At 41.0% G+C, this 55,011-nt stretch overlaps 7 protein-coding genes across 11 annotated transcripts; 3 read left to right on the plus strand and 4 right to left on the minus strand.

Annotated features, from left to right (window-relative positions):
• Nucleotides 1-2,576: 2,576 nt before the first annotated feature.
• Nucleotides 2,577-3,281, minus strand: LOC124280671. Its single transcript, XM_046716667.1, has one exon. The coding sequence runs from the start codon at nucleotides 3,279-3,281 to the stop codon at nucleotides 2,577-2,579; it is 705 nt and encodes a 234-aa protein (XP_046572623.1).
• A 10,113-nt stretch (nucleotides 3,282-13,394) lies between these two features.
• LOC124280483 (multiple epidermal growth factor-like domains protein 10) lies at nucleotides 13,395-19,414 on the minus strand. Of its 4 annotated transcripts, none has more exons than XM_046716423.1 (8): nucleotides 19,281-19,414; nucleotides 19,036-19,154; nucleotides 17,469-17,619; nucleotides 17,035-17,138; nucleotides 15,975-16,112; nucleotides 14,976-15,104; nucleotides 14,019-14,112; nucleotides 13,395-13,699 (listed from the first exon to the last, which is right to left on the minus strand). In XM_046716423.1, the coding sequence occupies exons 1-8, from the start codon at nucleotides 19,355-19,357 to the stop codon at nucleotides 13,519-13,521; spliced, it is 993 nt and encodes a 330-aa protein (XP_046572379.1). In that variant the 5' UTR covers nucleotides 19,358-19,414; the 3' UTR covers nucleotides 13,395-13,518. The 4 variants fall into 4 exon arrangements, with proteins under 4 accessions (XP_046572379.1, XP_046572387.1, XP_046572394.1 ...); XM_046716431.1 differs by having other exon boundaries at nucleotides 14,019-14,109; nucleotides 14,973-15,104; XM_046716438.1 differs by lacking the exon at nucleotides 14,976-15,104.
• On the minus strand, nucleotides 19,360-21,327 carry LOC124280680. Its single transcript, XM_046716677.1, has 4 exons — nucleotides 21,169-21,327; nucleotides 19,646-19,891; nucleotides 19,404-19,449; nucleotides 19,360-19,363 (listed from the first exon to the last, which is right to left on the minus strand). The coding sequence occupies exons 1-4, from the start codon at nucleotides 21,239-21,241 to the stop codon at nucleotides 19,360-19,362; spliced, it is 369 nt and encodes a 122-aa protein (XP_046572633.1). The 5' UTR covers nucleotides 21,242-21,327.
• A 6,389-nt stretch (nucleotides 21,328-27,716) lies between these two features.
• LOC124280692 (leucine-rich repeat transmembrane protein FLRT2-like) lies at nucleotides 27,717-41,737 on the minus strand. The gene is made up of 3 exons (XM_046716683.1): nucleotides 41,075-41,737; nucleotides 29,891-30,569; nucleotides 27,717-27,861 (listed from the first exon to the last, which is right to left on the minus strand). Exons 1-3 carry the CDS (start codon nucleotides 41,735-41,737, stop codon nucleotides 27,746-27,748), a joined length of 1,458 nt encoding a protein of 485 aa, XP_046572639.1. The 3' UTR covers nucleotides 27,717-27,745.
• LOC124280577 lies at nucleotides 30,139-31,897 on the plus strand. Its single transcript, XM_046716556.1, has 3 exons — nucleotides 30,139-30,663; nucleotides 31,097-31,347; nucleotides 31,426-31,897. The coding sequence occupies exons 1-3, from the start codon at nucleotides 30,573-30,575 to the stop codon at nucleotides 31,612-31,614; spliced, it is 531 nt and encodes a 176-aa protein (XP_046572512.1). The 5' UTR covers nucleotides 30,139-30,572; the 3' UTR covers nucleotides 31,615-31,897.
• On the plus strand, nucleotides 33,195-38,232 carry LOC124280522. Its single transcript, XM_046716476.1, has 3 exons — nucleotides 33,195-33,280; nucleotides 33,996-34,647; nucleotides 37,201-38,232. Exons 2-3 carry the CDS (start codon nucleotides 34,050-34,052, stop codon nucleotides 37,392-37,394), a joined length of 792 nt encoding a protein of 263 aa, XP_046572432.1. The 5' UTR covers nucleotides 33,195-33,280; nucleotides 33,996-34,049; the 3' UTR covers nucleotides 37,395-38,232.
• Nucleotides 41,738-45,203: 3,466 nt separating the features above from the next.
• Nucleotides 45,204-48,400, plus strand: LOC124280560. 2 transcript variants are annotated; one of them, XM_046716519.1, is made up of 4 exons: nucleotides 45,204-45,300; nucleotides 46,084-46,735; nucleotides 47,371-47,578; nucleotides 47,952-48,400. In XM_046716519.1, the coding sequence occupies exons 2-3, from the start codon at nucleotides 46,138-46,140 to the stop codon at nucleotides 47,529-47,531; spliced, it is 759 nt and encodes a 252-aa protein (XP_046572475.1). In that variant the 5' UTR covers nucleotides 45,204-45,300; nucleotides 46,084-46,137; the 3' UTR covers nucleotides 47,532-47,578; nucleotides 47,952-48,400. The 2 variants fall into 2 exon arrangements, with proteins under 2 accessions (XP_046572475.1, XP_046572468.1); XM_046716512.1 differs by lacking the exon at nucleotides 47,952-48,400 and having other exon boundaries at nucleotides 47,371-47,697.
• The last annotated feature ends 6,611 nt before the right edge of the window (nucleotides 48,401-55,011 follow it).

The raw sequence follows: 55,011 nt of genomic DNA on the forward strand, positions 1-55,011 counted from the left end.
GAGAGAGGAGAGGAGAGGTGCGGAGAGGAGAGGAGAGGAGGAGAGAAGAGAAGAGAGGAGAGAGAGAGTGAGTGGAGGAGAGGAGCGGAGAGGAGATGAGAGGAGAGGAGCGGAGAGGAGAGAGAGAGAGTGGAGCGGAGAAGAGCGGGGTGGAGAGGAGTGGAGCGGAGAAGAGCGGAGAGGAGAGGAGAGGAGAGGAGTGGAGAGAAGAGAAGAGAGGAGAGGAGAGGAGTGGAGTGGAGAGGAGAGGAGCGGAGAGGAGAGGAGAGATGAGGAGAGGAGAGGAGTGGAGAGGAGAGGAGTGGAGCGGAGAAGAGCGGGGTGGAGAAGAGCAGAGCGGGGCGGAGTGAGAGAGGGAGGGTTGGTTTCTGCCACTCCAAGGGTACGCAACTCTGCTAAGCGATTTCATCGTTTCTAATACCATAATGATAATAGTCCATTTGTATGGCGTTTTCCCAAGTAGAATATCACGTTCAAAGCCGACCTAAACTGTCTTTGAGGTGCTGGATGGTTAAGTGATATTACCATCTCATTCTACCTGGTATCCATCCACTGCTGGTTGAACAGAGGCAGATGTCGGACAAATTCATCAGCGTCGGACAGGACTGTACCATGAAACTCTGTCAGGAGCCACACTGTCGAACATAGTGACCCATTGGAGGACTTCACCTGATGTTTATGCCCATGTGGCCTGAATTTTAACAATATTTGAGTTTTTTCACAACCTGTGAGCTTGATATAAGAGAAATGTTCAAAGTGATGAATATGTATGGTGCTGGGACTCGAACCTATGATCATAGTTATCTAGTGTGACTAAGAGACACAACCCTGCATAGCAAATTGCCTCGCCTTGAATGACAGGGCCACCGTGTGCCGTGATTACAATGAATAGTAGCGCTAATAATTTGTCTGGCTGCTAAAACACACTTGATTGGCTAAACACAGTTACAATATATAAAATAATGAAGCAACAATGAAAGATTTCCATTAAGTTCAAGAAAAGCAGCCCCATTGCCATTACGAGCACTACTACATTGTAAAAACCATTAGAGGTAACAAAAGGCCAGTCTAGTCTCAAATAGAGTATAACATTGTCTGCGCATGCGTAGACTAATTGACTTTCTACACATGCACACCGGTAATCGAAAAGGGCGAAAACGCGACACGCGACAATGCGACAAATATGTCGCATTGCCGCGTCTTAGTCATATGTTATAATACATACTATACTCAATATTTTAACAAAGCGCGACACGCGACAATGCGACAACGCGACATTTCATCAAAATGTTGCGTTGTCGCATTGTCGCGTGTCGCGTTTTAGTAAATTTTTAGGCTGTTTATACACATCTTACATAGGGCGATGCGCGACAACGCGACATATTTTGACCTTGAAAGTTGTCGCTATGTCGCGTGTCGCCCTTTGGAGGAATGAAAAAATATATTATTCAAAACGCGACACGCGACATCGCGACAATGCGACAAATGGGCGAAATGTCGCGTTGTTGCGATGTCACATGTCGCGTTTTGTTTAATTTTGCTTGTATTTGAGAGGGCGACAACGCGACAATGCGACAACGCGACAATGTCCCTTCCAGGATTCCATACGGAATCGCAAAAGCACTAGCTTCAACTTGTTATGTACTATGTCCAGATGTACAAAGCACACGAAAAAAGACAATATAAATCGTTTGTTTTACAGCTCAAAGAATGACAGTTTGAGCGGTGCGCTGTCATAGCTGACACTGCTAAATATATTGCAAGGAATATTTCTTTAAAAAATGTCTTCATCGGGTTCTTATGTTGTAATACCCCCATTTCACTGGGCTGCGATCGGTCCGATTGCATTTGTAAAAAAAATCGCCAGCGATTGCATAATGTCGGAAATATACCTGGAGTAGTCGGCAGAGATAAGCAAGATACGTGAGTGTGTCTGCATAGTAAGCGTGAACGAGTTCTACCATTATTGAGAGGCAGAAACGGCCACGTGTCATCCTCGTAATGCCAGGCTTCACACCCGATCAACCACGATTAACGCCTAATACATCTCCAACATGGAACCGAAAAGCTAATTGCCTAACAAAGCAGAGCTGTCAAAAGCCACGAATCAGCACGATTCCTCCCAAATAAGACAAGGTCCACTTACATAATGTTCAGGCTATACTCACGATTTGCACGATTCACATCAGACTGACAGAAAAAGTATATAAGCACAGACGATCGAAGTCAACATCACTCCAATTGCAACTGCTGTAATGAAAACATTGGAACATGGCAAGAACAAAGAGAACAGCCAACAGGAAGAGGGTTAGATCACCCACCCCACCACCCTGTTGCAAAGTGTTGAGAAGACATTGCCATCGATTTGCAAGAATACCAAAGGCATTCTCAACGACTCTCCTAGTCTGTCTCACAGTCCCTGAACCACATTATTTCCCCTACTGCCAAGCCCTCTCTGCTGTGCTAAAGCCCTAAATACAGCAAGTCTAGATTTCCTCAGTCTCCCTAGGACTCCTTTTCAATATAAATGGGCTTGTTTGTTACTATCAAAATTATATATATTCAGAGATTAAGCCTTAGTCTACGACTCTCCTTGCACTGGAGATCCTGTAGTTGGCAATCAGTTCAGCTTCTGACAGACCTCTTCTTGAGTAGGGTTTCATTTGACGAAGGGCAAATGCATCATCTGCAAGTATGAAGTAAGGCATATCCAGATCACTATTTGGCAATGGTTCAGGTTTGGGCAAGCATATGTTGTCATTTTCTTTACACTCCTTCGACTCTGCGGCATTGAAGATTTGTGCATCTGACATATGACCCAGGCCTCCGACGTCCACCCACAGAAATCTGTAATTAGCATCTACAAGGGCCAACAGGACAATGGAGAAGAAACCCTTGTAGTTGTGGTAGAGGCTTCCACTACCATGTGGCTTACGAATCGCGATGTGTTTTCCATCGAGGGCAGCAACAGCATGAGCGAGATTCCTTCTCAGCTCGAATTCCAGAGAGATGATCTTCCAATCCCCTTGAGTGACAGGACATGCAATCACTGTATCCTTGTAGTGGTCTACGATGGCTTGGCATACCTTTAGGAGAAAGATGGCTTTGGGATGTCTTGACACTCTGAGTGGGAGGGGTGCTTGTCTCCAGAGGCTAGGTGTCTTATGGTAACTGCTAACTGCTAACAGACAAGGGTGCAGAGCTAACCTGAAGTTGGTGTCTTTCCAGGTAAGTCTAGGAGACAGCGAATTAAGCAGTTCATCAAACATAGCAGGAGGCATTTGCAGATAGTTTAAGAAAGAAGACGTGTCTTCGAATCTGAGTTCAGATAGGAGATTGTCATAGTTTCATAAGTGAAATCTTCTTTCCAACCACGGACGTACCCAAAACCGTTTCTGTTTTCTTCTTCTTCTTGGTGTCTGGTTTCTTCTGTATTGATAGATATCTATCTCGAGTCCCATACGTTGTTGCAGCAGAAGAAGTAGTTGTGCAGCTGTGAGCAGGTTGCTAGATAATTAGAATCAGCTGTAATCGTCAGCTTTTATAGCCCAGAATCGGGTCCATTTTGTGGTTTGGAGGCCGATTTTATGTCTTCCTAGGCAATTATGTACGTACTTTACTCGGCGTCGATCGGTAATCTTCGCGTGTTATCGGCAATTACAGCAATGAGTCTTCGATATTGTAAGCTTAACATCACTGTGTCGGTGAGCATCGTGAGGAATAGGGAGTGAATCGTAGATATATCGCCGCAGAAACGTGATTTAAACGTAGCCAATCGGCCAACACTGGGTGAAACAGTATCAACAATGGGTGCTCAATCGCAGTGTTATCGGCGTTTATACACGTAAGTTCACAGTCCATTACGTAGGTTTACCGTAGATACTGCATAGAAAAGGAAAATATATACAAAACTGGCCGATTTAGAACGATAACATCGTAGGTGACGAATCGGCACTAGTCGGGGTAGTCTTGATAGGTCGTAGCCCAGTGAAATGGGGGCATTATATATATAAATGTCGCTTCTGGGTCCCGATCCACAAAACATTCGTAGCGCTATGACATTCGTAAGCCTATGATAAACTATAGATTACGACCTGTCGTAACTTTACGAACGCTCTGTGAATCGGGACCCTGATCTAGTCAGTGATAACCAGAATGCTATTCAAACACCTGTCTGCGTCGTCTCAAAAGATTCTACCTATACCCCGCCATCATTCGGAGGGAGGGGAATAACCCAAGAACTGACAAATTTGGAGTGCATTATTAATGTAAAAATCGGTTGACAAGCACAAAATTACAGAAGTCCGGACAAATACGGGTAGTCGGACATATATGTGGCAGGGGCGGATACAGCATTTCGAGAAAGGTGGGGTGCACAGTTCAGTTTCATCGTTTTCACGAGAGAGTTTCAATGGTCATATCAACTTTCAGGACAAAAGAGGGGAGCACCCCCAACCCCCTCTGCATCCGCCTATAATATGTGTGTTGCTATGTAGCTCAAACGAAACAGCTACCTCACGTTAAACCCCATTCACCTTTTCAAACGTAAATCGCCCCGCTCTCTCTCTCTCCCTCCCCCTCTCTCTCTCTCTCTCTCTCTCTCTCTCTCTCTCTCTCTCTCTCTCTCTCTCTCTCTCTCTCTCTCTCTCTCTCTCTCTCTCTCTCTCTGTGTATATATATATATATATATATATATATACATACAGGAACGATGAAACAAACCTATGAGGAAAAAGTAATTGCTTTGTATCAATCCGTTGAACCCAAATGTGTTCCAGGACATAAAAAACACATTTGTGCATCTTGATGAAAAACTCAAATCAATGCTGAAATCTAAAAAAATAATAAAGAGCAAAAGACAAAATCAGAATCTTAAAATGATGCTAACAAAAGCCAAATTTATTTTAAACAAACAGAATTTATTAAATCCTACTGTGTCTAACTGTGGAACGTGTCGACATATTGTTACAATACATTTATAACATAACATGTATACATTGCATGCTAACAAAAAAACACACAACATTTTAACATAGAATACCACAATATACCATAACGTACAGCTCAGGACATCACCACATAAGTTTATAACATAACTCAACTCAACAAATTTACATGAGGAAAGGGTCTCTTTTTAAGAATAACTCTATAATAAAACTCCCTGAGTAGCCGAGCCCTAGTTCATCAGATATGTATGTCGCGACAACTGAAAGATTCTGGTGATAGGTTACCGAAAACACGGAGTTAACATGATCAAACAAACCTACTACAGAAAAAATATGTACCCACGATCTTGAAGCTTAAGCTGTTTTAAAATAGAATTAATTGAAAACAAAACCCAAACGCGTACGAGCAATGTGTCCGTGTTGGAAATGTCGGAAAGCGCACGTAAAATCTCTAAATCATCCTCACAGTCTCGAATGTCGGCTCAGGCGGGTTCAACAGGGCGCAGCAGTCAAATAGTGACGACAATGATAAGAATAGACTACACAAGCTGGTCAAATCCTTTATTAGGAAAACAGGCTGTCACTTCAGAAGAAAAGAAGGTACACTGTTAGAACTTGGATATCGCCGTTTATGTAACTGTACTTATCCCCAGAAAATGGCCGGAAACGAGGTAGGTGGTGTGGGGACGAAGGACATGAACGTGACCCAGATTGGGTCAAACAATGAGGTTCGGATACAGAAAACAGACATGGGGGACGTGAACATCAACATTATCTTAATCGTCCAGCCGGCAGACCCGAATCAGGCCCAGAGTAAGTACAAACTGAAAGATTAGAAGACATTTTATTCAAGTCCTTCAAATTCACTTTGTTGTTAAAGGAGATCAGCTGAATATAAACTGAACTGTTTTTCGATAAATGCCAATGTGAAAAAAAAGGTTTGTGTAAAAAAGAAATAGTAATAGCAATAGTCCTCTTATATGGTGCTCATATCAAGGAACATTGCCTACTCACGGCGTTACGTACATCACTATCCCCGTTCACAGGACACTATCGTACTTTCCGATACTTTTTAAACTCCCTGGGGATCATACATCCATGCTGCCAGTTAGGCGCAATGAACTAAACACTCATATTGCCAGCACATGGGTACCCGACCTATTCGGTGTGTCGGTGGTAGTATTTGATATTATATTCATGATCAATTATTCATGATCAGAGCCCGGTCCATTTTCTTCCAAGTTAACTGTTTTTATTGGATGGTGTAGTTTCTACTGTTTGTTGATTTCACAGGATGGGATGCTTTAATTGCCCGAATCCCACTACCAAGAGTTATCTCCTGCCAAATGTTATATTATGTGTTTATATCTAGGATAAGTTATTCTTTGACAAAAAAAAGTAAAACGTTTTCAGGTTCGAGAAGCGTGAATGTGGTCTGCACGTTTAGAGACATATTGTGGTAGTTTGGGAAGTGATTATGTCAGTTTTACTCGTTAAGCAAATTTGTCTGTGTTTAATAGTATTTTGTTCTTTGTGCCTTAGATGTTAGAAAGACAGGTGGTGTTTGACCAGACCAGTAAAAAAAGTACAATTGTTTGAGGCATTTATTTTGTGTATGCAATACCGTCATTAGAATTTCGGTTACACTTGGAAATGTACTGGTTATACACACGGTCGTAATATTGCTGTTGAAAGCGGCGTAAAACTAAACTCACTCACTCACCTTTGTTTCAGATTCTGTGGCAAATGGTGAAGTCCTTGGCAACTGCCGAGTGGAGATCAGCTGTCAGGGAAAGCGGAGAAACGCAGACCAAGGTCAGCACCAGGAAGGACGAAATTCCACATGACTCTGAGAAGTCATTGTAGAGATCCATAGATGATACATACCTGTATTTAAACAAACACAAACACGAAACAAAAACGGTCCTTAATGGTACATACCTGTACTCGAAGAAAAACAAAAGTGTAAATAGAACACACAAAAAAAACCAAGCATTTTTGGGGGTGGTGTGGTGGTGCCAACAGAGATACTATTTTGTCGGTCACTGTCACAGTGAAAACACACCACCACCCCTCTCATACAGCAAGGTCTTGCAGCTAAAGCCAAGAAGGTACCCGCTGTTGAGAGTCTGAAGTACTCCACGAGGTTAAGCAGGCCTTATCCTGGGGAGCAAGCCAAAGGCCCGTCTGTGCCTATAGATAGCTATACTGAACAAAGACACTATATTTCCTTGATCAGTATATGTTCGGAAACAGGTAACAAATATATGTCGCTAATGCTGTCCAAAACAGGTGGTACCCACAAACGAGAGTCTGAAGAACTCCACGAGGTATAAATACGCCTTAGACCGCGACACTAGCCAAAGGACCGTCTGTGCCTATAGATAGCTATACTGAACAAAGACACTATTTTTCCTTGATCAGTGTATGTTCGGAAACAGGCCAACAACAAACAAAAACGAAAAAAAAAGACTCATAATGGAAAAAAGGAACAGAAAAAAGCGAATGATTTTCATGCATTTTGTTCCTACAGTTAGTTACTAGCTTCAGTGTTGTTTTTAGAATCTATGTAGATGATCCACATGTGCACTGGTCCATCGACTTGTGTCGACCAAGTCGGGCTTTTACATAATGTCCGTTATCAGTTGGGACTGGAATATTTCTTAGTCACATAAGTATATATTTTATTCATATGATCCTCACTGGCTTATCCCAATATTTCTTTGATTGGCAAAGGCATTCAGTATTAAAATGTCACATTTTGGCATCTGATATGAGAAAAGGCTTTGAAAATTATTATGACGATAAATAATTAAATCAAATAATGAGTTATGGAAAAGTATTGAAGTAGCCTGAAGTACAATTATGAATGATTTGCCGGGCCATCTAATACAACTACCTATGAACAAAAAGACAACCTTCATTCGTTTTCATTCCGTTTCGAGAATGAAGATGTCGTGCTTCTTCATGGGACATGATTTCAGGAATACAGTTCGCTCAACCCCAATGTATAGTGCAATCAAGTACGCTTTTGCCCTGAACTATTATAGTGAAAGTACGAGGACGTTCGAGTGATTTAACATTTTAACAGTGTGTTATGCAAACCATGAAACGGGGTGCTACGAAGTAGGTTACTGTAGGTGACTGTACGAGGCGATGACAACTGACATGCATCGTGACGTCGGTTACCAAGGGTACGTTTGATAACGAGGGGACAGACGAGAATGGCGTAGTTACGTCAATACAGTGTGACGTAATACAAAATGTGTACTTTATCCCCCGATGCCTTTGATCTTTCAGCGAAGTATCTTAGATAAAACTTTAATAGATAAGTCAGAAATAGACCATAGCATATCCATGCCGAAACAAGTATGAATTTTTTACCTATTTTCCCGAACGGCACATTGAAGTGTTTCGTGGATGTGTTATTCATTGTATCAGACTTTTGCATGTAAACCAATTATGTCTGCACGAGAAAGGAATATTCTCATATATTTTATTCCGTTTCGCCGACTTTTCTCGCCTTGGTTTCAAGAGGGGTGCATCAAATTTTCAAACTATGTAAACAAAGTAATCTACCTCAGATCATGCAACATTCTCTCAGTTGGATCTCTCTTTGCATTGCATCGGAATTCAGCCAAGTTTAAACTTGTGTATTTTGTAACGATTATTGTCTGTGTAAAGATAAATCAAGTATTTGTTCTACAGTTTATAGGACTTTTTACATGGTATTCTTTCTAAACACCGATGAAATATTTGTTCAAAATTGTCACTATCATACCACGTTAAACGATAGTTTGACTGATGTTTGATTAGAGGTACATTTCTTTGTAATGCATTACACTGACGACGGTTGTCCCACATCATGTCTTTTATTTGCTGTTTGGTTGCCTTGTACGGAGTTACTAAATAATTAACTACAAACTAAACATTTGTGTGTTGTTCTTTCTGGTGAAGAGCATCTCCTCGTGTGTGGACATTTCCGTGTTGTGACCTTCACCTTCACCCATAAAGAGTGTTTCCGGTAGAGCAGTGGGCATCATTTTCCTTGTTTGTTGTTTAATACCGCAGGCATAAATCTTCCACCTGTTCTCAAATTGTGAAGAACTGAGTTTCCACCAGACAAGACAGTGATTGCCATGCATGGTGATCATCGATAGAGGCAGTGGATCCCATGATATATGTGGTACAGTATCAGATAGGTCATCTAGCCTCTATACCTACCCAGCCTCCATGATATATGTGGTACAGTATCAGATAGGTCATCTAGCCTCTATACCTACCCAGCCTCCATGATATATGTGGTACAGTATCAGATAGGTCATCTAGCCTCTATACCTACCCAACCCCCATGGTATATGTGGTACAGTATCAGATAGGTCATCTAGTCTCTATACCTACACAACCTCCATGGTATATGTGGTACAGTATCAGATAGGTCATCTAGCCTCTATACCTACACAACCTCATTCATGGCCACCTGTCACAAGAAAGGAGGGAAGAAGAAGCCTTCTTACCTTAAACGGAAGCATCAGTGTTACTGTTAATTAGTAAGTGTGACATTCCAAAGTGTGCTGCGTCATTGTGATAAATGAGTAGATGTGAACCATCGTACATTTGTAAAGATGTTCAAAGACCAGGGTTAAAACTGGTCTTCAGCAACTCATGTTTGTCGTAAGCGGAAGTTGACGGGTTTGCGTGGTCAGGAACACATATTGATTGATTCATGTCATCGTAACCCAATTGCACAGTCGATGCACATGATGTTGATCACTCGATTATCTAGTCAAGACACGAATATTTACATACCGCCGTCATGTACTGAGATACTGCTGAGTGCGACGCTAGACAACAAACAAAGATGATCCAACGATTAATCCGAAGCTGCTACCAGTTGTTAAAGCCACAGTTGATGGCAACATCCATGAAAGAAACTTTCCAACTTTTAGGGAACATATATGCTGAAATATTAAATGGCAAGTTGCTAATTGTTTATAGACGTAACATCGTTCAAAGCGGTGTAAAGTTTTACCCATTTCTGACCGACATCAATTGAACAGAGTAATTGTGAACGTATAACCAGCTGAACACGTAGCTTACTACAGTACAGGAAAGAGACGCCTGTACGTTGTTTAACGAGTGTCCAGCAAGTGAAAGACTATAAATAAATTGTATGAATTTAACTTGACTTCCGCCCGGCTGTCACAACTGAACGTGTCCATGTCAAAGGGCAGCACGCATGCGCAGTCATACACAAAGATATACACCAGTATACCCTTTGTGATCTTTTCACTGCTGGAATATTAAGCCGAAATGATGGAATTTTCAGTGAAAACCTTTCACTTCAAGAAATCTAATCCCAATGAAGTCAGAAGGACAATAATGACAACCAGAATATGGTGACATTAAGTAAGATGGCGGAATTTCAATCAAACAGCTTTCACTTCTAGACATCTTATCCCGATGAAGTCAAAGGACTATCATTTCATAAAATCCAAAATATGGTGGCATTACTGTTCTGGAGTGGAAATGATTATTGCAGTGAAACTAAGCAGGATTAACAGATGGGTTTATGGGAATTCCATATGGGTATCATTTGTAAATTCGTAGTTAATGCCTACATTTACCTGGCTGGAGAAGCGTATATTGCACAACAGGTTATTCTTAAGATTAATTATAACATTTGGAAGGAAGTTTTGTTATAAAGGTCAATGCACCTGATGTATTGAGATGATGGTTTACCTTCTGATGAAGATACGGCGAGCAAGTCTGTCTGGTATAATAATGAAATCAAAATTGATGATTAGTATATGTATTTTCCAATAATGACATTGAAAAGGTACAGCATTCGTACATGATATCATTTATGATGCGGAGAAACATAATCGCGACATTTACATATGAACATAACTACTTCATCTCTTAGTCGCGTTAAATATTTGAACTGGAGAATGAAATATAAGAAAATAGCATTTCAAGCCGATGGGATGGGATCGAGTCGGGGAGAGGGAGAATGAGGGACTGACTTTATGCTAACAAGGTCATGTGCAGTTACTAATACAAGACCAAGTGTATTACAATTTGTAGGGCAATCAACCAGGAAAGTCAGTGCTATAAATAGACTGCCTTTGTGAAAAATTGAAAGCAATGCAATAGCTCCGAGATATGTTATCTCAACACACGAAAGACCTTTCTACATGTATGAAGTGAGAATGCGCGCAGAGAACGTGACACCAGGTCACTATGAGTGGGGAGCAGGCTTAAATTATTCCCCGAGAAACCCTCACCCTCGCGGACTTGGCTCACGTGTGTCAACGCAGGGGAAACAGCTATTTCAGTCTTTCTTCACGACGTCTACGACCAGTACACATTAATCAAATGGCCGCAGATCAAGTTGTCAAAAGACTTAAGTTTATGTTCTATAGTGTTTGGTCATTGTTTAACGTCACGCTCCGAAATAGGTAAACTGTCGAATATGGACCTGATAATCCAGTGATCATTAGTATCGACCTTCGCAACCAGGATACGATGACATGTGTCAACCAAGTCAGCCTGACCGTCCGATCCTGTTAGTCGCTTCTTACGACAAGCATGGGCTGCTGAAGATCAGTTCTAACCTGGATCTTCATTGGTACATGTTATTTCTCACAGAATGAAGACCCTCAGAACCTCACGGTGTACAGATATTTGACGAACATTCACACTCATGATCAGCTGGATATCCTGTAAGACTTTGAAAACAGATCTCACAGATCAATAAGAAGTGAGTGAGTGAGTGAGTTTTACGCCACACTCAGCAATATTCCAACTATATGGCCGTGGTCTGTAAATAATCGAGTCTGGACCAGACAATGCAGTGATCAACAGCATCGGCATCAATCTATGCAATTGAGTACCAATGACATGTGTCCACCAAGCCAACGAGCCTGACCACCAGATCCCGTTAGTCGCCCCTTACGACAAGCATTGGTTACTGAAGATCAATTCTAACCTGGATCTTCACGGGTCAGATCAGTAAAGAAGAATTAAGCCACAATACATTATAGAAACACTTCAGATATAAGGATGAGTCAGGTAAAGACTTACCCAAGAGTACCTGAAGTATTAAGGTGGAGGTCGAATAAGGCTGATCCGTATCAAATATATCTTTTAAACAGATTATCAAGAAACATGGACAGAAGATATATTTATTATATAAAGACGATACTAACGAGATGGAATTCCAGTCTATCAGGTGCACGATCAGGGAGATGGTTCGGTTCAAAGTAGGTTTTATGAAAATACGATCACATCATCGGACAGTACGATTCCGACCGAAGGTAGTGGAATATTACTGTCGCCTGAGGAATATATGCTAATCTTCTTTTAGAAATTACTGAGATTAAAAGCTTGTGAGATCCCCTTAAACCAGCAAAATACAACACAATCACGTCTATTATATTCAATTATATAGGGAATATATATAGCTACAAAGAATGTCAGTACCGATTTCCAATACAATACTATTGGAAAATCAAGATTTATGGATGTCGACTTCTTTATTGTGAATAACAATACAAGTATACAAGAAGAACAATACAACAATTGTGAAATTGACATCCCAAAACTCACCAAAGTCTTGATATTACCACTAAATACAGATGTATTGATTGAAGACAGCTGTTGAAAGTTCATTGTAGACGAAGCCTCTTGAGTGGTAGGTCTTGAAACGTCGATGTTAGCATGCAGATGGGTGTAAATCCAAAGTCATCCCCCATACATCAACAACCATCCCTTATATACCTATTATACAGTTCTGTTTCTTTTCTAGCAAAAGCCATGCCACGCTACGATCTTCTCACTGCTTCCACAATCCGACCGGAAGCAAACCAAACAAAGGGAGGCAACTCATCAGCCCACTCTCAACAGGTGACATTACATAGCCCAAGTTCAAGACGAAAGTTCAAATCCACATTCAGCATCTCAAATATTTGTGACCCATGTTAACTAAAAGTTAATTATGAGACATTGTAATTAACAAATCACATCCTCATAACGAAATACATATTCCAACTGAATAGCCTACTTGTATATATCAATGTGAATGTTCAAAGCAAATAGCTGCACTATATATCCAAATAAATGTTCAAACTAAATGACACATTTCATATCAAAATACATGTTCAAAGCAAATGGCTTTATTACATATCAAACTAATATTTAATCTGCATGACTACATCGCATATCAAAGTAAATGTTCAAACTAAATGGCTATATTACAGATCAAACTAATATCCAAACTAATATATATATATATATATATATCACATAGATAAATAAAAACAGAATGCCTTTTTCCCCAATATGTTTCGTTCTTTACTCTTCAGGGAGATTGTAGCAGTTACAGTATGACGTCATTACATATATATTGTGACGTCGCAATATGTATTTCATACATATATATATATATATATATACAATGTGACCCCGTACAAATGTAATGTGTCATACACTGGGGTGGCACATGAGCTTTTACACAATATGAACCCCAATACATGCTACGTCTGTATACGGGGATGGCTTATTGTGCCTCTCAAGCATGTAGCGTCTCATACACAGGGGGCTGCACATTGTCCATCTTCTCGTACACGTGATCCGGATGGGTCACACTGGTTATGTCATCTCCTGCATCTCCCGTGTCATCCTGGTAGGTGGGGTTTCTCACGGCACCAGCAGTAACGCCTATCTTCTTTTGCTTGTTCGTCACGACCATTCTGTAAACAAGTTGTTAAAATATTAACTCGTATTCGTTGCTGACAGGCAAGCAAATATTCGATTGATGAACATAATTCAATTCAATGCCAAAACTGTATTACATCCTGATTTTATAGCTCCTAATTTGATAACTTTATGTTATATATAAAAAGTGAATTTTAACTAAATGAGTGAGTGAGTGAGTTGGCTTTTACGCCGCTTTTAGCAATATTCGAGCAATATCACGACGGGTTTTAACTGAATGAAATACTTGACTCTTCCTTCTTGTGGGTCCCTACATTTTAACCTTAATGAAAGAATATTGGTTTCTATGGTTACCTTCTACATCTGACCAGGAGGATCACGAGAACCACCACAACCAATCCCAGAAAGACACAAACAGACACCAGCGCCCAGACAACAAGGTTCCAATCTGCAGTACAAATGACAGGTAGACATATTAACAACCACAAAACCAGGAGATGGTGTGGTCGTGTGCATACAGCCAAGGTCACAAATCAGTTGAAGTTAAACAACGTTGGTCACATAGAGTCAGTGTTGACGGTGTTCGGCAGCTTGACTCCTGAGAGTTTCTATGACTTCCGTCCTGACCCCAAACAAAGCATTCGTGACACACGTGGTCTGACACACGTGAATGGGTACCCGGCGGGATAAGTCAGATGACTGTCAAGCTTATAGCTCCTCACAGGCAGCGTGAATAAAGGCCATCATTGTCCTTATCATTATTCCAAGACAACACCGATGAGAGCTTCCCCACAGTGGTGGACATCACTGACCAGGGTACTGTTCAAAGCAGTATAGTCAGTTTGCAGTAAAAAAACTACCGATGAATTTTACTTTAAACCAAAAAGTACAATCGGATATAGAGAAATTAAGATTGCGAATCCTCATAATTTTACCTTTCCAATTGAACATGGAAAATCTCAGAATGTTATTCAACTTGCGATAAAAGTTGTTTGTCAAACGGTCATAGTTTCAAATCGCTATTATTGGTTTGTATTACAAGGGGGTATGCACATTAAATGAAAAACCGAGAACAAGTAAGGTTGGTCTAAGTTAACGCTCATAACGTACCGCACGTGCATTTGTTTCACTGTTCCAACTAATTCGCTTCCCCCTTTGTAATACAAACCAATAATAGCAATTTGACACCAAAGTTTTATCCTTAGTTGAATAAGATTCTGCTACGCGCCTGCCAGGTACATAGAACCCAGCAACGCTGACGGAGCCGTGTAATAAAAACCTCTTCGTGATAACTAGCTTCATTGTTTATACCTTCATGATATAATTCTTGTACCAAGTTTCCGGCTTGACACGTGCCGTTAGCGGGATGACAGGGGGCGCCGCCAACACATTGGTCACACAGATTCCCGCAGCGCTCGCCGTAGGTACCATTTGGACATGCTTTCAAAAAATACGCCATGTGTAAAAATCTCTCTGACGAATTGATTAGCCATCGTTCAAATCTGATAATCAAAACACTAAATTCATATTCATATCGTCTAGGTACTAAAAGCGATAGAGTCATATCAGATCTAGTGGACAGGTGAGCACCAGGAAGGTACAAAAACTGAAATACCTCCACCTACATTCAGACCATTTAAGACAACATCCCGTGCACCCAACTTAAACCTAATGCTGATGGCCCGATCATTCATTGCGGTAAAGCATGACCATGTCTCAGTCATTTAAAGACGCTCACCACCTTTGCCTGAATTATTTATCAGGTAATTTGAACGTCAGACTAGGATGTTATCTTTGTTCAAGATAAGAAAGCAACTCAACAAAAACTATTGTCGTAAATCTTTAGCTAAACATAGAACACCGTCGCAACTCTGTAGTTGAACAAACATCACTGTCGTAATTCTGTAGCTTGATATTGTTCACTGTGTTCAGTCTATAGTTTAGTACAGATCAGTGTCGTAACTCTATAGTGTAACTCAGACGACATTCATGACGTACTTCTTTCGGATAGATGTCTGTTGTGTCCTTTTAGTTTAACAGATGATGCTGTCGTAATTCTGTACTTTAACACAGACTTATATCGTTACTCTATAGTTTAACACAAATTGTGCAGTTGTGATTTGAGGACCGTACACATCGTACATTGCAACCAACACCCATGTTCAAGTGGACGCTAACTCGAACAGCTCGAGCGAATGCTAATAACACAGCGTTTTCACAGTGCCTTTGCCCGAGCGCCTCTGAACGATTTGTTGGAATTAAGTTTATTATAATCAGTACTATTATCTATTATAACTCCTTCATACACACCAGTAGTGCACGTGTCGCCAATCCAGCCAGTGTCACACCCATCTGCACAATGGCCATCGATGTTGTCACAAGCACTTCCATTGAAGCATTTCCCACATTCCCGGGTGCACAGCCGACCATACCACCCAGAGGGACAACCTGTTGAACGATACACAGATACAGCACGTTAACACTGTGTGACAGAGATACACAGCCGACCATACCATCCAGAGGGACAGCCTGTTGAACGATAAAACAGATACAGCACGTTAACACTGTGTGACAGAGATGCACAGCCGACCATACCAGCCAGAGGGACAGCCTGCTGAATGATACACAGATATAGCACGTTCACACTGTGTGACAGAGATACACATCCGACCATACCATCCAGAGGGACAGCCTGTTGAACGATACACAGATACAGCACGTTAACACTGTGTGACAGAGATGCACATCCGACCATATCACCCAGAGGGACAACCTGTTGAACGATACACAGATACAGCACGTTAACACTTCGTGACAGAGATACACATCCGACCATACCATCCAGAGGGACAGCCTGATGAACGATACACAGATACAGCACGTTAACACTGTGTGACAGAGATACACAGACGATCAACCATCCAGAGGGACAACCTGTTGAACGATACACAGATACAGCACGTTAACACTGTGTGACAGAGATACACAGCCGACCATATCACCCAGAGGGACAGCCTGTTGAACGATACACAGATACAGCACGTTAACACTGTGTGACAGAGATACACAGCCAACCTTACCATCCAGAGGGACAGCCTGTTGAACGATACACATATACAGCACGTTAACACTGTGTGACAGAGATACACAGACGATCAACCATCCAGAGGGACAACCTGTTGAACATACACATATACAGTACGTTAACACTGTGTGACAGAGATACACGTCTTGATCTACAGTAAATCCACAATCAATGTTTCAGTTGTCAACGTATGCCCACAGCAGATCAAAAGATATGTACTAATGTCTTAATAATGTACTAATGTACAATATACGCTTAACTTGAGTCTACCTAATATATCATTACCATATATCCTGAAGACAGTAGCACGTATGCCTCCATGAATTGATGTGTTAAAGTACACATAAGAGCGTGGCCCACAGCCTCCAGGAAGTACATCCACTGTCCCCCTGTAAGGAAATTCAATAGTCAGTTCATGGCAATATTTTGTCTTGTAGACGAAAGGTAAGTTTCAACATCGTTCTGAACGTGTACATATTTATAATGCAATTGGTATTCCGTTAATGAATGATAATTTATTTTTTCTTCAGTGACGCAAAACAGCTGATTTATTGGCAGTAAAGAGTGTTCATGTTTATTGTTGTGACTGAAAATTATATACCGTAATTGTTTAATGGCAAGCGCGCACACTCACACCCACAAACATGCATACGCATTTCAATACTGTGTCTGAATACAACGTAATGGATATTACATATGAGGCTCCATGTAACATTTACCTGTCTCCAAAAGGCCCAGCATACAGTACACCTTCGAACTCATGAACAGACAGATATAAAGTGTCGTTACGGTACACAGTGGTAACGTTCGTCTCCAAGTCCAGGGATCCCAAAGTGAGCACTGAAGAATCAGCGTAGTACAGTCTGTGACCTGCGACAGAAGACGCCGTGTTCGTATCTGAGACAGCTGCCATACTTGACTTGATAAATAGCAATAAACCTAAATCACTTGTCCAGTATTATTCTAGCTAAATAAGGACCATCAAGTCTTTCGTCAGAAAAACGACATCTTTGGAAGCCTGGGAGGCGTTTTGTATACTGGCCACATAAAGAAACTGTGCACACAGAAAATATAAAGATAGACAGACAGTGTCTTAAACATAAAGAAAGGTGTGAACATAGCAAGTATTGGAGACATTCAAACGCGCATGCAGGTGCCAGGCGACGTGACGTCATTGATGGTGGCCTATGGACTTGCAATGTGTTACTGCACATGCAGCCTGTGCAGCTGCACACAACATGTGAAACTCAGAAATTGCTGTCACTGTCGAAAGCTTGATCTTTGGTCATTCAAGCGTTCACAAATTCACATGAGAATTCAAATGCACATCATGCCAAAATTAACATCTGCTCAACGTCACGAAACCATTGGAATGGTTCGAGCAGGCATGAGCCAACAACAGGTGGCAGCATATTTCCAATGCCATCATAACACGATATCTGCATTGGTCAGTTGTTATGGAAACAGTAATGATGTCGCCGACCACCCACGTTTTGGGCGTCCCCGAGTAACGACGCCAAGACAGGACAGATGGATTCGGGTGATAATCTCAGACACAGGTTCCAGACGGCAGTGACCACGTCCCAAACCATTCCCCAGGCCTTCAATGATCATTTGGTAGCCTCTGTGCAGCGTCGATGCACTGCTGTGCATCAAGCGCATGATGGTCATACCCGTTATTGACTTTGTGACTTCGTCGTGTGACCCCCTACTCAACTTTGAACTTCTGACGTCATCGTTACGGATATTGTTCATGTTCTTTTGACATGTTGTTGTGGCCCGATACTTCGGCTTATAAAGTGTCTACATCATTTCGTCTTTTCTGTTTTGTATTCCAATTCTGAAGGAAGTTTCTGTGTGCACAGTTTCTTTATGTGGCTAGTATATTTCTGGGTCTTGCACTGAGGATTGGGCCTTTTAAAACAAACCTTATGGTAGTAATGGATAGATCGAGTCCAAAACACGGTTATCTGTAGCTACCCATTCTCTGCTTTGTAAATCCATCTGTATATTATTTTAGATAATATCTTTAAAAGGAAAAATGAACCCAACAAAACATCGAAAAGGTTACCAGCTCGAGTTATTATTATTTTTTATTTTGGTAAAAAACAAGAGTGACAAATCAGCTTCTTTGACGGAGTGATTTCCTAGAGATATTTAAGATTTATTCTAAAAAATGTGACTCTCTAATTGTTTTTTATATTCACATCCGCAGATGTTGAAAGACAAGGATTCTGGGCAAGGTTGAATATGTAACCGCCTAAACAGCAAAACGTGTGTACTTACCTTCCATGTCAAACATCATACCAAAATGATTGCCATTCTTTTTGTTTAGTAGGGTGACATAGTCACTCCCGTCGTAGTTCATCATTGTGATTTTTGTGGCAAATGCTAGAAACAACTTCCTGCAATGTAAAAGAGTATTTCAACAGTTTGCTTTTCGCCGGTTGTCAAATCATTGTTGGCATACCTAATTTACACGGCTTTAGCTTGAATCTGTTATTTCAATTTTAGTTGACTGTAATTCTTACTTGTTCCGAGTGTCGATAGCGATTCCCCATACAAGTGAATTTTCAGTCGGAACCTTTGTCAGGATCTTTGTGTCCATGTTTATCTTCCACAAGGAGCTATTATCATCATTTTGAAGGTCGAACACAAAGATTGCCCTAAGTTCGGGATCAAGGGCCATTCCATATAAACCTAAAAAGTTGAACCAAAATAGTAATTCTTTAAATACAATCACAAATACGATACACACATCTGCTGATCTGAGGGGTGATCTCTCTCAACATCACAGTGTTTACCTCAATAAATTAAGATGGCTTCTTTGGAAGGTACGTGTTGGTGAGTTTATTTGTTTTAAGTTCGTAATTATCAAATATCTTTACATCCTTACCTCTGGAGACGTTCACCCACGTTTCGTAGTCTTCTCCTGAAGACTTGACCCTACAAACAGACATGAGAGCATAGTCGGACCAGTAGACGTAGTCCTCCACAGGGTCGTATACAGGGCACCTGGGGTTGGGGGTGTGGATCGGGAGAACACTGCAGCTGGACCTGCCATCCAGGATGCATCGGTACACGCTCCCGTTGACTTCTAAAGCTCCACCGCTGTCTGTGATAAACATTATCTTTTCTGTCGCTGAAAATGAAGAAATAACTATTATAATTCTTAAATCGACGCCTTTTGGGGCATTTAGTTGTTTCGCCGTAATAAGCGACCTGGATATTAACCTCAGATATAAGTACAAGGCTAAGTTCGTATATCTTGGCTGGCTGTTTAGGTCCGTATCATCACATTTCGTCAAAAACTACATGCGAGTTGAACATTATCACTATCTGCATAGGCGGAGCCAGTTATCTTCAAAGGGGGTGGGGGGAGGGGGGAGGTGTGTGTGTGTGTGTGTGTGTCGAACCTGCATTACCAAAACCAGGTTTAAACAGCAATGTTTTTATATTCGTTACCCAATTTTTATTTCCGTCATCATTATTTTTTTTTGCATGGACCTAATATCAGAATGTACCTTCATTAACATTATCTTCAGGGAAAAGGTTCCTATAGAACCAGCCTATACTGTACCTGTAGTATATACATTCACTCTGTAAATAATACCACGGAGATAATTCTGGTGTGGCTGTCTCTATCACAGCAAATATATTGATATACAAACATATATATTCAGAGTGACAATAATAGGAATGTACAGTGTATTCGTTAACAAACAGTCACGCCTGATTAACATAAAGAAGTATGTCTTAAATAGGTGAGTCATAATATTTCCATATCATAGATTCGCAGTGTACGCTATGATAGGTGGGTTCTGTGGCATTGTGATGTAGGTTTCGACTGGGTCCATGAAGGCTTTATGAAGGCAGTTCAGTAATTTAATGCGCAAGTGGGAAATACGACTTGTTTGTCTGGAGCTACGTCTTTGCTATTGTATATTTACAACAATTACATAGAGGTCTTTATTATATAACACTCCCTTGCTAAACCTGAATTGTGTCATTGCGATTGTATATTCATAACAATTACATATAGGCTACAGGTCCTTATTATATAACACGTCCTTGCTTTAACCTGAATTGTGTCATATTGTTACATTCCAAATTAACTGTTGTCTCCAACAAATATATGCCAGGAACCGATGGAAGGATGGACAGATCGGATGGCATAAATGCTGCGCCATGCTGGATGCAGGTGAACTAGACAAATTGGTCCTAAATATACCGTGACAGTGATTCCCGACACACAGAGCAATGTCGCATCTGTATCACTACCTCCTAGAAACGTGGGATGTGGGCAAAGCAGGTCAAGCTTTGGGTACCGAGGAACCATGGTGTATGGAGTATCTACAAAAGTTCTACTGCTACTTACAACACAGCCCAGAGACATAAAGTACTGAAGTTTCAACTTACCATTATTAGATTCAGCGGCAGCGATCAGAAGTGCAAGGACACACAAGACGAAGACAAGTGTAGTATCCGCCATGATGTCACACCAGTATATCTACCCACACCAGTATATCTACCCACACCAGTATATCTACCCACGCCAGTATATCTACCCCCACGCCAGCCGGGAACACGGGTATTTCAACTCTGCTCAACTATTTGTGTACGAGGAAGTATATTACGCTTCAGCACAACTTGCTTTAGGTGACAAACCTGTCGGGTTGCCAGTAAGGCTATTAATGCATGTCATGCCTCTCACATCAGTAATGTATGCATGTGTCAGTGTGAGGTTTGAACAGTATGCGATATAAGTCATATCAACTTGCACTGATGTGTGCCGTGTGTTGAGAAGAACAACCCTTCCGACTTCTTCGCTTGGATGACGTCTGGCTGGTCTAGTAAGTGAAACAGAAGATTTACTGGTTGCTGGTAAGGACCAGTCACTTTCTTCTCAATATGTGATTTTAAAATGTAAATATGAAATGTAGATGATGTAAAGATTTTCACGAGTCTGTCCAACAGTCAGAGGATTCCTAGCGTTGGCACGAAGACAACTAATCTAAGTGAAGTAATTGCATGCAACCGTCGTTCTATTACCGTCTTTGCAATGCTTGTGGTTCAACCATAATACGACCCAGAATATGTGGAGGGCCTCAAGGAAAATGACAACTGTAAAATTCTTTGGAATAAGCCCTTATACAGCCTCAGACGTATCCAAGCCAACAAAAGTGGCCTTGTCCTTTTTTATTAAACTAGTGAAAGTATGTATATGATTGAGTTTTCTGTCCCTTTTTAGACAAATGTGATTGACAAGATTCAGGAGAAGCATGTCAAATATGCGGACCTCGCTTACAATAAGCCACGTGCATCCGAAGAATTAAGTTGTTCGACTCACCATTGTTCTTGGTGCTCAGGTACCTCTCAATCTGCTGATTGACATTGGGAGAGAACCCGTGTTTACTGCCAGGACCACGACCCTTCTGACAGTGCAGGAATCTACACATTCTCCGGAAAGTTCTTGCTGGGTTCGAGAAGGCAGCGGTTCCTGGGAGATATAATTCGCTGTATGGGCTGCATGTAAAAGGGGCAAGGGCTCTGAGCTGAGAACGAACCAAACCTGCCTGCAGTGCCTCATTTTGTCCTTTTTGATAAGGCCACTGAATTTATTTTTTGTCATTTTCTGTCCCTTTTGTCAGCAATGTGATGACCAAGATTCAGGAAAAGCATGATAAATATGCGCACCTCGCCTTTGAAATGTCTCGCTTGAATTCTAGTCGTCGGGCTGCTGAAAAACATAACAATTATCTGTGAAATATGAAATTTAGCATATTTTGGATTTTAACACGAAATAGGGTTACCGAAACACAATCGTGGAAAGGCAATAGCTACATGTGCAGCTGGAAATCTTGCAATAATGTTGGTACTGTTTCATGGACGAAACTCAGGACAGGGATGGAATACTGTTGCTTAGATACAAGTATTGCATGAGGAGGAGACAGGAATGCAAAATAGGTGTTCAAAATGGTGCCTGCATAGGTTAGACGAGTCTGTATGTGATAACGTCCAAGTGACCTTGTATGCGATATTGAAGCCTGTCTCACAGCCCTGGATCATACAAGTTTCCCAGGGATGAGCAACTGTGACATAGATATTTTATCAAAGTTTACGAACAGTTCTTTAATCGACAGTTTTTTAATTACACAAAGAAGTAGAATCGATGTATTGCCCCTGAGTTTAGAAATTATTTCTATCCAAATTATTTCTTTTCAGTCTAGTAGTTTTGTATAAAACACTATCAGCAACAGAACAACTTTACGCATGCGCGTTGCAAATGGTCACGTCATAGGTCTGGTGACAATTCTATGTTTACAATCGCGTATACTTTCAAGTCTCAAATAAGGTTAGTACCAATATTTCATAGCGTATTTTTGACTACTAACGACTAACAATGTGTGTAAATCGTTTATGTGTGTGTTTCGTTAAACATTGATTTGAGGCACAGTAAAGGACGTTATCCTACATGCATTTACAATAGACTGGAAAGTCGGCCATGTTTGTTGCATGCAGAAACATGGGATTGTGCACTGTTTCAGAAGATCAGACGGAACCGTACAAGACAATCAGCTTTTGCCATCCAGTATGATTATGGATGGGTTGTCACCTTCCTGATACCTAAGTGTTCAGGGGCCACTCTGGGAAGGGTTGTTAACAAGGCGTGAAAACTGAGGGGCCACTGTGTTTTGTTTCCACAGTGAGTCAGTATGATTGCTGTACAATTCATTGGTATAGGTATACACGTCTTTGTGTTATCCCTGACTGAGACTGAGTGAAAACGCCGTTTACCTGAAGTGTAATGTACTCCACTGATGGTGTCATGGCGCGGATAACGTTAGTTAATTCTGGTTCAGTTGATTCAGTAGGTAGACTGAACTGAGCTAGTAAATGTTACACATATTTTATTTAGTCCAGGTCCTGGTCATGTTTGGGTCTACCAAGACGTCGGATGTATACCGAGCTTTCTTAGCATTTTTCAAACCAGATTAAAATATACGTACACCCGACAATGGACAAATATATTAGCATCTAGAACATTATGAATAGCCTTGAAGCCGAGAAATATGTAATAGATTCAATCTTGTGTACATTTGCAACCGATTTCTCGAGCTGTAAGTACAAGGCTAAATATTGATATTCAGATATAAAATTGCAAAGTCTGAAAGCGTATGTACAACTTAAACGATCTCGCTTACCTGTATGGCCTTGGCACTTGGAAGCCATGTTCTATCATATTGATCATCACAACAATGAAGGTTTATCCTTATGAGCGGTAATTTTACTTGCATTTTTTGCTCTGGAAATCAGCTGGAAGCTTCTTGACCATTCCAAACAGTTTCCAAGAGATGGCATTTCTTTGGGTGTGTCAGGATTGACCATTCGGATTACTGGACTAAATCTCTACAGTCACGTAGATCAGTGAATTATGTGCCTATAAAAAGAATGCCTCACTCATTATGCTGCCCTGTGCGTGCCTATTGTTGTATGGTGAGTGCCATACTAACCAGACCTTCTGATCCAGCCTTCGTTCAGTGCTACAAGGGGCACCTACGTCCTTGGTCTCGACAGCAATTGGATCAAAAGTTTATCAGCCTTCTACAGAAATGTGGCCTTGACTCTCAATCATACTCGTTCCACAGCTTGAGAAAGAGTGGTGCTTTGCTGGCTGCAGCTACAGTCTCAAGTGACAGGGGCTTTTGTGCAATCGGCCTTTGGCCATCGTCGTCTAAAAAGGGCTATGTCAAAGTCTCACCACTCATTCTGTCCCGAGTTTCTGGCAGAATGGCAAAAACATTTAAAAATATTTAAATAACTTGGTGAATGCAGTGTTTGCGGTGCTTAAATTTTCCCGGTGGCTTTCATGGCCTGCTGCCACCTGCAGGCTATAAAATCTCCAGGTCCAGGGTGAAATCTCCAGGCCCATTTTGTTACAGTCAAATCAATAAAATCAAAGTAGACTACACTGTACACAGTTTCACACTGTTTCTACAAAATCAATTTGCGAGGCTTATGGCGCAGAGGGAGATTTTTATTTGTTAAAGGCTGGTGTTGACATTTCTATGCACAAAGCCAGGAAGTGAAACTGTAAGTTATCTTAACATGGTGGATTATGGAGGATTCACGAACGTTAATGAAGAGAACAATTATGGGAAATATTCCAGTTGAAAAACAAAATGCCATAATTTACTGAAGGCCACAAAGGCCTGCACATATTTGAAACTGCCGGCCTGATACAATAACAACCGGCGCTGGGCCTCCGGGCCTGGGATTATTTCGAACGCTGGGTCAGTGTACAGTACCTTCCCATGTCGCCACTCGAATTTGTATTCTGAATCAGGTTTTCATAACTTGTCACATCTATATTCACACGTTTCCAGTTTGATATTTCCTTGGTTTTCTTTCAGGCTGAATGTCAAAAGCATCTTAATTTAATTTTTAAGTATATATTGACGACTGCTCATCAAAACATGTCTTTTTCTCGTAATGATGGATCTGCCTAGCTGTTTGGTTTAGATGTTTTGTTTCACATTTTTACTTTTCAGGCTGTTTTGAGAAATAGATATATGGACAAAATGGTGCTCGATACTTCAAGTGTGTTACCTTTCGGGATCTGCGTGTGTAGAATTCCTTAGTCTACAATCTAGTTTCCCCTTCAATGTTAGTTTCTGCCTACGGTTTATGGTTAATACACAAGTGGTGAAGTGATGTTTTGGAGACATTTTTACTGTTCAGTTTTGGGGTTTTCTGTTCTCTCTCTTGTTTGGCGGGCTTTGCCTTGGTGTCTGTGGTGTTTATAGTATTTTAGATCAGTCTTGGGCTGTGTGATATTTTTTACGTATCTTGTTAAACTCCACCTAAACCACCAAACAAGTGTTTGTTATCTTCTTCAAAATTATTTCTGCAAAATCATGTGTCATGATGTCTAATTTGCATATAAACCGGAACTGTCTGTCTTGTTCCCTACCACGCATGCGTCCTCTCCTTTCCTGTCATGCATGTGCGGCTTTCTTTTTTATTCCCAACTTATATTAATTTTCTTAATCACCCTCCCTCCGTCCCTGCCCTCGTTTATCGTATTTAAATATAATTATACTCAGCCTCATGACACATTGTTTTGCCTAAACAACTTCAATATTTTATCTGGTTTTTTTGCTTTTGACTCACACTTTGAGACATGCTGTGACTATGGTGACTGTGGTGTTTATAGTATTTTGGTCAGTATTTTTTCACCTCAGCGACGTGTTTTACTTATGTTATTAAACTGGTGCAAGCAAGTATTTATGTATGGAGGTTATCAAATTACGCAAAGAAATAAACTCGATGTATTGCCCCTTTTAGAAGGTATTTCTATCAAATTTATGTATTTTCAGAGACAAAGCGTAAGTCTAGTAGTATTTCATAACAGTCTCAGCTCGCCCTGCGCATGCGCAGTGCATATGATCACGTCATATGGTGACAATTCTATGCTCCACCATATACTTTCCAGTCCAAATAAGTTAGTATCAATATTGTCACAGAGCATATTTGCCCACTGACGGGCATAGAAGAATGTGTGTAACCGATTATGTGTGTATTTCGTTAAAACATTGTTTAGAAGCACAGCGACATGGTCCTACATGCATTTACAATAGACTGGGAGGTCGGCCATGTTTGTTGCATGCCATGGGATTGTGGGCTATTTCCCAAAGGCTCAATCGGAATCGTGAAATACAATCAGTTTTTGTCGTCCATTATGATATGGACGGGTTGTGTGTTTCTATTTAGGGACAGTTCATAATATATGGCTGGGGGTGGGGGTGGTGTTGATGATGATTTTTATGGGAAAGCATGTACAATGTAAATGACCCCTAAAATGTATTTACAAAATAAGTGACCACCCCTGCATGTCATGTCCAAAATCAATTACCCCTCCCCCTCCCATAATTTCTAAGCATAATTTTAAACATATTTTTATGTACAAAATTCCTGACCCCTAGTACATGTGTACAAAATTGCTGACCAATTAGAACAAAATGGGTGACCCCCTTAAAATTATCATCAACCACCACCACCACCACCCCACCCCCACCACCCCTAGCAATAGATTATGCAGGACCCTTACAATAAAAACATTTGATCAATAAAACGAAAGCGAAAATAGGAATATTTTCAGAGGCTATTCGCGTCACCTTTTGCGTCTTAGGACCTCGAATCCATTTTAATGAAAATAGGAAACTTTAATTATATTATATCACTTGTATACCATGTACATACTGACTGAGTATTAAATTAAACGAAATATTCTGTCTATATTTTTTTTAAAAAGATAGGTAAAATGTCGTTGTTTCTAAAAATACAAATGTGTGAAAATACACTGGAATGCCGAAGGTGCGATGGAAGGAGGGAGAGATGTTTGAGTTGATGTTTGGATAGCTATATAATACCTATAACGTTTACTCAATGTCTATGTACAAAGTGCATGTACTTGAAGTACTCAGGGCATTGAACGCCGGTGTTATATTGCCATAATGCACTGACTGCAGCTATTGGTTTCTGTGCACAAACCCACACAGCATTATTTGTAGGTAGTCATCGACATGCCTGGCAACGTGCCAGACAGATGTGTTGAAAAGTGTATTTTTCAGTAATTTTTGTTTGCTGGGTGAGTCACAATGATTACTGTACAATTCATTGGTATAGGTATACACGTCTCTGTGTTATCTCTGACTGAGACTGAGTGAAAACGCCGTGTACCTGTTGTGTAATGTACTCCACTGGTGGTGTCACGGAGAGCTGATAAGGCTACAGAACGTTGGTTAATCTTTATTCAGTTGATTCAGTAGGTAGACTGAACTAAGCAAGTGATGTTAGAGATATTTTATTTAGTTCAGGTTCTGGTCATATTCGGGTCTACCCAGACGTTGGATGTATAGCTGGCTTATCATTTTTCAAACCAGATTAATATATACGTACACCCAATAATGGACAAATATATTAGCACATAGCACTAGACATGAATACTATGCATGTTTAAAGATTGGCATTGAAGCAGGGAAATATGTAATAGATTCGACCTTGTGTACATTTGCAAACGACCTTGCTCGTGCTCGAGGATGTACAAGGCTAAATTTTCAATATTGATACAGGGAGACATCATAAACTTGCAAAGTCTGAAATAGTATGTACATGTAAGTTAAACAATCTTGAAGATCTGTACCATTTCACCTTCCATGTCCATCCTTAAATAACGTTCGACGGCAATACATACCAAATAAACATTTAATTTGACCTTCAACACAACAATGCATGTGCCCATGGTAACCACAAACTATCAAGATTTAAGATTTGTTATGTTATGCTTCAAATATTTCTTCAAGAGCAGAAATGAAATGCGAATCTTTTGTGAAAATATTGACGCATATGCACTTCATGAATGTGGGCCTATGGCCTTTGATACAATAAACGTTCGATAACACTGCGATGATTGTGATGTTAGACTTATGGCGCGTTATCGGGTTCCTGTCACCGGTTTTTCTGGTCTGGATTTCGTGGAGGTTGTACTGGAGTTTGCTGACTGAAATGCTAAAATTCACTCACTCACTCACTGTTAGTTGGTTATTGTACCGTATTTGCCTATACTTCTTTAACACAGCAGGTACCACTCGATTGGGGTTTAGGATGAAGATATACGGGAATAGAGAATGCAGAATGTTAAAATATAGAAACAACTAAAATATTCGAGATTACAGTGCAGATCATTGGTGCAATACGTTTCAGAATACCATCTTTTGGTTTCAGAAAGAGATGCGACGGTGTTTTGGTGACAAAACAAAGACAAATTAGAAGTGGAGAGAGAAGGAATGCCACACCTGTAAGAAATGGTATAAAGCTACTACAGCCTGGTGCCATCTGCGGCAGGAATAAAGGTGTCTCGGATATTGAGATGGACAGAGGTCGGGGTGCTGGTGTCTCCGAAAGTGAGAAGGAAAGAGGTCGGTATGCTGGTGTCTCCGAAACTGAGGAGGAAAGAGGTCGGGGTGCTTGTGTCTCTGAAACTGAGGAGGAAAGAGGTCAGGGTGCTGGTGTCTCCGAAACTGAGGAGGAAAGAGGTCGGGGTGCTGGTGTCTCCAAAACTGAGAAGGAAAGAGGTCGGGGTGCTCTTGTCTCCGAACATGAGGAGGAAAGAGGTCGGGGTGCTGGTGTCTCCGAAACTGAGGAGAAAAGAGGTCGGGGTGCTGGTGTCTCCGAACATGGTGGGGGAAAGAGGTCGGGGTGCTGGTGTCTCCGAAACTGAGGAGAAAAGAGGTCGGGGTGCTGGTGTCTTGGAAACTGAGAAGGAAAGAGGTCGGTATGCTGGTTTCTCCGAAACTGAGGAGGAAAGAGGTCGGTATGCTGACGTCTCCGAAACTGAAAAGGAAAGAAGTCAGGGTGATGATGTCTCCGAAACTGAGGAGAAAAGAGGTCGGCGTGCTGGTGTTTCTGAAATTGAGAAGGAAAGAGGTCAGGGTGATGATGTCTCCGAAACTGAGAAGGAAAGAGGTCGGTATGCTGGTGTCTCTGAAACTGAGAAGGAAAGAAGTCAAGGTGATGATGTCTCCGAAACTGAGAAGGAAAGAGGTTCGGGTGCTGGTGTCTCCGAAACTGAGAAGGAAAGAGGTCGGTATGCTGGTGTCTCTGAAACTGAGAAGGAAAGAAGTCAGTATGCTGGTGTCTCTGAAACTGAGAAGGAAAGAAGTCAGGGTGATGATGTCTCCGAAACTGAGAAGGAAAGAGGTCGGGGTGATGATGTCTCCGAAACTGAGAAGAAAAGAGGTCAGGGTGCTGGTGTCTCTGAAACTGAGAAGGAAAGAAGTCGGGGTGCTCATGTCTCCGAAACTGAGAAGGAAAGAGGTCGGTATGCTGGTGTCTCTGAATCTGAGAAGGAAAGAGGTCAGGGTGATGATGTCTCCGAAACTGAGAAGAAAAGAGGTCGGGGTGCTGGTGGCTCCGATACTGAGAAGGAAAGAAGTCGCGGTGCTGGTGTCGTGGAGACTAAGGTGGACAGAGGTCAGGGTGCTGGTTCAGCTGGTAAAAGGAAAATATACAAGGCTTTTGGAGAGGAGGAGGGAGAATGTTTTGGTGGTGGAATAAAATGGAGGAGAGATCAAAGTACCATTGGAGGTGGAGATAGAGACGACATTGACGACGAAAGTGGAGGAGAAGACGTTGTTGATGGCAAGTAGGGAGGAAGGTGGGAGAGATTTCAGTATATGACTGGAGGTGGAGATAGAACTGTTCTTCGTGGAGGAAGAGAAAGACGAGACAAAGAGCACACTGTTGATGGAAAGCGGGGAGAATATGAGAGGTTTGGAGCAAGATGGGAGAGAGATGAGTACATCCTTGGAGGTGGAGGAGGCGCTGTTGTCGGTGGAGGAAGAGAAAGACGGTTCAGAGATGGCTCTGTTGGTGAAAAACAGGGAGAATGTGGTGATGGCGGTGGTATTATATGGAAGAAATACCATTACAACACTGAAGGAATGGATAAAGGAAACGATGACGTTTGTGGAGGAATAGAGGTGGGACTTGGAGATGGTGCTGTGGTGGGAATGCAGGGAAAATGTGATAGCAATGAAGACGAAAGGAGAGGAGATCGTTGTACTGGAGGAAGAGAAGGAGATGGCACTGTCAAAACAGCGCAGCCAGAATATGTTGATGGTGGCAGAATGCGGACATGAGATTATATCAAAAGAGAGAGAATTACGAAAAGACAGAACAGCGAAAGAGGACAAAGACTGAGCGTAGATGATGGCGACAGACACAGAACAGATGCTGTTGATGGAGATGGACAGAACCTGATGGTGGGCATCGTTGCAGATGTTACCAATGTGCAGAACGGCCATTCCAACATCATAGTACATCAAACAGTACATGTCAAGAATCTGACTGGTATGTATTTTCGTAATGATTTACCGTATGCGTTAACTGTAGATCCATTCTCTTTATATGATACATGTCATTAGCGCGACAACAGATGTTCAGAGTGTTAATATTTTATAATGTTGAAGGAAATAACCTGTTGAATAGAATATCTGTTCTTCTAGACCTATATATTTCAGACAGCACATATGCTTTTCTCCTTTTGATATACAAGAAATGCGTTTCGCTAAAAATGACTTAACAATTTTGGAAATTGTGTAAATCTGCTTGTTTGAATCTCTGGATGTTTCTTTACTCAACATCTCCCATGAATGACATTGTGTTGATGGAAAGGGTCATACATGGTAGAATTGTAATTACTCAGAATTAGATTTGAATGCAATTACAAACAAAGCCAGGGGATTTAGATAGCCTAAAGGTCCTCTGTTGATTATTGTTTCAGTAATGCCAAGACGTGTTGGAAGAAGAAGGAAGCTTCGGCCAAGGTCACGGATGGTAGCCACAAGATGTACACAGACTGTTGGTGAGGGGGCCAAGGTCACGCGAAATACAGACACGGTTGATGAGGTGGCCAAGGTCACGCGACGTTCACAGACTGTTGGTGAGGTGGCCAAGGTCACGCGACATACACAGACTCTTGGTGAGGTGGCCAATGTCACGCGACATACACAGACTGTTGGTGAGGTGGCCAAGGTCACGCGACATACACAGACTGTTGGTAATGTGGCCAAGGTCAAGCGACATACACAAACTGTTGGTGAGGTGGCCAAGGTCACACGACGTACACAGACTGTTGGGGAGGTGGCCAAGGTCACACGTCAAACCAAGTCTGTGAGGCGCTACTTGAGGCCACACTGCCAAGATCAGAAGGTCAAAAACAATCTCACGATTTGGTTCCACGTTTTAGTTCAAATCGAGATCCTGGTGGTCCTGATCGTGATGGTGTTCATGCAGCATTAATTCAATCCGAACATTTGCTGCATATAAACGCGTGCGCAGGAGGGTGTATAACAATTCAAGAGTGTGTTATATGCCGGAAATGTGTAAAACAGTTGTTTCACTTGAAATAGGTATACGACGAGTTGATTTTGCAAGTAATATTACAAAAATAGAATTCAGATTGAATTCATACCTTCCGAAAAAATATTTATGAGATTTATGTTCAACTAAGTGATCTACCTATTTGTAAACCACATTTTCAAGTTCAACATTTTGCCTGGATATCTTCCAATGAAATGTTAAACTTGCAAATAAAGCTTACAAATAAGTTAGATCACTCAGTTAAACATGAATCTCGGAAATATTTTTTCAGAAGGACAGAATTCACTCTAAATTCTATTTTTATAATATTAAACAAAAACAATGTGTCGCACAGCTATTTCAGTTGAAACAACTGTCACACGTTCCCGGCATCAATTCTGCGCACGCCGGGGTGGGGACGAGGGAGTGGGTGGGGTGGGCTCTTGTGGGTCAGGGAGGGTGGGTTAACATATTCCTGTATGGAATACAAGTGTAAGCCGCATCGGCTACATCACTGCGTGTGCAGTACATTGTATTCCGGTTGTTAAATAACGCATTATTTAGCAACGGAACAGATTCCGTATCCTCAAAGAGGAATTTTGTAGACACGTCCACTTGTTTAGCAAGTATTCTTTTCATATCTACGAGCATGTACTGTTATCAGCTTGTCAACGAACAGTATATTGTAACCTTTTATACCGTTGTACCTCACAATAAAATATAATTTCGAGTTTTTTAGTATTTTAATAATGTATTATATTCAAAACTAGTGACTGTAAATAATGTCTAAATGTTCAAAGACAATACAGGCTTTCGATAATGAGAGAATAACATATCACATTGTTTAATCTATTAGTCACATGATCATAACGGGTCCGGGTATGGAGACGGGTACCCGGGTCCAACTCATTACCCACCCGTCCAAGCCCTAGTAAGCACGCCAGTGGCATCTAGTCGTCGGGATCTTTTAGATAGTTACTGTCACCGTGACCTATTAAGCGTAATCGCTCATACTGTCAGTCAAACTGTGGCAAATAAAATGCAAGGAATTAAAACATACAAGCTTTTCTTGATAATATCACTAATCTATTCGAGTTTACTACGGTTATAACGAATAGGGACCACCTCCTAGTTCGTTCGTTTTTTGCATTCCGACTAAAGGTACAGCAAGCATCCGGGACCCCTAAAACAGTCCTTGATATCCTTCATTTCGTTATAAACATAGTTGACTGTACAGCAAGGGCACTCCTTTAAAACACCACATGTGTTAAATCTTTACCTATCTCCATTATTTATTGATTGTCAATAGTGTGTTGCTAAGGTATGAACAGAAACTTGACAAGGACAAATGCAGCACGACAATACTGATTATGTTCAATGGCTGGCATCTTCGAAGCTTGAGATCGATAGCATCACATGACGTTTTGCAAGCGTGCACGGTAAACATGCACACTTCGGAATGCACCTAGCTGATTGGTTAACGATGACGAAGCTGTTGGAATCAGGACAGTATATAACAGCTGACATCGCACTTATTGCGTGTTTTATTCAACACGGGGTTTGCAGCTAAGGTTGTTTCGACCAGGCTCTGTGGTAGTCAGGACAGGTAGGTGTCACTTTCTTCACTTTACTTTCCCAGCTTGTCCAAGACTGAAAGTTACCTATATATAATTCTACAAGGAAACACACAAATATTGAACAGCTACAAAACAATATTTCAGTTATCCTGTGAAATCCCCAAGGTTGACCCCACCTTACCACTTTAAGAAAAGCATTTGTCAATGATTCGCTACCAAACTGTGGACGGTTAAAGCGTTCACGCCGAAGACCCGGGTTCGACTCCCCACCCGGGTTCGAGTTCAATGTGTGAAGCCCATTTCTTGTGTCCCCCCGCCGTGATACTGCTGGGGTACTGCTAACAGCGGCGTAAAACTAAACTCACTCACTATCAAAGTGTGTTGGCACATGGCGTTTGCCAGCGTCTCCTTGCACCCGACACGGCAACTCTCATATACCCACGTGTACATACACATGTAGCGTTACCGCACAACTCAAATCAATATGTATATTGATTGACCCACTGCAAAGGCTGCAGCAAACGGCTGGTGAGGTGAACCCATGAATGCAGCTCTCTGTCTGGGTTGCTGACTATTTAACATGTACATTATACAGGTCAAGATATATAGAGTGACTTTCTTCAATCAGAATAATGGATGTGGTTCTCAAGACCTCCCTGGCTCTGGTATGAAGTTATTATTCCATTAAATCGTTTTAAGATTTGTCGTTTGTAAAGCTGATAATCGTTCTATATTTCATCCCAGAGACAACGGCGAGTGGTGACATACGAACCAGGGATCTGTTCAAACTCCGGGGCAATGTCTGAAGCTAGGGGGGCGTGCTACGTCATACCGTCTGGCTTCGAGCCAAACAAACAATTAAAGTACAGTTCTCAGCATATGAATGCCCAAAATACATGTCTTTTACGATCAGAGAAAGGTAGAAAAGGACAGTTGAAACATGCCAACCAGTCTTTACAATCTGACCAAAAGCCAGACAGCTGTAAGAAGCATCTCTGTACTCGTCCTCAAATCGATATACGGCGCATTGTACAAATCGGGCACAATAGAAACACAATTTCTTTTATTCAAAAGAAAGATAGCAATGCCAGTGATAGCAATGCAACTATTGTACAACTCGGAAACAACAACATTGTATATGTATATTTAGGTGACAAACTCCCTTCGAACATACTGCTAGGAGACACGGTCGTCGTGTACGTCCCCCCTGGGTGTGACGGCAGGCCCCGAGTGTTTGTCTGCGAACAGAGAGGACCTGACAACCAGATCGTCACCCACTGTCGCCACAAGTCCCCACGGATCTATGAACGACAGACATTCGGCAACTTCCTGTCACGACACTGTCACGTGATCAGATCTGTCCTGCTGCCAACTGCTTCCGGCTCCAGTAAGAAAGGTAAGTGTTGCTGTGGACGGACGCCACTTTGGGTTTGTTGTTGTCAGCTATGTTACATTGTTAGTAAAGTAAAAAAAAAACATTAAAAAGGCTAACAGCCCAAATTGTAGATATATGTATCTACAGTGTAGATATATGTATCATAGACAAAGTGGTGGCACAATACCACGATTTTAGAAAAAAAACAGCTAAAATTCAAAGAACGTTTACAAGGCGAGGACATCTTTGAACTATATCGCACATAACTGTAGTGTATGCGTCTAGATCTGCTATAAAACATAAGGTTTCAATGCGTTCCCCGAGCCAAGAACATGATAATGATAAAGGTTGCAGTCTTAGAAATTTGTTGTAATTTTCTGAGAGAGTGTACCTTTTTTACATTTTTGTGTTGTAAAACATTTTGTGTGTTAAAACATCACACATATGACACATGGACATAAAATGTAACTCGTCTTCTATGAGGTTTTTCGGGGGGAGTTGGGAAAACATTGAATTTTACCAAAAAATGTTATTTTAACTCAATTTTAAATTCTCGTAACTTATGCATCTAGAATATTGTGAGCACAGATGAAAGTTTATTTAAAGGAATATATCCTTATGTGTACTTACCTGTATAATGTATGAGCTTGGTTGGCTATAGATCACCTATAAAATATGTCTGAAAAACTCATCCAGGTTTCCATCCCTTGACTTGTCTGTATATATCTTGTCGTCATGGAAGAAGATCTACATCCGTATTGATGACACTGATGGGGTTGTGTTGGCCATAGCTGCATCGAGCATTCTCAATCCCTTCCAATATTTCACAGGCTGTGGCAGTGTGTCAAAGAAGACCTCGTGGAATGCATGGAACGCTTTTCCTGAACATACAGGCACCTTTATTTCCCTCGCTTGTCCACCACTTGAAATTACTAATGCGCAGATTCATCAGCTTGAGATATTTGTTGAGCTGCTGTATGACAGAGCAAGCAACCTCATGAAAGTGAATGAAGCAAGAAAGCATTTGTCCGCCACGAAGGGGAGAACACTGGACAATATTCCCCCAACAGAATTAGCTTTGATCCAACATAACTTTGGACAACTCTCCTGAAGACATGAAAGAGCTGCCAGGAATTGCTGAAATGCATGTGTAAAAAAATGTTCTGGTCCATGTGTGTAAAAGCATTTCTCATGTGCACTGCACTTTTCTGATTCAGTCAAACTAGATACAATAACACTCAAGAAATGAATGCGTAACCTACCAGATTGATGAGATAGCTACTTTGAAATTGATGTTGAAATGAAACATGTTTGCATTGATTTTGATCTTTTTTCATAAGTGATCTATAGCCCACCAAGCTCATACATTATACATGTAAGTAAATCTATTGATATATTCCTTCAAATAAACTTCCATCTGTTCCCACAATATTCTAGATACATAATTTATGAGGATTTAAAATTGGGTTAAAATAACATTTTTGGGGGAAAATTCAATTTTTCCCCACTCTTTCCCCCCAAAATGAAAAATGGCCCACATCTGCAAGGCTTCTCGTATTGAATTTGCAAAGAAATGATAAAAATATATTAGATCATGGGGTGATCTCATACTTATTTATGATGTAGTCTATATGGCGGCCATTTTTCCCATTTTCGGAAAGTCATGATATATATTGACTTCCGTAGAACTAACCGTTAAAGTTAAAATAACATGTATAGCTGAAAAATGACCAGCTATGAATTTCCTACAATTTGATATATGACCTATGAGAATTAGAGAGTTTTAAAAGAAGTTATGATGAAAATAGTACCAAACAAAAAGATTTTATTATCACTTTTCCCCAAAAAATTATGAAAAATATCAAAAATAGGCGAGGCCTCTCGATCTTTATTTAAAAAGAAGGGTATAAGCTACAATCATGCCAAATTTCATGCTTGTAGCACAAAGTGCATAATTTGATTACTTATCCGCTGGGCTATATTCTTGATAAGATCTTGATAAGTATCTTGTTTGGTCTCTTTAGTGTCTGTGAAGCCAAGGTTTAATTGCAAAAGTTAAGTTTAGTTTAGAATAAAAATCAAATATAGTGATGGAACTCACGTAAACTGACATGCATGTCATGGTGATCCAAAACTGGCGATTGATGCTCAGATGATAGAATATTGATTTTATACATCTTCATCCCACTCACTCATGATCACTCACTCACTCACTCACACACAAGTATGGTGACCTGTGATTTGTATTTGTTTTTAATCTAGTTTTAACAAATCCATGATAATCTAGTAATTTTACTGTCCTTCGTTGACAGGGTTTTATGAATCATCTGTATTTATCATGAATTTAGAACTAGTTTTAGTTACGATATGGCTGAAATATTGCCAATGTGACTTAAAATGTGAACTCACTCACCCACACACATTTACACACTCACCCCCCCTGCCCACTCAACCACCAACTCACTCACTCACTCAAGAAGAGTAAAATATATGAACAATAAACGAACATAATAGCCATTGGAGTAGACACTGAGTTTTTTCGAAACGTGTATAAATATGTTTCCTTCTTGTCAGCTGCGGGCCGTCATAAGCCGTTGACTCCCGGGGACTGCGATGTCGTGACCATCAAGCATGGCGGCTCTCATCGGACTAACACAAGCAGAAGAGTGAAACCTGATAGCAGGAAGTACCTCGGGGGGTCATCCCATCGGGGTCAAGGTCACCAGAAAACTGTGAACCCCGTGTGCCTGAGAATAGGCATCCCTTAGACTTTCATTTAGCCTCAGAAGAGGATCTGTGTTCCTGTGGTCCACGCATATTCCAGTTAGGAATACCTTGTAAGCCATATTGGCTCAAGCCTAAGACATTTGTACATTCACTAAGCATCAATTGCAATGTTAGTATAAATATAGTGTACATGTACATTTATCATATATTATGTACCCTTGTAAGCCATATTGGTTGTATCAATGACAGCTGTAAGTTCTTATACATCACTTGCAATGTTAGCATATATATTGTAATGTCTGCTTGTATAACATATACACATGTAAATGTATTATATACCATGTGCTCCTGTAAGCCATATTGGTTGTATCAATGACAGCTGTAAGTTCTTATACATCACTTGCAATGTTAGCATATATATTGTAATGTCTGCTTGTATAACATATACACATGTAAATGTATTATATACCATGTGCTCCTGTAAGCCATATTGGTTATATCAATGACAGCAGTACATTCACTATACACAACTTGCTATGCTAGTATATATGTATATTGTACTGCAACCTTGTATAACATATACACATGTATATTTATTATATACCATGTGCTCCTGTAAGCCATATTGGTTATATCAATGACAGCTGTAAGTTTATTATATATAAGTTGCAATGGTAGTTTATGTTGCACTGCCAACTTCTATAACACATACACATGTATATTTATTATATACCATGTGATCATGTAAGCCATATTGGTTATATCAATGACAGATGTAAGTTTATTATATATAAGTTGCAGTGCTAGAATATCTATTGTACTATCAGCTTGTATAACACATACACATGTGTATTTATTATATACCATGTGATCCTGTAGGTTATATCAATGTCAGCTGTACATTCACTATACATAACTTGCAATGTTAGCATATCTATTGTACTATCAGCTTGTATAACACATACACATGTGTATTTATTATATACCATGTGATCCTGTAGGTTGTATCAATGTCAGCTGTACATTCACTATACATAACTTGCAATGTTAGCATATCTATTGTACTATCAGCTTGTATAACACATACACATGTGTATTTATTATATACTACGTGTTCCTGTAATCCGTATTGGTTGAATCAATGACAGCTGTAAACCTATCATACATAACTTGCAATGCTCGTATATGTATTGTCTTTCTAGAGGATATACATGAATATCTTGTATATACTATATGCCCTTGTAGTCTTCTAAATAGTCCTATATACAATCTTATGAATGACATACAAATTTGTATGCATAATATTACACCGAACCGTGAGACAAAATCCTGTAAAATCATGATGACATACAGTTTACCGCTATCAGATTGAAAGCCTCGTTGTGCCACTTCTGTTGAAATCCGTGTCACAAAAAAACAGGCGTGTCATCATTTGCACATGTGACACACATTTAGACATTGAACAAATTTTTAATAATTTTAGTTTTGTTTCTCGTGTATATGAGTGTTTGTCTTAGAGTGAGGCCTGGATAAAGCAAATACATGCATTCATTAATTGACTGCTGGGTTATGTACATATTGATGGGATTTAGGAACCTGAATTCAGTATCATTGAGTGGATTTCTTAGTGTATAGCTGAGACACACAGAGATGTGGTATGTTACCATTCTGGTTGCACCATCCTTTTTATGTTTTTTTTTATTATCTCAACACAGTTTCGAGTAATGTGCTTGTGTACATGAATAAAATGTCTAATGAATCTATATCATTATTATTCTATTATTTAAAACTATCTGTATTCAGACATATAGGTCCAAGTCCTTTCAAACAATACATCTAGAAATTGTACCTATATTGCAAACACATAGTAGACTTTCAGTCGTATTTGTACACTTTGGATATATATATAACTAAGCTGCTAAAACTTTTGCATCTAATCGATATATCAATGGAGTAAAATCACACATGGTGCAAGTTAGTAAGTACTCATGGACCGATAAGAACGATTGTCTGAAGTATCCAAGATCACTCCATCATAGCTGTATTAGAGACTGATGTCCGGGTAACGATTTGGTTGGTTGGTTGGTTTGTTGTTTAACGCCCAACTCAGCAATATTCAAAGTATGTGGAGGCTGTCTGTTAATAATCAACTCTTGACCAGGCAATCCAGTGATCAACATCATGTGCATCGATCTACGCAACTGGGATACGATGACATGTGTCAGCGAGTTTGCGAGTCTGACCCGCTCCCGCTCCCGTTAATCGCCTCTTACGACAAGCATGGGTTACTGCAGACCAATTCTAACCCGGATCTTCACGGGTAATGAATAATCTTCCAAAATGAAACACAAAGGAAATATCGATAAACATCAGAGCATGTGCTATATAAGAACCATTATTTGATGCCATCTACAACCAAAATAATAATGATTATTTTTCGAATCATCCGTTCGCCGCAAATTAATCATCCAACATAACTGTTAGGAACTGTTTTAACAAAGTCAAAGCCAACTGAACACAACTAAGCTAAAGTGTTGCATGATTGAAAGCAGAAGAATTGCAAGCGAGCGTGGCGAGAACATTTTGTGTGTGTAAACTCTAGTAAGTGAACCTGTGGCATGGTACGTCATGTGACCGACCTAAATCAGACCGATCCCGTGCCACAACGTCATACTGCAGCAATCCTATCTCCATCGTGGCTACCTAGCTGAATCATCGACTACAGCAGCGATTCTAGGATTGCCAAAGACATAAAACCAGATATTGGTGAACCACCTTTGATAGGTTGGGGTCAGAGCCAGACCTGCTGTAACACGTGTACCAATGTTCACTGTACATCTTTACACCATGTGGCTCGTTTCGTAAGAACTTTGTCAACTGGCTGTTTTGAGAACGTAATGACGAAGATTATGTATTACTTTCAGTTTTATTCAGTTTGATCTTCAAAGGGTTTGTAATTGTAACTTTCACACGAACGTCCTGTAAATAACAATGATGCATGGTATGTTCCATACATTTTAGGGCTCAACAAATATTTTAAAATATTACATGGTAAATTTCATAGAACCTTGTCTTGTAGTGCCTTGTGTTACTTGTGTTTCATGGTTTGATATATTCAATAATATTTCAATTACCACCGAGGCTAATTTACAGCATCCTCGATAATCTCCAGGGTATACGTTCCGATAAATCTCCACTACTAGAACGCCTACCCAGGAGATTATCGAGGATGAATGTATAGAAGTGTACCCTAACTGAACCCGCCACGAATCGTTATCAGTTCCAATCTGGGACTCGAACCCATGACAAGTGGCCTAAGTTTAAGCCCATTTAAACCCACCTAGAACGTCAGCTGACTCCACCGGAGTTGCAGTTGTAGTCGTTGACGTAGTTGTGGGAATTTGAACATAAACGCCGAATGTTTTCTCGTCCTTTCCTTTATCGTTGGCAGCCTGAACTGTCCATAGCCCGTCATGAGAAGCCTCAGCAGTCAAAACAGTGCTGACATCCCTTGTTGTCGTATACCGGGGATCGAAGATGGAGACACTTGAAGCTGAGATTATGGTCCCGTCGGGTCTCACCCAGGTCACATTCGGAAACAGATCACCCTCAATCTGACATGAAATGTGTAGCAGATCTCCCTGTTTCACGGTATAGACATCCCCGCATCTTCTGCATGGTAAATCGTATGGTATTTCAGTACACTTGGGGCAGCGCATACCGGAACATTGCCCGAGTACACCAAGTACATCACGCTCTGGGTGAGGTTCTTCAGCCACTGAATGTCGCATGTGCATCTCCAGGGGTTGTCTGAAAGATGGATGATCTGCAGCTTCTGGAAGATCAGCTCGAACGAATCTGGAATAGTTGCTAATTTATTGTCGGACAGGTGTAGAGTCTTAAGGTTTGTCAAATGTTGAAATAATTGCACAGATACCTTTTCAAAATTGTTTCCATGGAGATCAAGGTTTCTGAGATTTGTCAACCCAGTGAACATGGCACTGGAAGCATGTCCAAGGTTAAGGTCACCCAGAAATAGATCTTGCAGGTTCTTCAAGGAAGCAAATGCGTCATCGGCGATCTTACATCCCGTGTTTCCAGTCAGATCCACGAAGACAACATCATTTAAGGCATGGAAGATGCCAGTGTTTATCTGGGAGATCTTATTATGTTCCAGGGCAATGCGTTTTAGTTTAGTCAATCCTTGAAACAAGTCATCGTCCAACGTTGTCACCTCACTGTAAGTAACGTAGAAATCTTCAAGATGCGAGAACGCTGACAAAGCTGAGTGTTTCAATGTTGATAGAGAGTTTCTGTTATTGAAGGAGCCAAGCAGGTTAATGCTGGTGGTGTTTGCAGGTAGACCTATCGGAAATGACGTCATCTTTGGCTGACACGTCACATAATCTGAAACTGCACAGATACAGTTGCTGGGGCAGGTTTGTGACGTCATATATCCGAAGACACAGACCAGTAGGAACGCCACAGAATACAAACAATGGACGTAGTAGTTGACCATGATGAACGTCTCTGGACTCAAGACACTGCCATGGGAATATCGAGAGTGTCCTACGATGACAGAATAGTCAATACAACATGTATGACATGACTTGATAATCGACATTCTACAGTATCATTGGTTAAGTCTTGTCAACGCACACATAAGACAAAATAGACACATGTTTGTAACGGGTGCTATCATTTAGCTAACACAATCCAGTAATTGACAGCAAGATGACAAAGCATGTTTGTGAATCACTTTCCAATAATGATGTTACCAGGTGTTCGCCCCAATATAACACCCGTCATAAACACACGCAAAGGCTAGTGAAGAATATGAAAAGGGTTTTGACACTTCTATTTATTGGATACAGAATATGGCTGTAGCCATGTTTATTTAGTCTTCTCTAGTAGATTGAACTACAACTAATAGTTCAATACATATGTTAATGGTCTACATGGCATATGAAATTAATGAACTGATATTGCGGGGGACATTTATCACGGGACTCTTTGATCACTGGCGTTACAGTCTGGCTCTCACATGTAGCTATGATCGCGAGGGCAAATGTATTGAAGACAGGAGTGAGTGAGCGTCGGGTTTTACGTGCTTTCAACAGTATTTCTGTTGGCATGGCTTATCAGTTGTGTGTGGCGAGAACTTGGTGACGGATATCGGGCTCAGATCGTGAGCCATATGGTGGGAACCTACTACCACGGGAATGTTGCGGTTAGACAAAGGGTTATGATCAGGGGAAATGCGACACGTTTTCAGCGGATCCTGGCGTTTCTAAGGGATGTGATGTGGATGTGGGTGTCTACATGTCTCTGTGTATGTTTGAGTGTGTTGTGTGCTTGTAATGTGTGCTATTGTGCGGTTTTGGTTTATGTCTTTCTGTGTGTCACACATGTCATTTAACAAATATGATAAATGTTCAGTTCCGTTCGATACAGCTGCCAAAATATACAGTTCGTCCTTAGGCAAGAAAGATTTCACAAAAACTACCAACAGTGAGGGAGCATCCAATAGATTTCTCTCGTAGGGAGGTTATATAAATTAATCGTTTGTCCAGAAAAATTCCCAAAATTAATAATAGCAGAAAAAGGGAGTACTTTATGTTGTTGAAAATCCCCAAATGTAAATGTTTGTGTTGATAGTGAGAATTACTTGTTTGATGGTGCTAAGTAAACAGTTTGTTGGACGCAGCTCTCCTCCCTCTACCCCAACACAAATCAAATGGATCCTTCCCGATCAGTGGGGCGGTCGGGTAGCCTAGTGGTTAAAGCGTTCGCTCGTCACGCCGAAGGCCCCGGGATCGATTCCCAACATGGTGAAAATATGTGAAACCCATTTCTGGTGTCCATTGCTGGAACATTGCTAACAGCGGCGTAAAACCATATTCACTCACCCCTGAACAGTATGTATCATCTTGACGTCATCACAGTATATGACCAGCCGTTGTTGGTGGCTATGGAGAATAAGGTTCCCCACGTGTGACCGCCGGTTCGAATCCCAGACTCGGCTGATTGAGTTTCACACTTTGTTTCACAAAATCATAAACGTTTCCAATGTGTCTGACTTCGGGCTTCCCGTAGGAACATAACACACCGTTAACTTTTACTTTAGTCACAAGTACAGTGCAGGAATCTGTGTTTGGCGTGCGTGTAATTGTGCGTGTGTGTGTGGACTTTAATATTTGAGTATTTATGGCTAGAAACATTCAACAGAACACAGCAAAGCTGACTCAATGAAACAGTGATGTACGTGCAAAGCAAGAACCCAGAGAAGTGAACTTATTCGCGATAGTTTCGTGCACGTGCACACATGACACACGTGACAAATATTCGGTATAAAAGCACGTGAAAATGTTTATGGACATCCACATTTTACGATTACCCACAATCACGTCACCAGGATCTTCGCCAGGCTGATGACCCGTTACAGACAGACAGGCAGGACAAAGGACAGGCCGAGGACTGGCAGACCCCGGGTCACGACCCTAGCTGACGACCGTTACTTGCGTACTCTGCATTTGCACAACCCATTCCTTACTGTGACATCATCAGCATCGACTGCGCTGGGTCATCGTATCAGCCGAAGGACGGTGTCCAGGAGACTTCGTCATCATGGTATCTGAGCCTACAGACCCTACCGTGGTGTAGCACTGAGGCGCTTACATCGACGTCGACGTGTGAGATGGGCACGTATCTTTCAAGGTTGGCAGCGCAAACAATGGGACAGAGTCTTGTTTACTGATGAGAGCAGATACCTCCTGAACAGACCTAACGGTAGGACACGAGTGCATCGACGCAGAGGAGAGCGGACGGCACGTTGCTGTGTGCAAGAGGTTGAGCCGTTTTGCGGTGGTGGCGTTATGGTGTGTGTGTGTGTGTGTGTAGGGGATGTGGTGACAGACAGACAGATCTGGTTGTTGTCGATTGGAATTTGAATGGGTAGCGTTATACCGACCAAGTCCTTCGGCCAGTTGTTCTACCCTTCCTACAACAGAATCCAAGAACCGTATTTCAACAGGACAACGCCCCATGTCACACAGCTCAACGTGTTCAAGGCTTTCTCAACGCCAACAACGTCAAAACTAGTGACTGTAAATAATGTCTAAATCTTCAAAGACAATACAGACTTTCGATAATGAGAAAATAACATATCACATTGTTTATTCTATTAGTCACATGATCATAACGGGTCCGGGTATGGAGACGGGTACCCGGGTCCAACTCATTACCCAACCGTCCCAGCCCTGGTAAGTACGACATACCTAGGAGTCTGCCAGTGGCATCTAGTCGTCGGGATCTTTTAGATAGTTACTGTCACCGTGACCTATTAAGCGTCATCGCTCATACTGTCAGTCAAACTGTGGCAATTAAAATGCAAGGAATTGAAACATGCAAGCTTTTCTTGATAATGTCGCTGATCTATTCGAGTTTACTACGGTTATAACGAATAGGGTCCACCTCCTAGTTCGTTCGTTATCTGCATTCCGACTAAAGGTACAGCAAGCATCCGTGACCCCTAAAACAGTCCGTGACATCCTTCATTTCGTTATAAACATAGTTGACTGTACAGCAAGGGCACTCCTTTAAAACACCACATGTGTTAAATCTTTACCTGTCTCCATTATTTACTGATTGTCAATAATCTAAGGTATGAACAGAAACTTGACAAGGACAAATGCAGCATGACAATACTGATTATGTTCAATGGCTGGCATCTGCGAAGCTTGAGATCGATAGCATCAGGTGACATTTTGCAAGCCTGCACGGTAACACGCACACTTCAGAATGCACCTAGCTGATTGGTTAACGATGACGAAGCTATTAGAAACAGGACAGTATATAAGAGCTGACATCGCACTTATTGCGTGTTTTATTCAACACGGGGTTTGCAGCTAAGGTTGTTTCGACCAGGCTCTGTGGTAGTCAGGACAGGTAGGTGCCACTTTCTTCATTTTACTTTCCCAGCTTGTCCAAGACTGAATCCGCCATGAAGGTTACCTTCAAATAATTCTACAAGGAAACACACAAATATTGAACAACTGCAAAACAACATTTCTGTTATCCTGTGAAATCTACCCTAAGGCTGACCCCACCTTATCACTATAACAAGAGCATTTGTCAATGATTCGCTATCAAACTGGGGACGACTACAGCGTTCACGCGGAAGGCCCGATTCCCCATATGGTAACAACGTGTGAAGCCCATTTCTTGTGTCCCCCGGCGTGATATTGCTGGAATACTGCTAACAGCGGCGTAAAACTAAACTCACTCACTATCAAGCTGTGTTGGCATATGGAGTTTTCCAGCTTATCCTGGCACCCGTCACAACCACATGTGAGGACACGGCAACTCTCATATACCCACGTATACATACACATATAGCATTACTGCATATCTCAAATCAATATGTTACTATAGATTGACCCACTGCAAAGGCTGCAGCAAACAGCTGGTGAAGTGAACTCATGTCTGTCCTGGTTGCTGCCTCTTTAACATGTAATTTATACAGGTCAAATTACGTGTGTACGTTTGTATTAAGGGTCAACATGTACGTAGATGTCTAAGAATTATAGAGTGACTTACTTCAATCAGAGTATTGGATGTCCTTCGCAAGACCTCTCTGGCTCTGGTATGCAATATAAGTTACTATTCTATGAAATCGTTTTAAGATTTGTCGTTTGTAAAAGCTGCTATTCTTTCTACATTTCATCACAGAGACAACGGCGAGTGGTGACATACGAACCAGGGATCTGTTCAAACTTCGGGGCAATGTCTGAAGCTAGGGGGACGTACCACGTCGCACCGTCTGGCTTACAGACGAACAAACAATTAGAGTACAGTTCTCAGCATATGAATGACCAAAATACATGTCTTTCACGGTCAAAGAAAGGTAGAAAAGGAAAGTTGAAACATGCCAACCAGTCTTTACAATCTGACCAAAAGCCAGACAGCTGTAAGAAGCGTCTCTGTAATCGTCCTCAAATCGATATACGGCGCATTGTACAAATCGGGCACAATAGAAACACAATTTCCTTTATTCAAAGGAAAGACTCCAATACTAGCGTTAGCAATACAACTATTGTACAACTCGGGGACAACAACATTGTATATATATACTTAGATGACAAACTCCCCACGAACATACTGCTAGGAGACACGGTCGTCGTGTACGTCCCCCCTGGGTGTGACGGCAGGCCCCGGGTGTTTGTCTGCGAACAGAGAGGACCTGACAACCAGATTGTCACCCACTGTCGCCACAAGTCGCCACGGATCTATGAACGACAGACATTTGACAACTTCCGGTCACGACACTGTCACGTGATCAGATCTGTCCTGCTGCCAACTGCTTCCGGCTCCAGTAAGAAAGGTAAGTGTTGCTGTGGACGGAGGGCACTTTGCGTCTGGCATTGTCAGTTATGTTACACTGTTAGTAAAGTAAAAAAATAAATTAACAAGGCTAACGGCCGAAGTACAGTGTAGATGCAAGTATCATATACGAAGTGGTGGCACAATAACACGAAATTGTGTAGTTAACATCCAATTAAAAATATAATAATAAAGAACGTAAGGCGATGACATCTTAGAACTATATCGCACATAACAGTACCGTATGTGTCTAGCATAAAACGTTTTGCATGGGTTCCCTGAGTCAAGAACATGACAATAATAAAGATATAGAAGTTTGTGGTAATGTTCTGAGAGAGTGTACATTTTGTTTTTAAAAAATGGTATTGGAAAAGTATTTGTGTGTTAAAACATCATACATAGGGCACACTGACATAAAATGTAACTCGTCTTTATAATGTATTTACTAAAAGGATAACATGTAATGTTTTAAACATCAAGGAATTGATGGGTAGATGATTGACCATTGATTTAATCCAGTTTCATCCCACTCACTCACTCACTCACTCAAGAAGAGTAAAATATATGAACAATTAACCAGCATAATGGACATTGAGTATTTTCAAATTGTTTATATACATGTTTCCATCTTGTCAGCTGCGGGCCGTCATAAACCGTTGACTCCCGGGGACTGCGATGTCGTGACCATCAAGCATGGTGGCTCTCATCGGACTCGCACAAGAAGAAGAGTGAAACCTCACAGCAGGAAGTACCCGCTTCTTCATCCCATCGGGGTCAAGGACACCAGAAAACTGTGAACCCTGTCTGCCTGAGAAGATACATCTCTTGAACGTTTTGGTTTCTCGTATCGATTTACAGATAACATGTTTGAGCGGCATTTTAGAAGTTGTGACGCACAATATAGAACAAGTTATTATGGATAACAACTTCTTTATTTCGTGAGTGCGACGTTTCGATACAGATTCTTGTACCGTTGTCAAGCAAGACAACGGTACAATAATCTGTATCGAAACGTCGCACTCACGAAATAAAGAAGTTGTTATCCATAAAAACATGTTCTATATTTATTTATAGAGAGATTCTCAGGCAGTTTTGAAAAGATTACGCCTATTCCTGTTAGGGATACCTTGTAAGCCATATTGGCTCAAGTCTAAGACATTTGTACATTCACTAGGCATAACTTACAATGCTAGTGTACATGTATATTGTACTGTCAGCTTGTATAACATATACACACGTATACTTATTATATACCATGTGCTCCTGTAAGCCATATTGGTTATATCAATGACAGCAGTACATTCACTATACACAAGTATATACCATGTGCTCCTGTAAGTCATATTGGTTCTATCAATGACAGCTGTAAGTTTATTATACATAACTTGCAATGTTAGCATATATATTGTACTATCAGCTTGTATAGCATATACACACGTATTTTTATTATATACCATGTGCTCCTGTAAGCCATATTGGTTGTATCAATGACAGCTGTTAGTTTAGTATACATAACTTGCAATGTTAGCATATATATTGTACTATCAGCTTGTATAGCATATACACACGTATTTTTATTATATACCATGTGCTCCTGTAAGCCATATTGGTTGTATCAATGTCAGCCGTACATTCACTGTACATAACTTGCAATGTTAGCATCTATATATTGTACTATCAGCTTGTATAACATATACACACGTATTTTTATTATATACCATGTGCTCCTGTAAGTCATATTGGTTGTATCAATGACAGCTGTAAGTTCTTATACATAACTTGCAATGTTAGCATATATATTGTAATGTCAACTTGTATAAAATATACACATGTGCATTTATTATATACCATGTGATCCTGTAAGCCATATTGGTTATAGCAATGACAGCTATAAGTTTATTATATATAACTTGCAATGGTAGTTTATGTTGCACTGCCAACTTCTATAACATATACACACGTAGTTTTATTATATACCATGTGCTCCTGTAAGCCATATTGGTTGTATCAATAACAGCTGTTCGTTTATTATACATAACTTGCAATGTTAGCATATATATTGTAATGTCAACTTGTATAGCATATACACATGTGCATTTATTATATACCATGTGATCATGTAAGCCAAATTGGCTATATCAATGACAGCTGTAGGTTTATTATATATAACTTGCAATGTTAGCATATAGTGTACTATCAGCTTGTATAACATATACACCTGTATTTTTATTATATACCATGTGCTCCTGTAAGCCATATTGGTTATGACAGCTGTAAGTTTATTATACATAACTTGCAATGTTAGTATATGTATTCTATTTCTAGAGGACATACATGAATATCTGGTATATGCTATGTACCCTTGTAGTCTTATTAATAGTCTTATATACAATCTTATGAAAGACATACAAATTTCTATGCTTAATATTACACCCTACCACTGCAGTGTGTCACATCGGTAAGGCACGAATCTGGATGTTAACGCGTATCACTGTAATGGATTTCTTAGTGTATAGCTGAGACACACAGAGATGTGGTTTGTTATCATTCTGGTTGCACCCATCCTTTTTATGTTGTTCTTTTTTATTATCTGAACACAGTTTCGAGTAATGTGCTTGTGTACATGAATAAAATGTCTAATGAATCTATATAATTGTTATTCTTGTATTTATAACTATCTGTATTGAGACACATAGGTTCAAGTCTTTTCGGGGTGATGGGATAGCCTAGTGGTTAAAGCGTTCGCTCATCACGCCGAAGACCCGGTTTCGATTCCCCACATGGGCACAATGTGTGAAACCCATTTCTGGTGTGCCCCCGTGATATTGCTGGAATATTGCTAAAACCCAACTCACTCACTCACTCACTCAAGTCCTTTCAAACAATACATCTAGAAATTGTACCTATATTGCAAACACACAGTAGATTTCAGTCGTATTTGTACACTTTGGATATATAACTAACAAAGCTGATAAAACCTTTGTATCTAATCGATATATCATTGGAGTAAAATCACACATGGTGCAAGTTAGTAAGTACTCATGGACCGATAAGAACGATTGTCTGAAGTATCCAAGATCACTCCATCATAGCTGTATTAGAGACTGAGATCCGGGTAACGATTTGGTTGGTTGGTTGGTTTGTTGTTTAACTCCCAACTCAGCAATATTCACAGTATGTGGAGGCTGTCTGTAAATAATCAACTCTGGACTAGGCAATCCAGTGATCAACATCATGAGCATCGATCTACGCAATTGGGATACGATGACATGTGTCAGCGAGTTTGCGAGTCTGACCCGCTCCCGATCCCGTTAGTCGCCTCTCACGACAAGCATGGGTTACTGCAGACCAATTCTCACCCGGATCTTCACGAGTTCGGGTAATGAATAATCCTCAAGAATGAACACGAAGGGAATATCGATAAACATCAGAGCATGTACTATATAAGAACCATTATTTGATGCCATCTGGAACAAAAATAATAATGGTATTTTTTCAATTAATCGCAAATTAATCATCCAACCTTAACTGTTAGAAACTGTTTTAACAAAGTCACGACCAACTGAAAACAACCAAGCAAACGTGTTGCGTGATTGAAAGCAGAAGAATGGCAAGCGAGCGTGGCGAGAACATTCCGTGTGTGTAAACTCTAGTAAGTGAACCTGTCGCATGGTACGTCATGTGACCGGTCCAAATCACACCGATCCTGCGTCACAACGTCATACTGCAGCAATCCTATCTCCATCGTGGCTACACAGCTGAATCATCGACTACAGCAGATTCTGGGATTGCCAAAGAGATCAAACCAGACATTGATGAACCACCTTGGAGAAGTTGGGGTCAGAGCCAGACCTGCTGTAACACGTGTACCAATGTTCACTGTACATCTTTACACTATAAGGCTCGTTTCAGTAGAACTTTGTCAACTGGCTGTTTTGAGAACGTAATGACGAGGATTGTGTTTCATTCAGCTTTATTCAGTTTGATCTTCAAAGGGTTTGTAATGGTAACTTTCTTTCACACGAAAGTCCTGTAAATAACAATGATGCATGTTATGTTCCATACATTTTAGGGCTCAACAAATATTTTAAAATATGAAAAGGTAAATTTCATACAATTATGTCTTGTAGTGCCTTGTGTTAGTTGTGTTTCATGGTTTGATATATTCAATAATATTTCAATTACCACCGAGGCTAATTTACAGCATCCTCGATAATGTCCAGGGTATACGTTCCGATAAATCTCCACTACTAGAACGCCTACCAAGGAGATTATCGAGGAGGAATGTATAGAAGTGTACCCTAACTGAACCCGCCACGAATCATAATCAGTTCCAATCTGGGACTCGAACCCATGACAAGTGGCCTAAGTTTAAGCCAATTTATTCGAGTTTGACTCAACAAGCCACCTATCCTCATCGCACTATTTAATCGGTGGTGTAACAATAATTGTTATTGTGTCAATGTGTTCTTTCTTCAAAGAGTCCATGGTGTCGGTCGGTTCCACCTGGCCTTTCTTAGCCTGACTGCAGCACACCACACTTCCAAATATAATCAGTCCAAGGAGCACCGTGCTCCCGAACCCGCCAACCGCCACCAGGAACCCGCTGCCTAGACCGTCAGCTGACTCCACCGGAGTTGCAGTTGTAGTCGTTGACGTAGTTGGGTCGGAGATGAAGACACTTGAAGCTGAGATTATGGTCCCGTCGGGTTTCATCCAGGTCACATTCGGAAACAGATCACCCTTAATTTGACATGAAATGTGTAGCAGATCTCCCTGTTTCGCGGTATAGAGATCCCCGCACTTTAGAATTTTGGGGGGAATACAAGTGAAGTCCTTATCTTCTGCATGGTAAATCGTATGGTATTTCAGTACACTTGGAGCAGCGCATGCCCGGAACATTGCCCGAGTACACGGAGTACATCACGCTCTAGTTGAGGTTCTTCAGCCACTGAATGTCGCATGTGCATCTCCAGGGGTTGTCTGAAAGATGGATGATCTGCAGCTTCTGGAAGATCAGCTCGAACGAATCTGGAATAGTTGCTAATTTATTGTCGGACAGGTCTAGAGTCTTAAGGCTTGTCAAATGTTGAAATAATTGCACAGATACCTTTTTCAAAATTGTTTCCATACAGATCAAGGTTTCTGAGATTTTGTCAACCCAGTGAACATGGCAATGGAAGAACGTCAAGGTTAGGGTCACCCAGAAATAGATCATGCAGGTTCTTCAAGGATGCAAATGCGTCATCGGCGATCTTACATCCCGTGTTTCCAGTCAGATCCACGAAGACAACATCATTTAAGCCATGGGAAGATGCCAGTGTTTATCTGGGAGATCTTATTATGTTTCAGGGCAATGCGTTTTAGTTTAGTCAGTCCTTGGAACAAGTCATAGTCCAACTTTGTCACCTCACTGTAAAGTAACGTAGAAATCTTCAAGATTCGAGAACAGCTGGCAAAGCTGGAGTGTTTCAATGTTGATACATGTCAGTGTTGAAAATGGGAGTCTTTGCTATTGTACTTGATTTTCGTGTCTCGAACCACCTGCATAAATAACGTTTACATGCACGGAAAGATTTGACAGCTGTCGATGTTTACCGAAAAGAGGCCAGACATTTATTCAAAGCAGAGGGTAGTGCTAATGCGAGGGTCCGGTGTTCCAAATATCAAAAGCGGGTGAACAAATTGAATACAATGAGCAAGAAAGGTAAGGAATAACCAACAAGCTCAAAACAATGTTTTGTGAAACCTTATAAAGTTTGATTGTAGCGCACGTTAAAATAGTCAGGCTGTCCGGTTTTCGATAAGGCTTTGAGGCATCGTGAGTGTCACCTACTGAGTATTGTGTGTAATGAGTGTAGCGGTAGAATTTTCTTAAAAATTCATTTCTTCTGAGATCTCGTTTCAAATTTGAAATACTAGGATTATATCATGACATAAAAGAACAATATGCGATTGCAGAGTCTAGAATTTTTTTTGTTGTGTCACTGAAGGTAGTTCAGAGCTCATATTGGTTTGTATAATGCATGCTATAATCAATATTTTTTAACAAAGCGCGTGTCGCGTTTATGTGTGAATTACCGCAGAATTTCAAAGGAAACTATTACAAGGATGATTATGTTTTAGATGTTTTTAAAAGGGCTAAGATACTGCGGGGATCAAGAACTCCAGAGTAATAATAAATGTGGCCGTGAAGGGTGTGGGTTAAGAAGAGTTCTTGGTTAATGGAATGGATGTGTTGAAACTGAAAGCCATTTTGCTGAAAGTATTTTTGATTGAGGTAGGTGCCTGTTTGAAACGATACAAGCACGTGTGTATCGCATGGTATATTATTATTATTATGCATAATATAGGATTCAAATAGAATTGAAAAACCAGACATCTGTACATTATTGTAATGAAATATCTTGAAATATGTACCAAGCTAGCTAAACCTAGCCCGAGGTGAGGTGAGTGAGTGAGGAGTGAAAGTGGAGTGGAGTGGATCCGGAGCGGAGGTGGAGAGGAGGCAGGAGCTGAGTGGGAAGGAGAGGAGGCAGGAGAGGAGAGGAGCAGAGTAGAGGTGCGGAGGGAGAGAGTAGAGAGGAGAGGAGAAGAGCCGAGGAGGGAGGGTAAAGAGGGAGAGGAGGAGTGGTGAGAGGGAGGGCGGAGAGGAGGCAGCTGAGGAGGAGGAGGGAGGGAAGTGGAGAGGAGAGGAGTGGAGTGGAGAGGAGAGGAGGAGAGGAAGGGAGAAAGGCAGGAGAGGGAGTGCGGAGGAAGGAGAGGAGTGGAACGGAGAGAGAGAGAAGAGAGGAGAGGTGGGTGGAGAGGGAGAGGAGAGGAGAGGCGGAGAGGAGAGGTGAGGAGAGGGCGGCAGAAGGTGCGGAGAGGAGAGAGGAGAGGATAGATGAGGAGAGTGGAGAGAGGAGAGGAGAGGAGTGGAGCCCGGAGAAAGAGCGGGGTAAGAGAGAAGAGCCAGGGGGTGGGGCGAAGCGGGCGTGGCGTATAGGCAGGTGAAGAAGGAAGTGAGAGAGGGAGGTTGGTTTCTGCCACTCCAGGGGTACACCCAACTCTGCTAAGCAGTTCGTCGTTTCTAATACCATAATGATATTGATCCATTTGTATGGCGTTTTCCCAGAAAAGAATATCACGTTCAAAACCGACCCTAAACTGTCTTTTGAGGTGCTGGATGGTTAAAGTGACACTACCATCTCATTCTGCCTGGTATCCATCCGCAACAGTTTGAGCAGAGGCAGATGTCCGGACAAATTCATCCAGCGTCAGACAGGACCGTACCAAGAAACTCTGTCAGGAGCCACACTGTCGAACATAGTGACCCCATGGAGAGACTTCACCTGATATTTATACCGATGTGGCCTGAATTTTTAACAATATTTGAGTTTTCACAGCACCTTGAGCTTGATATAGGTGAAATGTTCCAAAGTGATGAATATGTATGGTGCTGGAGTTCGAACCTATGATCATAGTTATCTAGTGTGACTAGAGCCACAACCCTGCATGGCAGTACTCGCCTTGAATGACAGGGCCCCACCAGGTGCCGTGATTACAATGAATAGTAGCGCTAATAATTTGTCTGGCTGCTAAAAACACTTGATTAGCTAGAAACACATTTTACAATATATAAAATAATAGAAACAACAATGAAGATTTGCATTAAAGTTCAAGAGAAAAGCAGCCCCATTGCCATTACGAGCACTACTACATTGTAAAAACCATTAGAGGTAACAAAAGGAACCAGTGAAATCCTGGAAATATGATTATAGCGATTTTTATGCGCATGCGTAGACTAATTGACTTTCTACATGCGCGCCGGTAATCGAAAGGGCGAAAACGCGACGCGACAATGCATATATGTCGCATTGTCTTGATCTTAATCATATGTTATAATACATACTATACTCAATATTTTAACCCAAAGCGACACGCGACAATGCGACAACGCGACGTTTGATCAAAATGTCACGCGTTGTCGCGTAATCACGTGTCTCACTGTAAATAAATTTTAGGCTGTTTTACACATCTTACATAGGGCGACGCGACAACGCGACATATTTTGACCTTGAAAATTGTTGCTATGTCGCTTGTCCCTTTGGAGGAGAATGAAAAAATATATTTTTCAAAACGCGACACGCGACATCGCGACAATGCGACAAATGGGCGAAATGTCGCGTTGTCGCAATGTCTATGAAAGTTGTTTTGTGTAATTTGCTTGTATTTGAGAGGGGGCGACAACGCGACAATGCGACAACGCGACAATGTCCCTTCCAGGATTCCATA

The sequence above is a fragment of the Haliotis rubra genome, unplaced genomic scaffold (genome assembly GCF_003918875.1).
Source record: "Haliotis rubra isolate DU_JTF1 unplaced genomic scaffold, ASM391887v1 Scf1077, whole genome shotgun sequence".
NCBI lineage: Eukaryota > Metazoa > Mollusca > Gastropoda > Lepetellida > Haliotidae > Haliotis > Haliotis rubra.

Coding starts and splice junctions, on each gene's coding strand:
- LOC124280577 (XM_046716556.1), top strand. CDS start 30,573: ATGGTGGGCATCGTTGCAGATGTTACCAATGTGCAGAACGGCCATTCC. Junction 30,664..31,096: donor ACATGTCAAGAATCTGACTG/GTATGTATTTTC, acceptor TTATTGTTTCAG/TAATGCCAAGACGTGTTGGA. Junction 31,348..31,425: donor CTGTTGGTGAGGTGGCCAAG/GTCACGCGACAT, acceptor GAGGTGGCCAAG/GTCACACGACGTACACAGAC.
- LOC124280483 (XM_046716423.1), bottom strand. CDS start 19,357: ATGGACACAAAGATCCTGACAAAGGTTCCGACTGAAAATTCACTTGTA. Junction 17,139..17,468: donor GCTGGGCCTTTTGGAGACAG/GTAAATGTTACA, acceptor ATTTCCTTACAG/GGGGACAGTGGATGTACTTC. Junction 15,105..15,974: donor TGGCGACACGTGCACTACTG/GTGTGTATGAAG, acceptor ATTTTTTGAAAG/CATGTCCAAATGGTACCTAC.
- LOC124280671 (XM_046716667.1), bottom strand. CDS start 3,281: ATGCCTCCTGCTATGTTTGATGAACTGCTTAATTCGCTGTCTCCTAGA.
- LOC124280680 (XM_046716677.1), bottom strand. CDS start 21,241: ATGGCGGATACTACACTTGTCTTCGTCTTGTGTGTCCTTGCACTTCTG. Junction 19,892..21,168: donor TGCCGCTGAATCTAATAATG/GTAAGTTGAAAC, acceptor CTTCATTTTCAG/CGACAGAAAAGATAATGTTT. Junction 19,450..19,645: donor GTGGGTGAACGTCTCCAGAG/GTAAGGATGTAA, acceptor TCAACTTTTTAG/GTTTATATGGAATGGCCCTT.
- LOC124280560 (XM_046716519.1), top strand. CDS start 46,138: ATGTCTGAAGCTAGGGGGACGTACCACGTCGCACCGTCTGGCTTACAG. Junction 46,736..47,370: donor TTCCGGCTCCAGTAAGAAAG/GTAAGTGTTGCT, acceptor CCATCTTGTCAG/CTGCGGGCCGTCATAAACCG.
- LOC124280522 (XM_046716476.1), top strand. CDS start 34,050: ATGTCTGAAGCTAGGGGGGCGTGCTACGTCATACCGTCTGGCTTCGAG. Junction 34,648..37,200: donor TTCCGGCTCCAGTAAGAAAG/GTAAGTGTTGCT, acceptor CCTTCTTGTCAG/CTGCGGGCCGTCATAAGCCG.
- LOC124280692 (XM_046716683.1), bottom strand. CDS start 41,737: ATGACGTCATTTCCGATAGGTCTACCTGCAAACACCACCAGCATTAAC. Junction 30,570..41,074: donor TGTACTCGGGCAATGTTCCG/GTATGCGCTGCC, acceptor GCCCACCATCAG/GTTCTGTCCATCTCCATCAA. Junction 27,862..29,890: donor CTCTATCTCCACCTCCAATG/GTACTTTGATCT, acceptor TTGAAAATTTAG/CCTTGTACATCCTCGAGCAC.